Source organism: Leucopleurus acutus (assembly GCF_964270905.1).
Source record: "Leucopleurus acutus genome assembly, chromosome: 17".
NCBI classification, from domain to species: domain Eukaryota; kingdom Metazoa; phylum Chordata; class Mammalia; order Artiodactyla; family Delphinidae; genus Leucopleurus; species Leucopleurus acutus.
In genome coordinates, this window is record NC_139159.1 from 26,836,062 (window position 1) to 26,908,150 (window position 72,089).

Consider the following 72,089-nt stretch of genomic DNA (forward strand, 5'->3'; position numbering starts at 1 on the left):
TCTCTGCATCTATTGAGATGATCATATGGTTTTTCTCCTTCAGTTTGTTAATATGGTTTATCACATTGATAGATTTGCGTATATTGAAGAATCCTTGCATTCCTGGAATAAACCCCACTTGATCATGGTGTATGATCTTTTTAATGTGCTGTTGGATTCTGTTTGCTAGTATTTTGTTGAGGATTTTTGCATCTATGTTCATCAGTGATATTGGCCTGTAGTTTTCTTTCTTTGTGACATCCTTGTCTGGTTTTGGTATCAAGGTGATGGTGGCCTCGTAGAAGGAGTTTGTGAGTGTTCCTCCCTCTGCTATATTTTGGAAGAGTTTGAGAAGGATAGGTGTTAGCTCTTCTCTAAATGTTTGATAGAATTCGCCTGTGAAGCCATCTGGTCCTGGGCTTTTCTTTGTTGGAAGATTTTTAATCACAGTTTCAATTTCAGTGCTTGTGATTGGTCTGTTCATATTTTCTATTTCTTCCTGATTCAGTCTTGGCAGGTTGTGCCTCTCTAAGAATTTGTCCATTTCTTCCAGATTGTCCATTTTATTGGCATAGAGTTGCTTGTAGTAATCTCTCATGATCTCTTTTATTTCTGCAGTGTCAGTTGTTACCTCTCCTTTTTCATTTCTAATTCTATTGATTTGGGTCTTCTCCCTTTTTTTCTTGATGAGTCTGGCTAGTGGTTTATCTATTTTGTTTATCTTCTCAAAGAACCAGCTTTTAGTTTTATTGATCTTTGCTATTGTTTCCTTCATTTCTTTTTCATTTATTTCTGATCTGATTTTTATGATTTCTTTCCTTCTGCTAGCTTTGGGGTTTTTTTGTTCTTCTTTCTCTAATTGCTTGAGGTGCAAGGTTAGGTTGTTTATTCGAGATGCTTCCTGCTTCTTAAGGTGGGCTTGTATTGCTATAAACTTCCCCCTTAGAACTGCTTTTGCTGCATCCCACAGATTTTGGGTCGTTGTGTCTCCATTGTCATTTGTTTCTAGGTATTTTTTGATTTCCTCTTTGATTTCTTCAGTGATATCTTCATTATTAAGTAGTGTATTGTTTAGCCTCCATGTGTTTGTATTTTTTACAGATCTTTTCCTGTAATTGATATCTAGTCTCATGGCGTTGTGGTCAGAAAAGATACTTGATACAATTTCAATTTTCTTAAATTTACCAAGGCTTGATTTGTGACCCAAGATATGATCTATCCTGGAGAATGTTCCATGAGCACTTGAGAAAAATGTGTATTCTGTTGTTTTTGGATGGAATGTCCTATAAATATCAATTAACTCCATCTCGTTTAATGTATCATTTAAAGCTTGTGTTTCCTTATTGATTTTCATTTTGGATGATCTGTCCATGGGTGAAAGTGGGGTGTTAAAGTCCCCTACTATGAATGTGTTACTGTCGATTTCCCCTTTTATGGTTGTCAGTATTTGCCTTATGTATTGAGGTGCACCTATGTTGGGTGCATAAATATTTACAATTGTTATATCTTCCTCTTGGATTGATCCCTTGATCATTATGTAGTGTCCTTCTTTGTCTCTTCTAATAGTCTTTGTTTTAAAGTCTATTTTGTCTGATATGAGAATTGCTACTCCAGCTTTCTTTTGGTTTCCACTTGCATGAAATACCTTTTTCCATCCCCTTACTTTCAGTCTGTATGTGTCTCTAGGTCTGAAGTGGGTCTCTTGTAGACAGCAAATATATGGGTCTTGTTTTTGTATCCATTCAGCCAATCTGTGTCTTTTGGTGGGAGCATTTAGTCCATTTACATTTAAGGTAATTATCGATATGTGTGTTCCTATTCCCATTTTCTTCATTGTTTTGGGTTTGTTATTGTAGGTCCTTTCCTTCTTTTGTGTTTCTTGCCTAGAGAAGTTCCTTTAGCAGTTGTTGTAGAGCTGGTTTGGTGGTGCTGAACTCTCTCAGCTTTTGCTTGTCTGTAAAGGTTTTAATTTCTCCATCAAATCTGAAGGAGATCCTTGCTGGGTAGAGTAATCTTGGTTGCAGGTTTTTCTCCTTCAACACTTTCAATATGTCCTGCCACTCCCTTCTGGCTTGCAGAGTTTCTGCTGAGATATCAGCTGTTAACCTTATGGGGATTCCCTTGTGTGTTATTTGTTGTTTTTCCCTTGCTGCTTTTAATATTTTTTCTTTGTATTTAATTTTTGACAGTTTGATTAATATGTGTCTTGGCGTATTTCTCCTTGGATTTATCCTGTATGGGACTCTCTGTGCTTCCTGGACTTGATTAACTATTTCCTTTCCCATATTAGGGAAGTTTTCAACTATAATCTCTTCAAATATTTTCTCAGTCCCTTTCTTTTTCTCTTCTTCTTCTGGAACCCCTATAATTCGAATGTTGGTACGTTTAATGTTGTCCCAGAGGTCTCTGAGACTGTCCTCAGTTCTTTTCATTCTTTTTTCTTTATTCTGCTCTGCAGTAGTTATTTCCACTATTTTATCTTACATGTCACTTATCCGTTCTTCTGCCTCAGTTATTCTGCTATTGATCCCATCTAGAGTACTTTTAATTTCATTTATTGTGTTGTTCATCGTTGCTTGTTTCATCTTTAGTTCTTCTAGGTCCTTGTTAACTGATTCTTGCAATTTGTCCATTCTATTGTCCATTCTATCTCCAAGATTTCGGATCAACCTTACTATTATTATTCTGAATTCTTTTTCAGGTAGACTGCCTATTTCCTCTTCATTTGTTAGGTCTGGTGGGTTTTTATCTTGCTCCTTCATCTGCTGTGTGTTTTTCTGTCTTCTCATTTTGCTTATCTTACTGTGTTTGGGGTCTCCTTTTTTTTTTTTTGCAGGCTGAAGGTTCGTAGTTCCTGTTGTTTTTTGAGTCTGTCCCCAGTGGCTAAGGTTGGTTCAGTGGGTTGTGTAGGCTTCCTGGTGGAGGGTACTAGTGCCTGTGTTCTGGTGGATGAGGCTGGATCTTGTCTTTCTGGTGGGCAGGTCCACGTCTGGTGGTGTGTTTTGGGGTGTCTGTAGACTTATTATGATTTTGGGCAGCCTCTCTGCTAATGGGTGGGGTTGTGTTCCTGTCTTGCTAGTTGTTTGGCATAGGATGTCCAGCACTGTAGCTTGCTGGTCGTTGAGTGAAGCTGGGTGCTGGCGTTGAGATGGAGATCTCTCGGAGATTTTTGCTGTTTGATATTATGTGCAGCTGGGAGGCCTCTTGTGGACCAGTGTCCTGAAGTTGGCTCTCCCACCTCAGAGGCACAGCACTGAGTCCTGGCTGCAGCACCAAGAGCCTTTCATCCACAGGGCTCCTTAATTTGGGATGATTCGTTGTCTATTCAGGTATTCCACAGATGCAGGGTATATCAAGTTGATTGTGGAGCTTTAATCCGCTGCTTCTGAGGCTGCTGGAAGAGATTTCCCTTTCTCTTCTTTGTTCTCACATCTCCCAGGGGCTCAGCTTTGGATTTGGCCCCGCCTGTGCGTGTAGGTCGCCGGAGGGCGTCTGTTCTTTGCTCAGACAGGACGGGGTTAAAGGAGCTGCTGATTCGGAGGCTCTGGCTCACCCAGGCCGGGGGGTAGGGAGGGTCACGGAGTGCAGGGCGGGCCTGCAGCGGCAGAGGCCGGCGTGATGCTGCAGCCTGAGGCGCGCCGTGCGCTCTCCCGGGGGAGCCGTCCCCGGATCCCGGGACCCCGGCAGCGGCGGGCTGCACAGGCTCCCCGGAAGGGCGTGTGGCTAGTGACCTGCGCTCGCACACAGGCCTCCTGGCGGCGGCAGCAGCGGCCTTAGCGTCCCATGTCCATCTCTGGGCTCCGCACTCTTAGCCGCGGCTCGCGCCCGTCTCTGGAGCTCTCCCAAGCAGCGTTCCCAATCCCCCCTCCTCGTGCACCAGGAAACAAAGAGGGACGTAAAAGTCTCTTGCCTCTTCGGCAGGTCCAGACCCCTCCCCAGACTCTCTCCCGGCCAGCCGCGGCGCACCAACGCCCTGCAGGCTGTGTTCACGCCGCCAACCTCAGTCCTCTCCCGGCGCTCCGACAAAAGCCGGAGCCTCAGCTTCCAGTCCCGCCCGCCCCGGCGGGCGAGCAGACAAGCCTCTCGGCTGGTGAGTGCCTGTCGGCCCGATCCTCTGCGCTGGAATCTCTCCGCTTCGCCCTCCGCACCCCTGCTGCTGTGCTCTCCTCCGCGGCTCCCAAGCTCCCCCACTCCGCCTCCCGAAGTCTCCACCCGCGAAGGGGCTCCTAGTGTGTGGACACTTTTCCTCCTTCACAGCTCTCTCCCGCTGGCGCAGGACCCGTCCCCATTCTTTTGTCTCTGTTTAGTTTTTTCTTCTGCCCTAACCAGGTACGTGGGGGGTTCCTTGCCTTTTGGGAGGTCTGAGGTCTTCTGCCAGCGCTCAGTAGGTGCTCCGTAGGAGTTGTTCCACGTGTAGATCCATACAATTACTTTTTAATTTTATATTTTGTCAAATAAGTGGCTTGAATGATATTGCTATATCCAAAAAAGGAAGATCAGCCACTATGGAGAACATTATGGTTCCTTAAAAAACTAAAAATAGAGTTACCATATGATCCAGCAATCCCACTCCTGGGCATATATCTGGAGGAAACTCTAATTTGAAAAGATGCATGCATTCCAATGTTCATAACAGCACTATTTATAATAGTCAAGACATGGAAGCAACCCAAGTGTCCATTGACAGATGAATGAATAAAGATGTGGTATACATACACAATGGAATATTACTCAGCCATAAAAAAGAATGAAATAATGCCATTTGCAGCAACATAGATGGACCTAGAGTTTATCATATTAAGTGAATAAGTCAGACAGAGAAAGACAAATATCATATCATATCACTTATATGTGGAATCTAAAAAAATTATATAAATGAACTTATTTGCAAAACAGAAATAGACTCACAGACATAGAAAACATAGAAAACTTACGGTTACAAAGGGAATAGAGGGGTCAGGGAGAGTTAAATTAGGAGTTTGGGACTAACATGTGCACACTACTATATATAAAACAGATAAACAACAAAAGCCTACTGTATAGCACAGGGAACTATATTCAATATCTTGTAATAACCTATAATGGAAAAGAATCCAAAAGTAATATCTATGCATTACTGAATCACTTTGCTGTACACCTGAAACTAACACATTGAAAATTAACTATACTGCAACAAATAAATAAATAAACAAATAAATAAAAAAGGAAGGTCAAATCAATGATATCAATGTTGGTGCTGACAGCAGATATAAACCCCTATTTAATATTCAACAAATAATTGTTAAATGAAATATCTTATTCAATTTTTTTAAATGCATATTTTATTTATTTTGGGGGGTGTGCTGGGTCTTAATTGCAGCAGGACGGCTTCCTAGTTGAAGCAGGTGAACTCTTAGTTGCAGCATGCTTGTGAGATATAGCTCCCTGGAGTTGCAGCATGCATGTGGGATATAGTTCCCTGACTAGGGATTGAACCCGGTCCCCCTGCATCAGGAGCGCGGAGTCTTAACCACTGTACCACCAGGGAAGTCCCTTCACTCAATTTTAAGACTGCTTTTTGTTTCCAAGAATGAATCAGTCTATTTGATCCATTGATATTTTCATGCAAGTGAAAAGTATTTTCTAAGGTCAGCATACTATTTTATTGGGTTACGAGAAACAGAAACCAGTTTTGGTTAGCTGAGGAAACATGTATATCTCGTGTGTGTGTGTCTGTGCGTGTGTGTACCGTACACAGTGGGATGAGGAGCTATAGAATCGAGGGAATTATTGAACAATGAAGTACTGGCAAAAGCTTAGCAGCCACTCAAAAAAGTCTTTATAGGTTAGGGACCAAGAGCATTTAAATTGGGGGGAGGAGGTAATTACTAATGCGTGAAAAAGATTTCAAATGGTTACTCAGTATCTACTTGCCTATATGAGGGGATTTTTTTCCATTTCTAAAAGAAAGTTTGCTCTTTTGCCAAAGTGTTAAGATCTGCAGAGGTCAAGCTCAGTGTTAAATAGACAAAGCAAACTGGTTGTCAGAATATCAGATTCAGTTATTTTGACTTTGTCTACCAACTACAAAATTAGATCAACTATGCACAACTGCATCAGAGCTCAGCAACTGAAAATAAACTTCACTTGATTTATATATTATGAGGATATATTTAGATCTAGCTGCAGTGCTCGTTTTTATTACTAATGTGAGTTTCAACTGATCATACTATATTTTTTAATGGTAAGTGGCGATTCTATTTTGAAAATAGCATTGCTCTTCTTTTTTTATTTATAGAAATATCTTTTTATTAAGAGCATAAACATTGGAATCAGAGTGACCCAACTTCTCTTAAAGCAATGCTCCAATTAATCTCTCGTGTGTTTTCTTCTGGATTCCCCTTGCGCCTAATGTTTATTCCATCTGAAATAGGAATTGTCCTATAATCGTCTTTCACACTTTGTAGCATTTATCCTGCAGATTTGAAACTCTGGTTTCCATTGGAATTTTTATTCTATGTATCTAGTGCCATCTTGCATGCAACTTTCAGAAAGTTCACATAATTTCTTGTAGCAGACTTTCTGGATTTCTAGCATTGTTAAGTGTCTCTCTCTCTCTCTCTCCCTCTCTTTTTCTCTCTCCCTCTCTTTCTCTCTCTCTCTCTCTTTGTCTCTCTCTCTCTGTCTCTCTCTGTCTCTCTCTCTGTCTCTGTCTCTCTCTCTCTCTCTCTCTCTCTCACACACACACACACACACTTCACACTTACGTATTTCCCTCCTGAGATTTGGGCTGAAGAATAGAAAGAAGGCAGCCAAGCATATCCAAATCTACTCTGTTGTGTTATGCAATTTTCAGTATATTTGATGTCAATATAAAATTTTGAATTTTATACTTCAGGTATTTGATAGAGAAATTTTAAGTTTGGATCAGCATGCTTAGATATGTATATCACAAAGATAAATCTGACAAATTTCGAGGGTCAGTCTGAAAAGCTTCAAGACTAGAGGACGAGATATAGAAGGAAACTCTTTAAATAATTTAAGTGAGAATGATTAGGGCAAAATTAAGGTCGAGTCACTTATAAGGAAGATACCTATATAAGATATATTAAACGGTTTGAATGCACGGGATTCCTTAATTAGATGTGGGGATGAAAGGAGAGGCAGGAGTTTAAGATGCCTTCTGAGTTTCTGTTTTAGATGAGGGAGTGGTTAGAGGAGCCATTTATTAAGGCAGAGAATATAAAGAAGTGGGCCAGGTCAAAAGGAAATGTAAACTACATTTTGAATAACCAGTTTATAACTCAGAACCAGTCATTGAGATTGAGATACCTACTTAAGGATCTTTAGGATATAGGTGTTAGCTGAAGTCAGAGGAATCTGTGAAGAGGCAAGAGAGTTTAGGTGGAGTAAAAAGAGAATCAAGGACAAAATGCTGGATGAAGAGAAATAATAGTTAAATAAAGGAGAAGAGGACAGAGAACAAATCATCATAGAGGTGAAATGAGACAAAGAGAACATAAGTGAATAATGTCATGAAAAAGAAAAGACAAGAAAAAATCACCCAGGAAGTGGAGAGCTCTGTCCAATCACATAGAAAGTACAGCCAACTCAAATGAATCTTCTGGATTGGGAATCAGAAAGGTGACTTTCTGAGCAGAATATCTGAATTGCATGAAGGAGTCAGGTAGGAGAATGAGTAGGGAGGGAGCTTGCAGAGATAGGACTCAGATAATTAATGTGAAGAGTTTGAGAAATGAAACAAAGACAGAGAAGCACTGAAACTACCAAATTAGAATATACATAGTCTTATGATATCATGTATAAGAAAATATAATTATCGATAGCTATGCTGAATAAAAATAAAATAAATATCAAATAAATATAAATACAATAAACAAAAAATAAAAAGCAGAATTTCTAATGAGTATTTGTTGAAAAGAGGACTACAAATGTAAATATCAAATGTTAATAATCTTCTTACTGGTGTTTGAATTATTTCCTGTGATGGACTATTTTGGGATAATAGAAACATCTCCAGAGAAATGCCATATCCATTATTGCTAGTCATACAGAAAGAACACCACCCTGTGCTATATGACATGAGGGATTTGGGGAGAAATCTAGAACGTTTATTAAAATGAGACAAGTATACATCGACTGCTTTGTCTGTTCTTAATTTGGCCAGTGTGTATCATTTATCTATTACCATAATAATACTGCATAACAAAAATCCACAAATTTTCAATGGCATATGACAATAAAAGTTCCTTTCTGCATAGAAATCTATGGGTCAGCTGGGTGGTTCTGCTGATATGTGCCTGGCTTGGTTAATCTCAGCTCATGGGTTTTTGCTCAGGTGGTTGCTGCCTGGTTTAGAATGGTCTCAAACATGTCATTATAATCTCCTCTAAGCATTCATCATATCATTATAACAGACTAGCCTAGATATTTCCCATGGCAGTCACATGGAGGAAAGACAAAGTAAAAACATACAAGAGTTTTTTCAAATCTGTTTCAGTCAAGTTTGTGAGCTGTAATATTGACCAATGTAAGTCACATGTTCAAGCTAAGGGCCATTGTAAGAGGACACTAGCAAATGGCATGAAAACAAGGAGATGTGAAAAACTGGGCTGTTAACACAATAAATCTGTCACACCGGACCTTGCATATACCAAAATAATATAATAATACAAATAAAGTGTTCAGGAATCTTTGAAAAACACAAATGATTTAATAATTAGTTTTCAAAAACATGATCAGCAAGAAAGAAGCTATTACCAACCATCTGTACGAATGTATAAAAAAAGTGGGAGCCTAATGCATTAAAAAAATTGGTATACTTGTTTGACCCAGGTCCTATTCATATGAATACTTATTTTTATAAATAAAGCCTAATAAAATCTGTAGAAGGTACAAAGAGCTAGAAAAACCCATCTAAACATTTGTTTTAATTTTTAAAATGAAGAAAATAATACCCACAATAGTAGCTGGATTATAATTTTTGTAAAAGATCCTAAAGAACTAAAAGTTTTCCACTTTGATCCTTTCAAGACCTTACTCCCTAACTCGTTTTCCCCACCTCTCTTGTTGAACCCATGTTGACCAACCAACAGCTGGTACATCATGACCACAGTCTTACTGGCCCAAATTCTTTTCCACAACTAACACAACTCTGACCTTCACTATTGTGTCCTGTAAAATCTTTAAACTCCTCATTTCTTCAAAATACTCATCTTTCAGCTGTTCTCAAATTGGTACATTTTAATAAAGGCATGAAATAATGTCCTTGGTTGTTTTTTCTCCTTCCACATCATAAAGTGAAAGAACATGTATCTATTTTAAATAGAAGATATCATAGCATATGCATAGTTGTGCTATTGTAGAATATATATAATAGCATCGTTTTTGCATATTACATGAAAAACCATGATTTCAAATACACCAAGTAATACCAAATGAAATATACAAAGTATGACCTTATTGTATTTTAAAATTGGTTTATATGAATACTTAAATGTATCAAAGTATATATTTACACATGTATATAACTATGTAATAGACATAGATAGCTATAATGCCATATATGGAAAAAGTAACAGTAGTTGATAAAAGGCATTTTTAAATTTTTTCATTTGAGGAACTTCTAGGTTTCCTCATGCATATATAATGCTTTTACAGTTCATCAAACTTATATATATATATATATATATATATATATATGTGTGTGTGTTTATACATATATGGAGATATATATTCTAAATACATAAAATAATGTCTTAATTTGAAAAGTCTACTCATTCCAGCTTATCAGGTTTTTTGATAAGATATTGTCGTTTATGCTTACATAGATGTTTAAAACATAATTTGTAAATAAATGAATGATTGAAAGTATTAAAACTCAAACATGAAAATAAATGATTTGTTGAAATATTTTAAACACAAGCATTATAGTAACTAATTGCAAAACTTTATTTGCTTAAGCTTTAGATTCAGTAATGTCTTTTTTTTTTTTTTTTCATGATAGGGGTCAAGCTCCAAATGTCTTTTGCATGATGTTGATTCACATTTGATATTAAATATATGTGTTACCTTTAGACTTAAGCCAGAATATTAAAACAGTTTATTCCCTTATATTCAACCAGTGGACAAAATGTTTTATATTTCTCAAGAAAATCAATCTCAGCATTGGTTACAATTTTTAAAATGGGAAAAATTATGTCCAGAACTGAGTTGTGAACTGAGCCACCTAATGAGCAGTGATGCTCCAAAATTAATCAAGTTCTATATAACTTATAACAGACTGATGTATATCCAATCAGATGTAGAAAGATGTGTTAATAAAATTTTTACAACCAAGATATCAATAATTGGCAGCATCAAGGAAGGCCATGCTTCTTTAAAATTTCTAGAGCCAAAATGAATATATGCAGATAAAAGTTAAATCTTATATTTCAGACTTATGAAAATATTATATAAAACAAACAGTTAAATTAATGGTATAAAAAATTTAACTGTCTCTAAGTATACACTGCACTAATCTCACTTAGGAAATGGTATGAAGAAATAGTAATTTGAAGTGTGATAGAGGATGGAGACTTTATTCCTGGTACCAGAACAAGACTTGGAAATGCTCTGAGGGCAAGAATACCACACACAATACATTTGCCTGAGCCAGGCTCAAATCCAGCAGGGCAAGGCCCTGCAGGGTAGAGGGGGAACAAAGAATACAACCCTGATCAAGGTACTCATGATTCTAGCAATACTGCCCAATTGGATTTTCTTAACTGGATGGACATATACCATATCTGAACTGTTTAATATGGTGGTCACTAGTCACATACAACTACTGAAAGCTAGAATTCCAACTTGTATGACTGAGGAACAGATTTTTTTTAAAAAAAATCATATTATTATGTCTATTATAAACTAACATCATGAATTTTATTATTTTTCTTATTTATCTTATGTCTAAAGCTGCTTTTTTTAATACAGCACGCTTTTATTAGTTATCCACTTTATACATATTAGTGTATATATGTCAATACCAATCCCCCAATTCATCCCACACCCCCACAATTTCTTTCCTTGTTGTCCACACATTTGTTCTCTACATTTGTCTCCATTTCTGCCTTGCAAACTGGATCATTGGTACCATTTTTCTAGATTCCACATATATGCATTAATATACGACATTATCTATGTATAATATCATGTCATCTGCAAACAGTGACAGTTCTACTGCTTCTTTTCCAATTTGTATTCCTTTTATTTCTTTTTCTTCTCTGATTGCCATGGCCAGGACTTCCAAAATTATGTTGAATAATAGTGGTGAGAATGGACATCATTGTCTTGTTCCTGATCTTAGAGGAAATGCTTCAGTTTTTCACCATTGAGGATGAAGTTTACTGTGGGTTTGTCATATATGGCCTTTGTTATGTTGAGGTATGTTCCCTCTGTGCCCACTTTCTGGAGAGTTTTCATCATAAATGGGTGTTGAGTTTTGTCAAAAGCTTTTCTGCATCTATTGAGATGATCATATGGTTTTTATTATTCGGTTTCTTAATATGGTGTATCACATTGATTTGTTTTCATATATTGAATAATCCTTGCATCCCTGGGATAAATCTCACTTGATTATGGTGTGTGATCATTTTAATGTGTTGCTGGATTTTGTTTGCTAGCATTCTGTTGAGGATTTTTGCATGTATATTTATCAGTGATATTGGTCTGTAATTTTCTTTTTTTGTAGCATCTTTGTCTGGTTTTGGTATCAGGGTAATGGTGGCCTTGTAGAATGAGTTTGGGAGTGTTCTTTCATCTTCAATTTTTTGGAAGAGTGTGTGAAGGATCGGTGTTAGCTCTTCTCTAAATGTTTGATAGAAGTCACCTGTGAAGCTATCTGGACCAGGACTTTTGTTTGCTGGAAGATTTTTAATTATAGTTTCAATTTCATTACTTGTGATTGGTCTGTTCATATTTTCTATTTCTTCCTGGTTCAGTCTTGGAAGGCTACACCTTTCTAAGAATTTGTCCATTTCTTCCAGGTTGTCCATTTTTTGGCATAGAGTTGCTTGTGGTAGTCTCTTATGATGTTTTGAATTTCTGCAGTGTCTGTTGTAACTTCTCCTTTTTCATTTCTAATTTTATTGACTTGAGTCCTCTTTTTCTTGATGAGTCTGGCTAGAGGTTTATCTATTTTGTTTATCTTCTCAAAGAACCAGCTTTTAGTTTTATAGATCTTTGCTATTGTTTTCTTTGTTTTTATTGCATTTATTTCTTCTCTGATCTTTATGATTTCCTTCCTTCTAATAACTTTGTGTCTTGCTTGTTCTTCTTTCTTTAGTTCCTTTAGGTGTAAGGTTAGATTATTTATTTGAGATTTTTCTTGTTTCTTAAGGTTGGATTGTATTGCTGTAAACTTCTCTCTTTGAACTGCCTTTGCTGCATCCAATAGGTTTTGGATCATCATGTTTTCTTGTCATTTGTCTCTAGGTATATTTTTGATTTCTTCTTTGATTTCTCCAGTGACCTTTTGGTTATTTTGTAATGTATTGTTTAGCCTCTATGTGTTTGTAGTTTTTTATGTTTTTTCCCCCATAATTGTTTTTTAATCTCATAGTGTTGTGGTTGGAAATGATAGTTGATATGATTTCAATTTTCATAAATTTACCAAGGCTTGATTTGTGACCCAAGTTGTGATCTATCCTGGAGAATGTTCCATGTGCACTTGAGAAGAAAGTGTAATGTGCCGTTTTGGGGTGTAATGTCCTATAAATATCAATTAAATCTATCTGGTCTGGGCTTCCCTGGTGGTGCAGTGGTTGAGAGTCCACCTGCAGATGCAGGGGACACGGGTTCATGCCCCGGTCCGGGAAGACCCCACATGCTACGGAGCAGCTGGGCCCGTGAGCCATGGCCGCTGAACCTGTGTGTCTGGAGCCTGTGCTCTGCAATGGGAGAGGCCACAACAGTGAGAGGCCCATGTACCACAAGAAAATAAATAAATAAATAAAATAAAAATTAAAAAAAATCTATCTGGTCTATTGTGTCATTTAAAGCTTGTGTTTCCTTATTAATTTTCTGTCTGGATGATCTGTCCATTGGTGTAATTGAGGTGTTAAAGTCCCACACTATTATTGTGTTACCGTTGATTTCCTCTTTTATAGTTGTTAGCATTTGCCTTATGAACTGAGGTGCTCCTATGGTGGAACACCTCAAATATATTTATAATTGTTATATCTTCTTTCCTTGATCATTATTTAGCATTCTTCATTTTCCCTTATAACATTCTTTATTTTAAAGTCTATTTTATCTGATATGAGAATTGCTACTACAGTTTTCTTTTGATTTCCAATTGCATGGAATATCTTTTTCCATCCTTTCACTTTAGAGCCACTTCAGAGTGGGTCTCTTTAAGACAACATATATATGGGTCTTGTTTTTGTATCCATTCAGCAAGCTTGCGTCTTTTGGTTGGAACATTTAATCCATTCACCTTTAAGGTAATTATCAATATTATGTTCCTATTACCATTTTCTTAATTGTTTTAGGTTTGTTTTTGTAGGTCCTTTTCATCTCTGTGTTTCCACTTAGAGAAGTTCCTTTAGCATTTGTTGTAGAGGTGGTTTGGTGGTGCTGAATTCTCTTAGCTTTTGCTTGCCTGTAATGCTTTTGATTTCTCTGTCAGATCTGAATGTGATCTTTTCCAGGTAGAGTAATCTTGGTTGTAGGTTCTTCCCTTTCATAACTTTTAATATATTGTGCCACTCCCTTCTGGCTTGTAGAGTTTATGCTGAGAAATCAGCTGTTAACTTTATGGGAGTTCCCTTGTATATTATTTGTTGTTTTTCCCTTGTTGCTTTTAATTTTTCTTTGTCTTTAATTTTTGTCAGTTTGATTACTATGTGTCTCTGTGTGTTTCTCCTTGGGTTTATTTTGCCTGAGGCTCTCTAAACTTCCTGGAATTGGTGGCTATTTCATTTCCCATGTTAGGGAAGTTTTTGACTCTAATCTCTTCAAATTATTTCTCGGGTCCTTTTTCTCTCTCTTCTCCTTCTGTTACCCCTGTAATGTGAATGTTGGTGCATTTATTATTGTCCCAGAGGTCTCTTAGACTGTCTTCATTGCTTTTTTTCTTTTTTCTTTATTCTGTTCCACCACAGTGAATTCCACCGTTCTGTCTTCAGGTCACTTATCCATTCTTCTGTTTCAGTTATTCTGCTATTGATTCCTTCTAGTGCATTTTTCACTTCAGTTATTGTATTGATCATCTCTGTTTGTTTGTTCTTTAATTCTTCTAGGTGTTTGTTGTTTAATTCTTCTAGGTCTTTGTTAAACATTTCTTGCATCTTCTTTATCTTTGTCTCCATTTTTTTTCTGAGGTCCTGGATCATCTTCACTATCATTATTCTGAGTTCTTTTTCTGGAAGGTAGCCTATCTCCACTTCCTTTAGTTGTTTTTCTGGGGTTTTATCTTGTTCCTTCAGGTGGTACATAGTCCTCTGCCTTTTCTTTTTGCCTATCTTTGTGATTGTGGTTTTGGTTCCACAGGCTGCAGGATTGTAGTTCTTGCTTCTGCTTTCTGCCTTCTGGTGGATGAGGCTATCTAAGAGACTTGTGCAAGCTTCCTGAATGGAGTGACTGATGTTGGGGAGGAACAGAATTTTTAATTTTAAAAAATTAACTTAAATTCAACTTGTCTCATGAAAGCTTCCAGATAGGGCAGTTGTTCTGCAGCTGCACTTCAATCTAATGGGTTGGAACCCTACACTCCCAACTCCATTTATTTCTTTGACTTGGTCATAAAGTTGGTTAAAACGTAAAGAAGAATGAATTTTCTGTTATTGATTTATTGATTAGTCATGCTAGTGGTGTAAGAACCTATCAGTCACCTCTTTAAAATGCCTTGGAAGTTAGTCACTCCGATCAAAGCAAAACTGGGGAACCCAAGCAGCTAGAGAAACACTCACTCTGGCTTGGTTGGATAAAAAATACTGTCTTCTATTCACTGTCTGAATGCATTGTTGATGAAGTCTGAGAATATCTTAGATGTGTTTATGATAATGTTACTATTTGAATATTATATTTTAAACTATTCAAGTTGAAAAGATAAACTTTGCTAATAATTTACCATAAATAAGAGACTTATTACTCTTAAACAAATAAATGAGTCTTATTTACTCTTAAATTATCATTCAAGAGTGCTTAGCCTCAGTGTAATCTGGCTTCAGAGTTCTGCCCCAAGTAAGAAATGTTTATTTATCTGGTAGCACACAGAGCAGCTCTTGGCAGAAGTGATGTGCAGCCAAAAACAAAATGAACTGAGTTTATGATTGTGTTTGAATTTACAAATTAAAATGTATTTCAAGTGTTTTCCCAGAAAGCAGTGTCCATATGCTCAGTGACTTTACTGCACCTTACAAGAGAAGATGAAGAATAGGACGGTTGGCCTGGGTCATTCTCACTCACTTAATCCTTGAGCATCTTGACACTTAATGGCTGGTCTATGAGAGAAAAAATAATTAGGTCATGTAAAATACTTAGCTACTTTTTAATTTACTTTCACACATTATTTTTCTCAACATGCTATTTTACTCACTAATATCTGAAGATAGCTTCAAATAACACTGAAGTCAAACCTGTGGTCAAATTTCTTACAAATCTTTTGGGGCTTGTGTCATAAAATATGGTGTATGGATTGTATTTGTAAGTTTCCATTAAGCTGTGAAATACTTTGATTGTAAATGTATTTAGTTCTTTTGTGAACCTTCCAAATTCATTCTTTAATTTGGAAGTGAAAATAGCAGCCCCAAAGAATCATGGCTTAAAGATTAAACAGTTACTGCATGATTAATATTTTCCTTTCTTTTGCAATAATTTCCAAACTTCAGAAATGTGCATATTCTTCTGTTTCATTTCCCACCCTTCTCATTCTTTCCTGGAATTTTGTTATTATTGTTCTAAATTCAGGTTTCATTCACTATTATCATCAAATTATTTTTATATTACTCTCCAAAGGCCATCTCATGGCCAAATCTCAACAACTTTGACTTGATATCTTCAAACTTAAGAAACTACTGAAACAAATAAAATCAAGACAAATATTACAACTTAAAAAAATGAAAATGTAAAGAAAATCAAGACAAATATTATAATTTAAAAATAAATGAAAATGTAAATAAATAAAATGTATATATATATATAATGTAGAAATTAAGGAAATCAGTATGCTAATGAATTATTGTGGCCAAGCAGACTTTGTTTTTTATTCTACAAATAAAAATATTATAACCCCTTGCTATAAATAGTACTGGTCTTTCAGCTTTTGTAATAGGTTTCTGAGAATATGAAAGAAGTTTAAAAAAGTTTGTTGAGAATGCTAAATTATGCTGGTGGCCTTTTTTCCCCCTAATATTTTTAAAATTTAGTTTATTAAAAAAAAAAACAAGACAAATCTTGCTTCATCATCAATAATTCATTAATGGCTATTCAATGAACTCAATATTTTTTAAACCCCTAGATGCAAACATGATGTAAGTCAAAATCATTTTGCAGACAAATTATAAAAATCCCCATGATATAAAATAACTGTTTTGTTATAATTGATAACAGTCTTTGTAAAACACAGAGCTTTGTAAAGGTGATCCATATTCAGTTTTAAAAATACATAATACTCCATTTATACTATATTTTAAAATATGTTTCAACTGGATTAAAATTATACAAAATTATAAAGTTTATAAAGTGTTATGGTTTTTCTCTAACCTTAAATATGATTGGAAGAAAAAAATAAATAACTATATTTATAAACTACTGCTGTTAGAGATTTTGCTAAGCAAATAGGAAACAGAACAAAGGAACAGAGACAAAAAAACAATAGCAACGACATCAGAAAGAATGGAAAAAATGTCAAAAGGCAAATGCAAGATTGTGAAAAAATAATTTAAACACATTTCATATACAAGTGACAATATCCCCAGCTGGTATCTCCCCAAGATACTCCAGACTTCTACATCCAACTGTGACCCCATCTGGGATGGATGGTAGGCATCTCAAACTTATCCTGCTATTAACAAGACCTCTGATCCTTAAACCAACAATCTAATTTAAATGCAACATCTAAAACTTCAACATCTCCTTATCTGCTCTACTTTCAGAATATACCCAGAATTCAACGATTGTTTTATCCTCTACTGCCACCTCAGTTCACTATCATTTCTTTCCTGGATTACTGAAGTAGTCTCCAAAGTTATCTTCTTGGTTCTGCCTTTACCAAATCTCCTCCCTATCTGGCCAAACATCAATTTGGAAGCCAGAATGATTCTTTAAAATGAGTTAGGTCTTGTCACTCTTCAGCTCAGATCTTTCTAATGACTTCCCATTTCACTCAGAATAAAAAGTAAAATTCCTATAATGGCTCCCTGGGCCCTCAATTATTTATTAGTCTTCTACTACCATAGGCTCCCTGATCTCATTTTCTACTTTCTCACTCTTTGTCATTGGGCTCCAACCACACAGCTTTCCCAACAGTTCAACCATCAGTCAGAAATGCTCACCAAAGGGAATTTGTGCTTGTTCTTTTCTCTGGAATGTTCTTTACAAAGTACAGACATCATTCCCTAGCTTAGATCCTTGGATCTTTGCTTAGCTACATTTTCTCTAGAACATTTTTTGACTATTCCATTTAAAATAGCATTTCCAAAAATCATCCTTCACTTTGCCTCCTCCCTCCTGCTTATGTTTCACCTTCTAATATACTATATGTTGTACTAATTCATGTCTCTCATCTCTAGAATATGATTTTCCTGAAGGCAGGCATTTTTGCCTGTTTTGTTCACTGGATTCCACTGCCTAGAATAAAACCTGTCACATAGCGGACATTCAATGTATATGTATTGAATGAATGAATAAGTGAATGAATGCTTAATATTTAAAGAGGTTTTTTTATTTACTGATATAGTAGAAAAAGTTGGCAAAGGATATGAATAGGCAATTCACAAGTAAGGAAATCTAAATAGCCAATAAACACTCGAAAATATGTTCAACTCAACAGAATAAAGGTAATTGCAAAATTTTGTAAAACAAGATTTCAATTTTTCCATCAGATTGGGATATTAAAAAATTATAAAATGCAGATACTGAGGGGGTATGAATTTCTGTAACATATATGTTTTTTGGGGTTTTATTTTTAATGAGATGCTGGATATCTTCTTAATGAGATCCTGGATATCAGTTCCTTAACTGATTTCACCCCACATTGACATGGTAATTGAAAGGATTCTTGTGATCTCTGTGGCAGAAGCACAATCATTTTACTTGGACAAAGGGAAAGATCAATGGTAAAGTATTTGAGATGAGTGCTGTGAAAGATATTTTCCATTCCTTCCTCTTGGTCCATTCTCAAACTTTTCCCCATTCTTCTTTGAGCTTTTGGGGAAGTTACCTGCAGAAATTACATTAATAGGATCTCTGTCCCTTGAATTTCTTGGTTTTATTCAGCCAGTGAGGGGATTCAGCAGAAGATGAGAATGAGGAAGAAGGCTGAGGTCATAGTATGTATTTCATCAACTCCCTAATGTCAGGATCTCCACTGCCTGACTGCACCTCTCAAGGAAGTTTGCAACTCCTGTGGGGCAACCCTCTTCACACATTCTGCCTCTAGAGCCTTCTGATCTACAAGTGGTAATTCCTCAGTGTTACTAGCACTAGAGAATTGAACCATGCCTGGTGTTCTCCTTAAATCCTGTCCACTCTTTTATAACTGGTCCTTTTATTAAACTTTTCTCAAGGGAAGAGCAGGAAGATGGCGGAAGAGTAAGACGCGGAGATCACCTTCCTCCCCACAGATACACCAGAAATACATCTACACGTGGAACAACTCCTACAGAACACCTACTGAAGGCTGGCAGAAGACCTCAGACCTCCCAAAAGGCAAGAAACTCCCCACGTACCTGGATAGGGCAAAAGAAAAAAAGAATAAACAGAGACAAAAGGATAGGGACGGCACCTGCACCAGTGGGAGGGAGCTGTGAAGGAGGAAAAGTTTCCACACACTAGGAAGCCCCTTCGCGGGCGGAGACTGCGGGAGGCGGAGGTGGGAGCTTCGAAGCCACGGAGGAGTGCACAGCAACAGGGGTGCGGAGAGCAAAGCGGAGAGATTCCCTCACAGAGGATCGGTGCCGACCGGCACTCACCAGCCCGAGAGGCTTGTCTGCTCACCCGCCGGGGCGGGCGGGGCTGCGAGCTGAGGCTCTGAGCCTCGGGTTTCGGAAGGAGCGCAGGGAGAGGACTGGGGTTGGCGGCTTGAACATAGCCTGAAGGGGTTAGTGCACCACAGCTAGCCGGGAGGGAGTCCGGGGAAAAGTCTGCACCTGCCGAAGAGGCAAGTGACTTTTTCTTCCCTCTTTGTTTCCTGGTGCGTGAGGAGAGGGGTTTAAGAACGCTGCTTAAAGGAACTCCAGAGACGGGCGCGAGCCGCGGCTGAAAGCGCGGACCCCAGAGACGGGCGCGAGCCGCGGCTGAGGGCGCGGACCCCAGAGACGGGCGCGAGCCGCGGCTAAGGACGCGGACCCCAGAGACGGGCGCGAGCCGCGGCTGAGGGCGCGGACCCCAGAGGCGAGCGGGAGACGTTGGGGCTGCTGCTACCGCCACCAAGGGGCCTGTGTGCGAGCGCACGTCGCTCTCCACGCCCCTCTTCCGCGGAGCCTGTGCAGCGCGCCACTGCCGGGTTCCCGGGATCCGGGGACGACTTCCCCGGGAGAGCGCACGGCGGGCCTCGGGCTGGTGCAGGGTCACGCCGGACTTTGCCGCCGCAGGCCCGCCCCGCATTCCGTGCCCCTCCCTCCCCGCCGGCCTCAGTATGCCAGAACCCCCGAATCAGCGGCTCCTTTAACCCCGTCCTGTCTGAGCAAAAAACAGACGCCCTCCAGCGACCTACACGCAGAGGCAGGGCCAAATCCAAAGCTGAGTCCCTGTGAGCTGTGAGAAAAAAGAAGAGAAAGGGAAATCTCTCCCAGCAGCCTCAGGAACAGTGGATTAAAGCCCCACAATCAACGTGATGTACCCTGCATCTGTGGAATACATGAATAGACAGCCAATCATCCCAAATTAAGGAGGTGGACTTTGGGAGCAAGATCTATGATTTTTTTCCCTATTCCTCTTTTTGTGAATGTGTATGTGTATGCTTCTGTGTGAGATCTTGTCTGTATAGTCTTGCTTCCACCATTTGTCCTAGGGTTCTATCCGTCCATGTTTTTTTCTTAAAAGTTTTTTCTTAATAATCAATTTTAATTTTAAGAACGTTATTATACTTTACCTTCGTCCATTCTTTCTTTCTTTCTTTCTTTCTTTCTTTCTTTCTTTCTTTCTTTCTTTCTTTCTTTCTCTCTTTATTTCTTTCCTTCCTTCCTTCCCTCCTTTAGACAGCGAATCATCCCAAATTGAGGAGGTGGTCTCTGACAGCAAGATTTATGATTTTTCCCCCTTACCTCTTTTAGTGAGGGTGTATGTGTACGCTTCTGTGTAAGATTTTGTCTGTATAGCTTTGCTTCCAACATTTGTCCTAAGGTTCTATCCGTCCCTTTTTTTTTTTCCTAAATAAGAATTTTTTAATTCAATAACTTTATATACTTTATTTTATTTTTACTGTATCTTCTTTCTTTCTGTTTTTCCTTCTTTCCCTCCTTCCTTCCTTCCTCCCTCCCTCCCTCCCTCCCTCCTTTCGTTCCTTCTTGCCTTCTTTCCTTCTTTGCTTCTTTCTCTTTCTTCCTTCCTTCCTTCCTTCCCTCCTTCCTTCCCTCCTTTGCTTCTTTCTTTCCTCATACTTCTACTAATTCCCTCTACTTTTTCTCCCTTTTATTCTGAGCCGTGTGGATGAAAAGCTCTTGTTGCTCCAGCCAGGAGTCAGGGCTCTGCCTCTGATGTAGGAGAGCCAACTTCAGGACACTGGTCCACAAGAGACCTCCCAGCTCCACATAATATCAAACGGCAAAAATCTCCCAGAGACCTCCATCTTAACACCAGCACCCAGCTTCACTCAACGACCAGCAAGCCACAGTGCTGGACAACCTGTGCCAAACAACTAGCAAAACAGGAACACAACCCCACCCATTAGCAGAGAGGCTGCCTAAAATCATAATAAGGCCACAAACACCCCAAAACACACCACCAGACATGAACCTGCCCACTAGAGAGACAAGATCCAGCCTCATCCACCACAACACAGGCACTAGTCCCCTCCACCAGGAAGCCTACACAACCCACTGAACCAACCTTAGCCACTGCAGACAGACATCAAAAACAGGAGGAACTACGAACCTGCAGCCTGCAAAAAGGAGACCCCAAACACAGTAAGATAAGCAAAATGAGAAAACAGAAAAACACACAGCAGATAAAGGAGCAAGATAAAAATGCACCAGACCTAACAAATGAAGAGGAAATAGGCAGTCTACCTGAAAAAGAATTCAGAATAATGATAGTAAGGTTGATCCGAAATCTTGGAGATAGAATGGACAATAGAATGGACAAATTGCAAGAATCAGTTAACAAGGACCTAGAAGAACTAAAGATGAAACAAGCAACGTTGCACAACACAATAAATGAAATTAAAAATACTCTAGATGGGATCAATAGCAGAATAACTGAGGCAGAAGAACGGATAAGTGACATGGAAGATAAAATAGTGGAAATAACTACTGCAGAGCAAAATAAAGAAAAAAGAATGAAAAGAACTGAGGACAGTCTCAGAGACCTCTGGGACAACATTAAACGCACCAACATTCGAATTATAGGGGTTCCAGAAGAAGAAGAGAAAAAGAAAGGGACTGAGAAAATATTTGAAGAGATTATAGTTGAAAACTTCCCTAATATGGGAAAGGAAATAGTTAATCAAGTCAGGAAGCACAGAGAGTCCCATACAGGATAAATACAAGGAGAAATACGCCAAGACACATATTAATCAAACTGTCAAAAATTAAATACAAAGAAATCATATTAAAAGCAGCAAGGGAAAAACAACAAATAACACATAAGGGAATCCCCATAAGGTTAACAGCTGATCTCTCAGCAGAAACCCTACAAGCCAGAAGGGAGTGGCAGGACATACTGAAAGTGATGAAGGAAAAAAACCTGCAGCCAAGACTACTCTACCCAGCAAGGATCTCATTCAGATTTGATGGAGAAATTAAAACCTTTACAGACAAGCAAAAGCTGAGAGAGTTCAGCACCACCAAACCAGCTTTACAACAAATGCTAAAGGATCTTCTTTAGGCAAGAAACACAAGAGAAGGAAAAGACCTATAATAACAAACCCAAAACAATTTAGAAAATGGGAATAGGAACATACATATCGATAATTACCTTAAATGTAAATGGACTAAATGCTCCCACCAAAAGACACAGATTAGCTGAATGGATACAAAGACAAGACCCTTATATATGCTGTCTACAAGAGACCCACTTCAGACCTAGAGACACATACAGACTGAAAGTAAGGGGATGGAAAAAGATATTCCATGCAAATGGAAGCCAAAAGAAAGCTGGAGTAGCAATTCTCATATCAGACAAAATAGACTTTAAAATAAGGACTATTAAAAGAGACAAAGAAGGACACTACATAATGATCAAGGGATCGATCCAAGAAGAAGATATAACAATTGTAAATATTTATGCACCCAACATAGGAGCACCTCAATACATAAGGCAAATACTAACAGCCATAAAAGGGGAAATCGACAGTAACACATTCATAGTAGGGGACTTAAACACGCCACTTTCACCCATGGACAGATCATCCAAAATGAAAATAAATAAGGAAACACAAGCTTTAAATGATACATTAAACAAGATGGACTTAATTGATATTTATAGGACACTCCATCCAAAAACAACAGAATACACATTTTTCTCAAGTGCTCATGGAACATTCTCCAGGATAGATCATATCTTGGGTCACAAATCAAGCCTTGGTAAATTTAAGAAAATTGAAATTGTATCAAGTATCTTTTCTGACCACAACGCCATGAGACTAGATATCAATTACAGGAAAAGATCTGTAAAAAATACAAACATATGGAGGCTAAACAATACACTACTTAATAATGAAGTGATCACTGAAGAAATCAAAGAGGAAATCAAAAAATACCTAGAAACAAATGACAATGGAGACACAACGACCCAAAACCTGTGGGATGCAGCAAAAGCAGTTCTAAGGGGGGAGTTTATAGCAATACAAGCCCACCTTAAGAAGCAGGAAACATCTAGAATAAACAACCTAACCTTGCACCTCAAGCAATTAGAGAAAGAAGAACAAAAAAACCCCAAAGCTAGCAGAAGGAAAGAAATCATAAAAATCAGATCAGAAATAAATGAAAAAGAAATGAAGGAAACAATAGCAAAAATCAATAAAACTAAAAGCTGGTTCTTTGAGAAGATAAACAAAATAGATAAACCACTAGCCAGACTCATCAAGAAGAAAAGGGAGAAGACTCAAATCAATAGAATTAGAAATGAAAAAGGAGAGGTAACAACTGACACTGCAGAAATAAAAGAGATCATGAGAGATTACTACAAGCAACTCTATGCCAATAAAATGGAATGCCAATCTGGAAGAAATGGACAAATTCTTAGAAATGCACAACCTGCCAAGACTGAATCAGGAAGAAATAGAAAATATGAACAGACCAATCACAAGCACTGAAATTGAAACTGTGATTAAAAATCTTCCAACAAAGAAAAGCCCAGGACCAGATGGCTTCACAGGCGAATTCTATCAAACATTTAGAGAAGAGCTAACACCTATCCTTCTCAAACTCTTCCAAAATATAGCAGAGGGAGGAACACTCCCAAACTCCTTCTATGAGGCCACCATCACCTTGATACCAAAACCAGGCAAGGATGTCACAAAGAAAGAAAACTACAGACCAATATCACTGATGAATATAGATGCAAAAATCCTCAACAAAATACTAGCAAACAGAATCCAACAGCACATTAAAAGGATCATACACCATGATCAAGTGGGGTTTATTCCAGGAATGCAAGGATTCTTCAATATACGCAAATCTATCAATGTGATAAACCATATTAACAAATTGAAGGAGAAAAACCATATGATCATCTCAATAGATGCAGAGAAAGCTTTTGACAAAATTCAACACCCATTTATGATAAAAACCCTGCAGAAAGTAGGCATAGAGGGAACTTTCCTCAACATAATAAAGGCCATATACGACAAGCCCACAGCAAACATCATCCTCAATGGTGAAAAACTGAAAGCATTTCCACTAAGATCAGGAACAAGACAAGGGTGCCCACTCTCACCACTCTTATTCAACATAGTTTTGGAAGTTTTAGCCACAGCAATCAGAGACAAGAAGGAAATAAAAGGAATCCAAATCGGAAAAGAAGAAGTAAAGCTGTCACTGTTTGCAGATGACATGATCCTATACATAGAGAATCCTAAAGATGCTACCAGAAAACTACTAGAGCTAATCAATGAATTTGGTAAAGTGGCAGGATACAAAGTTAATGCACAGAAATCTCTGGCATTCCTATATACTAATGATGAAAAATCTGAAAGTGAAATCAAGAAAACACTCCCATTTACCATTGCAACAAAAAGAATAAAATATCTAGGAATAAACCTACCTAAGGAGACAAAAGACCTGTATGCAGAAAATTATAAGACACTGATGAAAGAAATTAAAGATGATACAAATAGATGGAGACATATACCATGTTCTTGGATTGGAAGAATCAACATTGTGAAAATGACTCTACTACCCAAAGCAATCTATAGATTCAATGCAATCCCTATCAAACTACCACTGGCATTTTTCACAGAACTAGAACAAAAAATTTCGCAATTTGTATGGAAACACAAAAGACCCCGAATAGCCAAAGCAATCTTGAGAACAAAAAAAGGAACTGGAGGAATCAGGCTCCCTGACTTCAGACTATACTACAAAGCTACAGTTATCAAGACGGTATGGTACTGGCACAAATACAGAAAGATAGATCAATGGAACAGGATAGAAAGCCCAGAGATAAACCCATGCACATATGGACACCTTATCTTTGATAAAGGTGGCAGGAATGTACAGTGGAGAAAGGACAGCCTCTTCAATAAGTGGTGCTGGGAAAACTGGACAGGTACATGTAAAAGTATGAGATTAGATCACTCCCTAACACCATACACAAAAATAAGCTCAAAATGGATTAAAGACCTAAATATAAGGCCAGAAACTATCAAACTCTTAGAGGAAAACATAGGCAGAACACTCTATGACATAAATCACAGCAAGATTCTTTCTGACCCACCTCCTAGAGTAATGGAAATAAATACAAAAATAAACAAATGGGACCTAATGAAACTTCAAAGCTTTTGCACAGCAAAGGAAACCATAAACAAGACCAAAAGACAACCCTCAGAATGGGAGAAAATATTTGCAAATGAAGCAACCGACAAAGGATTAATCTCCAAAATTTACAAGCAGCTCATGCAGCTCAATAACAAAAAAACAAACAACCCAATCCAAAAATGGGCAGAAGACCTAAATAGACATTTCTCCAAAGAAGATATACAGACTGCCAACAAACACATGAAAGAATGCTCAACATCATTAATCATTAGAGAAATGCAAATCAAAACTACAATGAGATATCATCTCACACCAGTCAGAATAGCCATCATCAAAAAATCTAGAAACAATAAATGCTGGAGAGGGTGTGGAGAAAAGGGAACCCTCTTGCACTGCTGGTGGGAATGTGAATTGGTTCAGCCACTATGGAGAACAGTATGGAGGTTCCCTAAAAAACTACAAATAGAACTACCATATGACCCAACAATCCCACTACTGGACATATACCCTGAGAAAACCGAAATTCAAAAAGAGTCATGTACCAAAATGTTCATTGCAGCTCTATTTACAATAGCCCGGAGATGGAAACAACCTAAGTGCCCGTCATCGGATGAATGGATAAAGAAGATGTGGCACATATATACAATGGAATATTACTCAGCCATAAAAAGAAACGAAATTGAGCTATTTGTAATGAGGTGGATAGACCTAGAGTCTGTCATACACAGTGAAGTAAATCAGAAAGAAAAAGACAAATACCGTATGCTAACACATATATATGGAATTTAAGAAAAAAAATGTCATGAAGAACCTAGGGGTAAGGCAGGAATAAAGACGCAGACCTCCTAGAGAACGGACTTGAGGTTATGGGGAGGGGGTGGGGTGAGCTGTGACGGGGCGAGAGAGAGTCATGGACATATACACACTAACAAACGTAGTAAGGTAGATAGCTAGTGGGAAGCAGCCGCATGGCACAGGGATATTGGCTCGGTGCTTTGTGACAGCCTGGAGGGGTGGGATAGGGAGGGTGGGAGAGAGGGAGACGCAAGAGGGAAGAGATATGGGAACATATGTATATGTATAACTGATTCACTTTGTTATAAAGCAGAAACTAACACACCATTGTAAAGCAATTATACCCCAATAAAGATATAAAAAAAAAAACTTTTCTCAAATTTGATGATTTTAATATGTCAATGTTTCATGCTGGAGCCTAACTGATACAAAAAGCAATCTGACTATACATCAAAACTAAAAAATATATGTAATCTATTAGTAACTTTTGAAAACCTAGCCTATTAAAACAAAAGCACCAGTACTTGCAGAATATTACAGCATTAATTATAATATCAAGATAACTGAAAATAATCAGAATGTCTCTCAATGGGGGAGCAGTTATGTAGATTATGGTTATGATCATATTGAGGTTGTTAATGCAGTTATTAAAAGAGAATTACTTCTTAGAAGTTTATCTTAATTTGGAAAGATGACCATGATATATTTTAAATAAGAAAATTATGAGCCAAAGTTATTATCACACTTTTAAAAAAGATCAATAAGCCTCATATATGTGTATGGATACGAGTCTGGGGAGATACCATGAAGCTATTAATATTAAAAAGGGTTGAGGGGAGATATTTTACATTTTTCTTTAAAACATTTTCTTTGTTTCATGATGTAAAATGAACATTACTTCTACATTTGAAATTAAAAAAAATAATTAAGAACTGGTAAGAGTAATGAACACAACTATGTTTATACAGGCTAAGAGTTTCTCCATGTCCTAACTCAGACTTTATTTTCCAGCTTTTTTTAACTTTCCTGTAATGTCTACAGAGAAATCAGAAATCTCCTTTACTGAGGTAATAGCCCTCAGAAGAAGGAAGAGGGCTGAGTGAGGACCTTTCCATTTTATTCTCTCCTGCTCTTTCTTATGATCTGACTCATGTCAACTAAGACCACCAAATTCCCTCTACCTTTTACATGACAGCCGTAAGGAAATATCAGATATTTTTCTTTTGCTTTAACAGCCCTTATAACCATATAGTATGTTGAAAAGGTAATTGAGAAATATTTATTTAATTTTTAATTTATTGTAGAAATGCTAATGTTTGTGTAGAGTCAGGAACTTATGGGTTCAAATCAACCTCACCACTATCACTTAATAGCTCTAAACTGGGAAGTTGTTCTTATCTAAAGAGTGAAGGTGATAATAATTTCTTCCCTCCCAGATGTTTTAAAATAATACATAAAATATTTGGCATATTATAGATCCTCAACCAAATAGTAGTTCCATTTCCTTAGCAACCTTTTTATAATCTACTTAATATTGATTATTTAATTTTCAGTTCAGAGTTAATCAGTCATAACTGAGTTAACCCAAAGAGGAAGTTGATACTGTGGTTTTGAATTAGGATATATAATAAATTCTGTTCAAATTCTGTATCAGAATCTTTGTCAAAGCTATTTTAAAATATTGTTTTTTCTCAATGATACTTCCATCCTTTGCTTTTGTAATCCAACCTCTTTTCCAGGCACAAAGTCCAGGAACCCAATCACTTAGCATACAAATTAATTTCTACACTTTTCCTGGTATTTAGGGTTTTTTTTAAAATTTTCCTTTCATACTGTTCAAGATAACATGATTATATATTGCTAAATGTTCTAATAAGAGATAAGAAAATGACCTCAGAAGCATGCGTGCATATAATACAAAGAATGCTAGCATCTTCCCTAACACATGTTTCTTAGGGGACAAAGGGCTGCTAACACCAGGCTATGTATCACATGTTACAATTTCAGTGTTTGATTGTTTTCCCAAGCTGGTCTTGGAACTTGTCTTTTCCAGTGAGTACCTGAACTGAGAAAAGGGTGTAGGTTGTCTAAACTTATACACAACAACTTTATACAAGAACTCCCATTTGGAGGCAAGATCAAGAAGGCAGAGTAGGAAGACCCTGAGTTCACCTCCTCTCATGAACACAACAAAATTACAAAGACATATAGAACAACTTTCTATGAGAAAGACCTGAAGACTAGCAGAACAGCTCTTCTACAGTCAAGTATATAAAGAAAAAAAAAACACATCAAATCAAGCTGGAGGAGAAAAAAGTGATCTAGTCAGGACACGTGCCCTTGGTGGGAAAGCCACAAGTGGGAGGGGATATCACAAACTTAGAGGTCCTACCTAATGAACAAGGGTTTTGAACCCCATATTGGGTACCCAAGACAAGGGTACTGGCACCAGGAAGATGAACCCCCTTAACTGGCTTTGAAACAAGCAGGTTTATGACTAGAAGAGCCAGAGGGCTGTAGGAAAAAAGAAAAAAAATACTAGGCTGCTCTTAAAGGACATTCACACAAACATACTCACTCCACATCTTAGCACAGAGGCAGCAGATTTAAAAGCACCTGGTATTCTAGCTGGCCTTCCAGATGGTCCCAGCACAGCCCCCCAGCCCACAGCCTGTTCTGGCTCCAAACCTCCCACAAAGCAGCAGCCCTAAAAAAGAACTCAGGAGAAGTCTTGTCATGCACTAGTCTCCAGCTCTAGCCCCTCTGGCTCCAGCTCACCCCCACCAAGGCGGTTGCTTCCAACATTCCCCAGGAGAAACGCTGGTGTGCACTGGGCTCCAGCTCCAGCCCCCTAACCCCACCAAGGAGACAGCTTCCAATACACCAGGGAGAAGCCACACCCCATGCTCACTTCAGGTCCAGCCCTCTGTCAAACCATCAGGCACACAGTCTCTGTAAGGATGCTCCCACACAAGGACACACCTCCAATACCCAAATAGATAACTGTTTCACCTAATACATAGAGAGACATGGAAAGCCAAACAAATTGAGGAGAAGACTGTGTACCCAAACAAGAGAACAAGATAACCCTCACCAAAAAAACCCTAATGAAACAGAGTTAAGTAATTTACTTGATAAAGAGTTCAAAGCAACAGTCATAAAAATACTCCTTGACCTCAGCAGAATAGAGAAACACAGTGAGAACTTAACAAAGAATTAGAAAAAGAAAAACAAAAAAAAAGAACCAATCAGAGCTGAAGGATACAATAACTGAAATTAAAAATACATTAGAAGAAATCAACAACAGATTAGATGATAAAGAAGAACACATAAATGACCAAGAAAACAGAATAGTGGAAATCATTCAATCAGAACAGACAAAAAAAAAAAAAGAATCTAAAAAATTAAAATATTTTAAGGGACCCCAGAGACAACATTAAGTATACTAACATTCACATTATAGGTGTCCCAGGAAGAGAAGAGAGAGAGAAAAAGGCAGAAAACTTATCTGCTGAAATAATGGCTGAAAGTTTCCCTAACCTGGGAAAGAAAACAAATATCCAGGTCAGGTCCAGAAAATACAGAGTCCCAAACAACATGAACCCAAAGAGACTCACAGTAAGACATATCATAATTAAAATGGCAAATGTTAAATATAAAGAAGAAAAAACAAAGAGTTACATACAAGGAAACTCCCATAAGGCTATAAGCTGATTTTTTTCAACAGAAGTTTTGAAGGCCAGAAATGCATGTCATGATATACTCACAGTGCTGAAAGGAAGAAAAAACCTACACCCAAGGATACTCTACACAGCAAGGATATCATTCAGAATTGAAAGAGAGATAAAGAGTTTCCCAGACAAGCAAAAACTAAGAGTCTGTCACCACTAAATTGGGCTTAAAAGAAATATTGAAGGGTCTTCTTTAAGTGAAAAAGAAAGGCCATAACAAGAAATAAGGAAATATATGAAGGAAAAAAATCTCACTGGTAAAGGCAATTATATACTAAAGGCAGTGGATCAACAACTTAAAAAGTCAGTATGAAGATTAAAAGACAAAAGTCTAAAGAAATCAATGATAACTACAATAAGTAGTTAAGGGATATACAAAAAGATGTTAAATATGAAGTCAAGAACATAGAACCTGGGGAAGGGGTAAAATGTAAAGCTTTGAACTTAAACAACTATCAGTTTAAAGCAAAGATATATATATAGCCACAGATGAAAAACATACAATAGATACATACACACACACACACACACACACACACACACACACACACACACACAAAGCAACAAAGAGAAAGGAACCCAAACATAACAGTAAAGAAAATTATCAAAGCACATGAAAAGAAACTAAAAGAAGAAGAAAAGGACTACCAAAACAACCAAAAAACAAGTAACAGAATGTCAATACGTACATACCTATCAATAATCACATAAAATATAAAAGGACTAAATGCTCCAATCAAACGATGACTGAATGGATAAAAAGCAACACCCATCCATGTGCTACCTACAAGAGACTCACTCCAAAAGCTAAAAACACATACAGACTGCAAGTGAAGGGAAGGAAAAAGACATCTCATGCAAAGAGAAATGAAAAGAAAGTTAGAGTAGCAAAATAGATTTTAAAACAAAGACTGTAACAAGAGACAAAGAAAGACAGTACATAAAGATAAAAGAGTCAATCCAAGAAGATAATATAACATCTGTAAACATATAGGCACCTAACATAAGAGCACCCAAATTTATAAAGATAATATTAGTAGACATAAAGGGATAAATTGACATTTATAAAATAATGGAAGTGGACTTTAATACCCCATTAACATCAGCAGATAAATCATCCAGAGAGAAAATCAATACAGAAACATTGGCATTAAATGACATATTAAGCCTGATGAACTTAATAATATCTACAAAACATTCCATCCAAAAACAGCAGAGTACACATTATTTCCAAGTGCACATGGAACATTCTCCAGGACAGTATTTGCTGGGTCACAAAATAAATCTCAATGAATTTAAGATTAAATCATAACAATCATCTTTTCCAATCACAACAGTATAAAACTAGAAATTAGTTACAGGAAAAAAAACTGGAAAAAACACTTATATGGAGACTAAGTAACATTTTACTAAAGAAACCAATGGGTCAATGAAGAAATTGAAGAGGAAATTTTTAAAATACCCCGAGACAAATGAAAATAGAAACACAACTTTTGAAAATCTATGAGACCTAGCAAAAGCCGTTCTAAGAAGGAAGTTTATAGCAAGACAGGCCTACATCAAGAAACCAGAAAAATCTCAAGTAAACAACCTAACTTTGCACCTAAAGGAATTAGGAAAAGCCCAAAGTTAGTAGAAGGAAGAAAATAGTAAAGATCAGAGAAGAAATAAGTGAAATAGAGAACCAAAAAAAATTAGAAAAAATAATTGAAATTAAGACCTGTTTTTTTGGAAAGATAAACAAATTGATAAACATTTAGCCAGACTCATCAAGAAAAAAGGAGAGGGCCCAAATAAATAAAATTAGAAATGAAAGAGAAGCTACAAACAACACCACCAAAATACAAACAATCATAAGAGAATACTACCAACAACTATATATCAATAAATCAGACAACCTAGAAGAAATGGATAAATTCCTAGAAGCATACAACCTTCTAAGTATGAATCAGGAAGAAACAGAAAATCTGAACACACCAATGACTAGTAATGAAATTGAATCAGTAATCAAAAAAACCCCAAAAAACAAAAGTCCAGGGCCAGACAGATTCACAGGGGAATTCTACCAAACATTTAAAGAGGAGTTAGTACACACCTTTCTCAAACTATTACAAAAAATTGAAGTGGGGGGAGAACTTCCAAAATCATTCTATAAAGCCAGCATTACCCTGATACCAAAACTAGACAAAGACTTTTAAGAAGAAAGTAAATTATAAGGAATATCCCAGATGAATATAGGTGCAAAAGTCCTCAACAAAATATTACCAAACTGAATTCAGCAATACCTTAAGAGGATCATACATCATGATCAAGTGGGATTTATTCCAGGGATGTAAGGATGAATATCCTTGCAGGGTTCAATATCCACAAATCAATTAATGTGATACACCATATTAACAAAACAAAGGATAAAAATCACATGACAATCTCAATAGATGCAGAAAAAGCTTTTGACAAAATTCAACATCCATTCAAGATAAAAATTCTCAAGTCAGTTGGAATATGAAGAACATACCTCAACATAATAAAGTCCATTTATGACAAACAAAGCTAACATTATAATCACTGGTGAAAAGCTGAAAACTTTTCCTCTAAGATCAGGAATAAGACAAGGACACCCACTCTCACAACTTTTATTCAACATAATATTGGAATGGCAGAAGTAAAACTGTCATTATTCTCAGATGACATGATACTCTATGTAGAAAACCCTAAAGACTCCACCAAAAATCTATTCTTAGAAATGATAAATAAATTCAATAAAGTTGCAGGATATAAAATCAATGTACAGAAATCTGCTGCATTTCTATACATTAATAATAAACTACCAGAAAAGAAATCAAGAAAACAATCCCATTCATCATCACATCAAAAATAATAAATATGTAGAAATAAACTTAACCATGAAGGTGAAAGAGCTGTACTCTGAAAAATATAAGACAGTGATGAAAGAAATTGAAGACACCAGATATAATTGGAAAGATATTTCATCTTCATGGATTGGAAGAATTAATATCATTAAAATGTCCATACTCCCAAAGCAATCTAAAGACTCAATGCAACCCCTATGAACTAGGACCACAATGGCATTTTTCACAGAACTAGGACAAATAATCCTAAACTCGGAATGGAACCAGAAAAGACCCCAAATAGCCATACAATCTTGCTAAAGAAAAAACCTAGAGATTCCTGGCTTCAAACAATACTACAAACCTATAGTAATCAAAACAGTATGGTACTGACACAAAAACTATATATATATATATATATCTCAATAGAACAGAAGAGAGAGCCCAGAAATGAACCCACACTTATATGGGCATTTAATCTATGACAAAGGAGGCAAGAATATACAATAAGAAAAAGACAGTCCTTTCAATAAATTGTGTTGGGAAAACTGGACAGGTACCCGCAAAAGAATAAAACTGGACTACTTTTTCACACCCCATACAAAATAAACTCAAAATAGATGAAAGGCTTAAATGTGAGACCTGAAACCATAAAACTCCTAGAAAATAAGCAATAACCTCTTTGACATCAGTCTTAAAAGTATATTTTTGGATCTGTCTTCTCAGGTAAGGGCAACAAAAGCAAAAATATAAATGGGACCACATCAAACTAAAAACCTTTTTCACAGCAAAGAAAAACATCAACAAAACAAAAGCCTACCTAACAAATGGGAGAAGATATTTGCAAACGATATGTCCAATAAGGGGTTAATATCCGAAATACATAAAGAACTCATACAACTTAATATCAAAACAACAACAACAACAGACAATCGATTAAAAAATTGCTAGAAGACCCGAATAGGCATTTTTCCAAAGATGTACAGATGACTAACACGCACTTGAAAATATGCTCAATGTCATTAATCACCAGAGAAATACAAATCAAAACCACAATGAGACATCCCTTCACACCTGTCAGAATGGCTATCATCAAAAAGACAACAAATAACAAGTATTTGCAAGGATGTGGAGAAAAGGGAAACTCTTGCACTGTTGGTGGGAATGTAAATTGATATAGCCACTATGGAAAACAGTGTGAAATTTCCTCAAAAATTTATAAATGGAACTACCATACAACCCAGAAATTAGACACCTGGATACTTATCTAAAGAAAATGAAAATGCTAATTCTAAAAGATATATGCACCCCAATGTTCATAGCAGCATTATTTGCAGTAGCCAAGATATGCAACCAACCTAAGTGTCCATCAACAGATAAATGGATTAAGAAGATGTGGTATATATTTATACAATGAAATACTACTCAACCATGAAAAAGAATGAAATCTTGCCATTTGCAACAATATGGATGGAACTTGAGGGTGTTATGCTTAATGAAATAAGTCAGATAGAAAAAGACAAATACTGGATGTTTCCGCCTATATGTGGAATCTTAAACACAAAACAAACAGAAACAGACTCACAGACACAGAAAACAAACTAGTGGTTGACAGGGGTGGGAGGGTATGGTTGAATTAGGTAAAGGGGATTAAGAGGTACAGACTACCAGTTATAAAATAAATAAGTCACAGTGATGTGATGCACTGCATAAGGAATATAGTCCATAATGTTATAGTAAGTTTGTATGGTACATAATATTTAAAAATACTGAACACTATGTTGTACACCTGAAAATAATATAATTATATAAGTCACCTATACTTCAATTAAAAAAAGAAACCAATGAGGTAATGTACAATGAGAAACCTAAATAGAAGGAAACCTGGGTAATTTTATTAAAAGACCTAACTTCTGAGAAAATGAATGAAGAGAAAACATTTTCCTGAGAAATATGAGATCAGAATATGAAGTTGATTTGTCTTCTGTGATATATTCAACAATCAAAGGCTATCCAGGCAGGCATCTCTCATGTTGTCTAAAAGGATAGTTACTTTAGTAAGTTAAGAAAGATAGTGTGGTGGTGTCGTGTGGTGGTGTCTTGATCAAAAGACTTTAACTCTTGTTTTTCTAGATGCTACAAGACCACTAAAATTCTGTGTATGTTTTTATTACCACTTTAGTTGTCTTCATTTCTGTGACAGCCTACACCATCCATGGTGTTTAAAATTCCATTAGCTTTCTTCCCTATCCATGGTGTTTCCCTCTCTGTGACACTCTATTGTTCTAGATCCTTTACATAATCTGGGAGTCTATCTCACTTGATTGGCATTTACCTTTGTGCACTGATTTAAAGACAGCATAAAGGTAAGAATTTTGTTGTTTAAAATTGTCTTCCTTGCATCTAGCATAGTGCTATGAAAGTAAATTTTATATTAAAACAAGAAAAGTTCAGAGTGTTGGAGTAGAAACTCACTATAACTTAGATGTTTTGGGGAAAAAAATTAAGCCAGGTAAACTTTGTCCTGTTCATGGTTTTTATTTCAGAGGACAAACATGACCCATAGTATATCCAGGCCTACATTAAAAATGGGCTTCAAAGGGGGTTCTTTGTGCATGGAGTCTAAATTAGAATTGCAAAACTACCCTTTGAAATATGTATGCCACCTAAGCTGCCTCAGGCTCATTTCAAACACTTCATTCAACATTCCAAAGGTATCTAAATAAAACATTAAAAACTGTTTAGAGTATGACCTAGGTAGAAGATAAGTCTCAGTTATCTATGAAATTTACACATTAATAATAAAGTTTGTAGGCCATTTTATTAAATACATTAAAATTTGCATCAGCAAAATGTATTAAATGTGTTTATAAATCAGATAAAAGGCTAAGCCCTTGAATACAGTTATATGATAAACACGTTATTAATAGGAAATGGAGGACTTCTTCTGGTGGGGCCAAGGTGCCGCTACGTAAATTGAAGGACACCGGAGGCGGAGTCTGTGCGTTTTGGAAGGTTGAAATCATGGCGGGGTGCAGAAACAGATGCCCAGTTCAAATTCACTGGCATCAAAAAATATTTCAACTCTTACACTCTTACGGGGAGAATGAATTGTGCACTGGCCACATATGGAGGTATTGCTTTGATAGTCTTATACTTTATGTTAAGGTCTAAAAAACCTTCAGCTGTGAAAGCAACATAAACGGATTCTAAGCTGTACCTCATCTGTTAAGTTCCCATGCCTGAAGAAGCTAATATCAACTCATCATGTGATACTCAATTTGTACAATAAATTATGAACCTGGAAAAAAAATAGTAAATAGAGCTGAGTAGCTACATAAATTAATCACAGATTGCAGAGTGCAGGGGCTGAGGCTTACATCTAGACTAATAAGAATTGTCAAAATATTACTTTGATTAGATTGCTAAAGTAGATAATGACAAAATGGATTTCATGATCTCACCACTGATCAGTGTTTTCATGTTATCCTCACCCCCATGCAATAAATAGTCCCTGTTTGGATGACAAGTTTAAATGAATGTGAGGACCAAAAACTGTGTGGTTCCAGAATGCCATTTTAATATTGTCAAATGGCTTAGAGAGATTTATATAAGGTTGACTTCAAATATCTTATTTTTGGAATGCTATGGATATAATGTAGAGACCAAACCTGAACATTTCCACCTTGCATAGTAATTTAGACCAGAACTCCCACCCTCTTCATAATTCAATAAAGAGTACAGGGGGGTTAAATTAGAAAGCCTGCTATGCTGTTCTTCAATATTTAATTTTGGCTATTTCTATTGTAAACATGTCTACATAGGCCAACAGAAGGTAATATTGGATAAAATATTTTCTGTCAAAACAATGAAAAACAAACAAATATCCTAAATAGTTCTAGACATGGGCACTATCCATAAATTTTAAAATATAGCTTAATCTGAAAAAAGGACCTTCGAAAGTTCTGAATATAGAATTTGTTTGCTCAACTATGAGACAGGTTCCCTTATATTTAGAATAACATTTGTATTCCCTTTGCTACACGGGGAGTTATCTCTAGCAATTAGCCAGTCATTAAAGCGCTCAGAGCATTTATCTATTAATCAGCAATCTTGCAACTTTCTAATCTCACAGCCCCCTCCTTGTACAAGTCTGGGTAATAAGTAAATGCCATAATTCTGTGTCCCCTTTTATAAACTGCAGATAGCCCAACCATTTTCCTATCGCCTTCATCAAAAGCACATTTGTGTAAAAAATCTCATAGTACCCTGTATTTGCACAGCTACTGAGTTTTTCAACCCTCTGTTACACATTATTATATTTGCTTGTTAGGAGGGGTAACCATCCATCTTAGTTTGTCCAGAACAGACTTAATTATACCTACTAACTTGTTATAATTATTAATAGTGTCCCATTTCATTTTTTAAAGTATCTTGATTTGGAAGATAAACTGTATAGTCACCCTAGTGTAAAATGGAGAATATAGAGATTATCCTCTCATTTTACAGTGATGAAATATAAGACTCAAAATTGTTAATTATCTTTAGCAATACTTTGACCTAGTTAATACTCTTTCTGCCATAACTTTCTGCACATGGTTGCATAAATCTTTTATTTGGGGATATTAGGGTACAATAATATATCCAGTATTGAGTGTAAAGAAATAAAAAGCTCTCTAGCTCCATTCCAGATTCAGTCATGTCAATATGGGCTATTAAAGACTCTGTATGACATTCTTGACAGCAGCATAGGCTTAATCAGCATCCAGTATTGTGGAGCAAAATCTTGGTGAAAGGTACATTTTGGCAGAAAGGAAAGTTGTGCTTGTCTTTCAGGATAGTCAAACTTTTATGTTTTACTTGAATTAAAATTTGCAACCTACATAATTTTTCTTGTAAAATGGAGTTTACCAATGAAAAATCAACTATTCATCCTTAACATTAAAGTATAAATTTATTATGGTGGTTGTAATATAAAATTATATAATAAAAAAAAAATCTGTGACACAAGGGGCATAGAAGTCTTAGAATTCATCTCCTCAAGCCTCTAATTTTATAAATGAGGATATTATGTCACTAAACTCATATTAATATCTATTAGCAGAGCAGTGCTATGACACTGCATACTTTAAAATATATCAACAAGAAATAAGTTTCCACATCTGACAACCATTTTCTTCCAAAACCTGTCCTATGAAAGGCTTTGTGTGGAAAGATCCTTTGACCAAAGGATACAGGTTTGTAGGATATTTCATACACATAGCACATAACTAGACCAAGAGCTCAGTAAAGTTTTGCATTTAAGAATCCACTTTTTCTTCATGTCACTGAGCATTTCCAGGAATTATTTGTCTATGTATTCTTATTTTGTTCTATACATTTATTAATATCTATTAGGAAATGCTGACCTACAGAAATAGCTATCAATCTTTCAAATATAAAGACATTCCCTCTACTCAGTAATCTCATAATTTTAGTGTATGTTGATCAAGAAATAGAGAATGACTAAAAGTTATTAAGAATTTGGTAATAGTAGTATTTTGTTTATGTTAAAAGAGTTATTAATATTTACATAAAGTTTTATTTGAATTACAAACATTACTTGAGATGATGGATGTGATGGATGGATGGATGGATTGATAGATGGATAGATACACAGATAGGTAGACAGACATTCTCATTCCCTAACTGACTTGTACAAGGGAACAAATACAGAACAATTATCAAACGAAACATACACATACAGGGCACTAGATGAAATAGAATAGATGAATGGGGAATGAAACATCTAACCCTAAAGAGAGAAGGGCAATCAAATATGAACTATGCTTTTTGTTTAATTTAGCTTGGCTCACAGGGGTATTGAAGGAGAAATGAAGATTAAATATTCTTTATGAGTCTTCCTGAATACTTTTCCAGAAAAAATCCAAAATTTTGCATGCCTCACTTGTACAATTTTATTTTTCAATGCTGATTCACTCCAATGCTGATTCTAGAAAAATCCAGAATTGCTTTAGTGCATGTTGCCCAGCTCTATTTCTTCCAAATGCTTCTGTACTTTAAAGGTTTATGCTTTCCTGCTTTTGCATTGAAAGAAGGGTGCATTTCATTTGGAGACATTTTCTTTTGTGGAAAATTCAAGAAATAGCTTCTTCAAATTTTCAGAAAATAAAAATGCTAGTGCTTTGTTTATCAAGAATTTAAGTGAGGGCTTCCCTGGTGGTGCAGTGGTTGAGAGTCCGCCTGCTGATGCAGGGGACTTGGGTTTGTGCCCCGGTCAGGGAAGATCCCACATGCTGCGGAGCGGCTGGGCCTGTGAGCCATGGCCGCTGGGCCTGAGCGTCTGGAGCCTGTGCTCCGCAATGGGAGAGGCCACAACAGTGAGAGGCCTGCATACCACACACAAAAAAAAATGTATTTCCCTTTTTTCTAAATGACATCTTTTTTTTCCTACAGTTCCTCTCAAGGACTGTGTACAAGCACTGCTTTTTATTCCAAATAAACATGCACTTCCTAAATGTCACAGTGTTTCTAAGCCTTCTTAAAACAAATCCAATAACCAAGCATGACTTTTATTTCTAAGAGTTCCCAAACATGCTTAAAAATATTTATCTTCATCAATAATAATCAAGTTTTTCCCAAGATAAAGGGAAATGGTATTAAATTATTCAACGTCTTCTTATAAAATGTAAATAATAAAAAGATTAAGGCATTTAAAAACTAAATTGTCTTTTTCTTTTTGATATTCTTTGTTTTTTGTGGGTGTTCATTCATCAGCAAAGGAGAAGGGAGTCTTCACTCCACTTTCACCTCAGTTTAAGGATTTTCAAGTTTACCCCTTGAGCTATAGGCTCCTTAATCTGGTATAGCAGTTTGGATTGGGGATATTAACAACATGCTGTGTTTCTACACTGAAACCTTTGCTTGAAAAGCTTAGTTTCAGTAAAAGTGAACTGAAGTTTTTAAAGGAAAAAGAATAAAAAGTAATGCCATTAGGAAGTAGTCAAGACTTCAGAATACCAAAGAAATGACTAGTTAATATTTAATGAGCACTTACCGTGTGCAGAGACTACTCTATAGGATTTCAGCATATTGATATTACCTCATTTAAACATCAAAGTAATCCTGTGCTATTATATTCAGCCTACAAATGGAGAAACTGAAATGTGAATAGATAGTTTAGGGCACAACCCCAAGGGCATATAGTTAGTACTTGTTGAAGCTGCAATCTGATGCAGGCAGTGTGATTCTAAAACCCAACTAAATTACTGTAATTAGGGCAAGAATTATTCAAGTGTGGTGAGTTCTATGAATGGTAGATGCTATATAATATGTGTGGCTGCTTGAGTTCTGAACACTAAATATTATGGTCTTGGAAGCCAGAACAAAGGGCCTGCTGGGTGAGCTCTGCATTGAGAGAACACTAACATTGAGAAACAGAGCTAAATCCATCACTTTTCAATGGATCTATCATTGCTTGCTTGGTCATTCATTGTCAGAGAGAGGGATTCACAGAACTGGCCATCTTATAGAACCCAGGTTACCAGAATAAGTACCTAAGATAACTGTTGCCAAAACTATAGCTCCTTTTTTGGCAAAATGACAAAGAAATCTGGTTCAAAAAAATAGAGAAAATTCCTGGGCTATAGGAAAATTCTGTGATTGGCCTACTTTTTGCATGACTGCATTAACATTGTCTAAAAAACTGCCCAGACCCATCCCAAAACGTCCACGTACTCTGCTGCTGATGTGGACACAAGTCTGTTAGTACCAGGCCAACTGCCCTTATGCCCTGACCCCTTTTTCATCTCTGGCTTGCAACAGACAAGAGCCACAAGAACTGGCTGTGTCAAAGTGCCTTAAAATATCACTGTAGCACTCAAACTCCTGCTTCTCAAAAAATGAGGCTAAATCTTTCCTGGATGCCCTAGGTCTTTATACTTGATGAAGTCAATCCCTGTGCTGGACCAAAGAGGCAGATAGAGTTAGCTCACAGAAGCTTCTCACCCTCATTGAACTTCATGGGTTTTTCATTCATGGTCAAAAAACTTCTCTTGACAAGTTAAAACACTTGGCAAGGCACAGTTTGCTTATGCCTTGCTGCATCCTCTTTTAATCTCTCTTTCCCATCAATCTCCAAAATGACTGCTTCTTACTGGGAAATCTTCCAGCCTTCACAAAATCCATCTTTTACACACTTTACCAAAGTTCTAAAAGCCAATTTGAAAATGTACTAAATTTTCTGTGGCAGATTTTGCTATATAAAAATAGGAATACATAATTTTTTATTAATGATATAATTAAATCTGAGGATGTAATTTCCCTACTTTGTCAAAAAATCTTTTACTGTTCTCTTTCCCATACAAGTAAATTCCAAACTCCTGGATGTGACACCTAAAAACTTTCTAAATCTGATCTCAGCCAAGTTGAAGACATGAAATTTTCATATGGTGAAGTGGCATGAGGGTTATTTGATGATTTAAAGGTGTAAAAGAGGAGGGCTAGAAGGAGACATTGTCATTAGAAGGGTAGACTAACAGAAGCAATGTCTAGCAAAAGCAGATTATGGTAAAGTGAAGATTCCTATAAATGAGGTGGAGTAAGACCTATCCCAATGTTCCCAAAGAATTAGGTCCTGCCTTCTTAGATGACAACTGTTCTCCTCTTTGCAGATAAAAAATTGCAATTTATCAACTCTTTTATCATGATTTATATTGTGCTTTAATTGTTAAATAGTATAATACTAATATTAAGAAAAGTTGCTCTCTGCCACAACAGAAACCCAGCATAAGTAAACTTGAGTTCTCTTATATACCATGTGAGAAACAGTATTAGGCAGTACGGCAGTGCAGCTAAGTTTTCCAGAGAAGCTGACCAAATGTCCAAGAGAAGCAAACATGTACTCCTGGGATGTCTTAGAGACATAGTCCCAGAAGTGTAAAATGTATTACCTTTGGCTTAAAAAGCAAGGCATTTAACTCTATGATGCATCCATATAAACATTTGTAAATGGTTATTTCTGCAAAATCATTGACACTCAAGTCATTTTACCCTGTAGCTTCTTTCCTCCCTAGCACAATGTAAAAGCATTTATAAAAAAGCCTTTTTTTTTCCTTCTCCTTGGTGGAATCTTGCTTATATCACAATTTTAAAAGTTTAACATCTAATTCAGCTCTCTTTTCTCTTGATGGGCAGGTCAATTCAGGGGTTTGTGATTGCCTGAGGCAAATGGACAGGAAATACAAGTCACTGCTTTCTTCTAATTAAAGATACATTTGTGAGACAAAATACAAAATAAATAATTTTATGTTTCTGAGCTGATTCTCTTGCTGAATAATTGGAAGCAATTCTCAATGATATTTGAACATCTCTTTAATCTTCACAAATAAATCAAACTACTGTCATATCTCAAATCTTTTCTTCTGTTTATAGAAAATGAAGAGCTTAGCAATCATCCAGAGAAAAGAAAACGTAGACAGCTAATGTAGATAATGTGGGTGTTTCTGTACATTGCCAAAATTAACTGAGTTTCATGCTCAACCTGCATTTCATTTTGACTGCGTAGGTCAGACTCTTGGCTCAATTATCAGAGTCCAGTATATAACAGGTACTTCGTTCTGGTTAAATGACTACACTTATAGCAGGCCCCAGTGCACAGTTCACACTCACCTTTACTAAAGCAAAATATTTCACTATCACTGTTAACAGTGTCATTCAGTATATCTTATCTATCAAGTACACTCCAATATGTCCTGGCAGCAATTCATACCATTTGATTTGCAAAGATATGATGGCCCACTTGAGGCTCACCAAATCACTCTTTACTATAATAATCACATTTAGCTTTGGCACTCAGTCCCTGATTATTCTCCCCAAATGAACAAATAAAACGATTGGGGGTAAGATGCTTCTTGGAAACAGCTTGAACTTGAATGGTGACAACAGCTGGCTCAGCAGATGTTCTTCATATGATGTAATACCAGAGGTTTTTAAGATAGGATTTTTGCTAAAATCATACCTCTAGATGTCCTAAAAACTATGTTAATAAAATTTTGCAAGCCAAAATAGGTAATATTGAGTGAAACCAAGAGCATTGATGGCATTAAAAAGATAATATTCATTTCTACACTTTTAGTAGCCATGTATTTCCAAATTTTACCACCTTTTTGTATAATAACCGAGCAATCACATCCAGAAGGACAATATGTTCTATCCTACAGTCTTGCTAATACAGAAATGGTTTATATAAAATGAGTCTTATGCAACTAAATGAACACATAATTTTAAAACATGATAATTTTAATATTTGCATCTTCTTCAATTAAGTTTTTAAATTGCAATACCTTTCTTTTCTGAAAGTAATTTTTACCCTAGAAGATCAAATTACTCACCAAGTACCGACTAAGCCTCAGAGTTGCTTATATAAATGTGTAAACATATTGGTAATATGTATGATGTTAATATAGAAATTGAGGTTATATTCAGAGAAATTTAAATTCTAGATTAAAGTGTTTGAAAAATTCTGGGACCAATGATTGTGGTAAATTTGACAATCTTGGCTGATGGCATAATCAGCTATATCTCTGAATACAGTTATTGTTTTAATGTCTCATCATAGTAACCATATGTAAGAAAGGCATGGAGATCTTATGTGAACCTTCTACAGTGTATATTGCATATATATATGGGTCAGTATATATTGGTCTAAACCTGGTAACGTAAAAATATTTAGCAATGCAATCTGTCTAAGGAATAGAATGTTTGTATGAATCTAGTTACTTACATTTAAAAAAAATTTGGGGCACATCTAGGTCTCTTAATATGTTTCATTTTAGACCATATGACCAGAATATGGTAACACACACACAAAACACATTTATTGTATTTTCTATAATAAAACTTCATTAAATTTTATATAATTTCTTAATAGTGTCAAATTTGAAAGTAACAATTCCTAGATGATAGAATGTTTATTTTTTAAACAAAATTGATGGATAAGTAACAATCCTCAACCAAGAAATTCTAAGCTAAAAGGTTTTCAGCAAACCTCAACAACAACAACAAAAAGATAGTTTGAAATGTAACCATGGGAATTGAGAGGCCTCTGTCTAGGAGTAATTTAAAGCTGTATATGTCAGATTCAATATTCAAATAGACAAATTAATGTGCTTAATTTATCTATAGCACAAAGAAAGGGCAAATAGCTACTATTAGTAATATATTCTTTTTCCCAAAAACTTGAATTGTCATACATATGGGATTAATCTCCCTCACTCCAATCTCAATCTCCAAAAGACCTAAAATAATCAACACTGATTATTTTAGTTACTGAACTCCTTCTATGTGCCTGAAGTGGTAGTATGCATTTAGCATTCATTATCTCATTTAATTTTCATCCTCCTATAAGACAGCGTTTATCATTATTCTACATTAGTTAGGATACTTCAAGTTATACAACTCAACTCCAACTGGATTAACTGACTTTTAAAAATAGTAAATCACATTTGAAGAGTGCAGAAAAAGGACAGGCTTCAAAGCTGTTTGATTCAATACTTCATCAGTATATTCAATGATCCATGTTTTTCTACTTTTATTCATAGTATAGATTTTATCTTAAGTCTGGTTCCCCTGGTAGCTGCAGAATGGTTGAAAAAGGGAGCAGCTGGGTTCACAAGTTCCTTGACCTCATCCTGCCAGAAAAAGACTGGGTTTCTTTCTCAGAAGCCTTGAACAAAATGATTTGAGGAGAGTCTCATGCTTTATTGGACTAAATTAGATTAAACCTTCTCTAAAACAAGGGGCATGTAACTATTCTGACTGGCTGAGAAATAGCATGAGATGAAAAAAATGTTGAGGAATACAAAATAATATCATATCCATTTTCTTTTTGGAAATAAAGAAATTGGGAATGAAAAGCCAAATAATTTTCCTAAAGTCCTGCAGTAGCTGAATGATGGCTTCTGAATTGGAAACCTTATCTATGCTACAGTATTTATTTTACTTAATTCTGTTTTTTTTTTTTTTTTGAATAGCTTATACCAGCGGAAAAAGGTGGGGAAAAACAGGCATAAGAACAGAGATAGAAAAATACTAACAATTTATCTCGTTCCTACATAAATAATTATTATTTCACAAAATGGCTTCCACAGGTAGGCAATTCCATAGCATATTAGTAAGTATACTCGAGTTTTAAGAAGATGTATTTTAGTGATAGGATAGTATAAACTTCTTTCTCCCTGATCTCCCTCACTAAGTGATGTCCTACTATTACAGATAATAGTGAGATGATATGAAATGTGAAGAGAGAAAGCTGGACTGACTAGGAGCTTCAGGACTTCAGGAACAAATCTCAGGGCTTTTGTGTTTTTGTTTTTTAATCTCCCATATCTAATGGGTTGGCTGGTAGAGAAGCCTTCAACTCTGAACCATCAACAGGTACAAACAGAAAAGAGCTCCAAGGAAAACCCACTCTATCTAGACAAAAGACTGGGAAAGGGTCAGCCTAGCAGGACTAAAAGATTTTTGATAGTACATGTCCTTCCCAGCCAAATACCATACATAAACATCCTCCCACCCCTCCACAGTGGGAACGAAGAGAAGTGGTATCAGGTGGCCCAGCCAGCATTCTTCTTCCCCTGTGGTGTGGTGTCAGCAGAGGAAGTGTGTGGTGTAGGGAGCTGAAATTTTCAATTACAGCCCATTGTTGGCAAGTTACAACCACCCTCACCCCAAAGAGACATTGGACGTAGGATATCAGAAAGGAGGAAATTAAAGAAAGTGATGCTGGAACTACCACATGACCCAGTTAGTCCACTTCTGAGTATTTATCTGAAGGACACAAAACACTAATTTAAAAAGATATATGTACCCTTGTGTTCACTGAATTGTACAATAGCCAAGATATGGAAACAAACTAAGTGTCCATGGATGAATGAATGCATAAAGAAGATTACTACTTTACTAGTACTCAGCCATACAAAAGAATGAAATCCAGTCATCTGTGACAACATGGATGGACCTTGAGGGTATTATGCTAGGTGAAATAAGAAAGACAAACACCATATGATTTCATTCATATGAGGAATATTTTTAAAAAAGGAAAAAAATGAACAAACAAAATAAAACAAACTCATTAGATACCAGATTAATGGTTACCAGAGGGGAAGGGGAGGTTAAGGGGTGGGCAAAATGTGTAAAGGGGGTCAACTATATAGTGATCTGTGGTTACTAGACTTATGGTGGTGATCACACTGTAGTGTATACAGATGTTGAACTACAATGCTGTACACCTGAAACTTACATAACTTTAAAAAAGAAAGTGATTCTTTATCTTTTGATTGGGTTGTTTGTTTTTTTGATATTGAGCTCCATGAGCTGTTTGTATATTTTTGAGATTAATCCATTGTCTGCTGCTTCGTTTGCAAATATTTTTTCTCATTCTGAGGATTGTCTTTTCGTCATGTTTATGGTTCCCTTTGCTGTGCAAAAGCTTTTAAGTTGAATTAGGTCCCATTTATTTATTTTTGCTTTTATTTTCATTACTCTAGGAAGTGGATCAAAAAAGATCTTGCTGTGGTTTATGTCAAAGAGTGGTTTTCCTATGTTTTCCTCTAAGTGTTTTATAGTGTTCAGTCTTACATTTAGGTCTTTAATCCATTTGGAGTTTATTTTTGTGTACAGTGTTAGACAGTGTTCTAATTTCATTCTTTTACATGTAGCTGTCCAGTTTTCCCGGCACCAGTTATTGAAGGGACTGTCTTTTCCCCATTGTATATTCTTGCCTCCTTTGTCATAAATTAGATGACCATACATATGTGAGTTTATCTCTGGGCTTTCTATCCTGTACCATTGATCTATATTTCTATTTTTGTGCCAGTACCATACTGTCTTGATTAATGTAGCTTTGTATAATTTGAAACCAGGGAGACTGATTCCTCCAGCTCCATTTTTCTTCCATAAGTTTGCTCTGGCTATTCAGGGTCTTTTGTGTTTCCATACAAATTGTAAATTTTTTTGTTGTAATTCTGTGAAAAATGCCGTTGATAATTTGATAGGTATTGCATTGAATCTGTAGATTGCTTTGGGTAATATAGTCATTTTCACAATATTGATTCTTCTAATCCAAGAACATTGTATATTTCTCCATCTGTTTATGTCATCTTTAATTTCTTCATCAGTGTTTTATAGTTTTCTGAGTACAGGTCTTTTGCTTCCTTAAGTTGGTTTATTCCTAGGTATTTATTCTTTTTGTTGTGATGGTAAATGGGATTGTTTCTTTAATTTCTCTTTCTGATCTTTTGTTGTTAGTGTATATGAATGCAAGAGATTTCTGTGCATTTATTTTGTATCCTGCAACCTTACCAAATTCATTGATTGGTTCTAGTAGTTTTCTGGTGGCATCTTTAGGATTTTTTATGTGTAGTATCATGTGGTGGAAGACCTAAATAGACATCTCTCCAAGGAGCATATACAGATGGCTAAGGTGTACATGAAAGCATGATCAACATCACAAATTATTAGAGAAAGGCAAATCAAAACTACAATGAGGTAACACCTCATGCCAGTCAGAATGGCTATCATCAAAAAAGGAGAGGGTGTGGAGAAAAGGGAACCCTCTTGCACTGTTGGTGGGAATGTAAACTGATATAGTCACTGTGGAGAACAGTACAGATGTTCCTTAAAAAACTAAAACTAAATCTAACATATGACCCAGCAATCCCACTTCTGGGCATATACCTTGAGAAAACCATAATCCAATAGGACATATGTATCCCAATATTCATTGCAGCACTATTTACAATAGCCAGGACATGGAAACAATCTAAATGTCTGAGAGATGAATGGATATAGAAGATGTGGTACATATTACAATGGAATATTACTCAACCATTAAAATGAATGAAATTGGGTCATTTGTAGAGATGTGGGTGGACCTAGAGTCTGTCATACAGAGTGAAGTAAGCCAGAAAGAGAAAAACAGATATTGTATATTAATGCATTATGTGGAATCTAGAAAAATTGTACAGATGAATGTATTTTCACAGCAGGAATAGAGACATAGAGAATGGACATGGTGGAGTGCATAGAGGGTGAGACAAAGTGGGAGATTAGGATTGACATATATACACTACCATGTGTAAAATAAATAACTAGTGGGAACATGCTATAAAGCACAGGAAGCTCAGCTTGGTGCTCTGTGACGATCAAGATGGGTTGGATGGGGGGGTGGGAGAGAGGTCCAAGAGGGAGGGGATATATGTATACATGTAGCTGATTCACTTCATCGTACAGCAGAATCTAACACAACATTGTAAAGCAAATATACTCCAATATTTTTTTTTAAAGAAAGTGATTCTTTAAACCTGCAAAGAAAGTCCTAGGCAGATCCCTGACTAATCTGACACTGACCAGAATCAACAGCACCCAGATTATCAGAGTAGCCTCCCATTACCACACAAATATGAGACAGATCAGAATAGCACTTTGCAAGGGCTCTGAAAAGTAAGTTGTCATTAGAACCACAACTCATAAAAGCAGGCCAGGACTTGTGCATTAAACTTAAATAAGATGACTGCTTGTTAAAATAGAATATTTAAATAAAATGTAGACTCTCATACAACTGAAATCACTCATCACATACACACACACACACAAAACAGTAAAATCACAATTTATAAAAGGGAAGATAATTAACAGGTTCCAACACTGAGATGATTCAGTTGATAAAATTATCTGACAAAGATTTTAAAACAGCCATCACAAAAGTACCTCAGTGAAACAGATGGAACAGGCAGGAACAAATAATAAAATGGTGAAATAATCCCCAATATATCAATAATTAGTTTAAATGAAAATGATCTAGACATACCAATAAAAAATATTTAGAGTCGATTTTTCTAAATGATCAAATTATGCACTCTCTTTAAGAAACTCATGCCAAATATAAAGATACAACATAAGTAGGTTAAAAGTACAAAAATAGGAAAAGACATACCATGCAACAAACATTATTTGTTTTTATAAAAGCAGAAGTAGTAATATTAATAGCAGATAAATGTGACTTCAATGCAAATTAAGTGATCAAGAACAAAGAGGGAAATTACATGATAAAATTTCAGCTCTCCAAGAACATCTAGTGATTCTAAATACTTATAAAATCAAAATAATAATAAATAATAAGAAGTGAAAATTGATAGAACTACAAGGAGAAATAGAGAAATCCAAAATTATAGTTGGTATCTTCAATAACCTTCTATCTTCAGCTGTTATAACTACTTGACAGGAAATCTGCAAAGATAAAGAGGAACTCGACAACACCATCAACCAACATGATCTAATAGACATTTACAGAACATTACACCTCAAAACAGCATGATAAACATTCATCTCAAGATCATAAAGAATATTCACAAAGATAGATGACATCCTGAGCCACAAAACACACCTTAACAAATTTAAAAAAAATGAAATAATACAAAAAATATTCTCAAAAAGTGGAGAACATCAGATTAGATTAAAAGTTAAAACATGAGCAACTGAATGATGTCTAAGATTGATAATCACTAGTCAGACTAATTAAGCCAAAAAAAATACCTATATAACGAATGGAAGAAATAATATGATCACAGATTGCACATATTAAAATGTTAATAAAGTAAATATGAAGAATTTTAGGGAGTGATGAAATGTTGAAATGAATACAGTCTTGAAAGACACAGATTTCCAAAATAATATTTCTATATCTCTCAACTGAATTGTTTGTATTTTAAAATATTTCCACAAAGAAAATTCCAGAACAAAATGTCTTCACTGTGAAATTCTATCAAACATTTCCAGAAAATTGATGAGGCTACAATACTACCCAACTCATTTTATGGGACCAGCATTACTCTAATACCCAAACCATATAAAGACATTACAAGGAAAGAAAACTACACCTTGATATACTTCTGCACATAGATGCAAAAATTCTTATCAAAACTTTACCAATCCAAATTCAACTATATATATATATATATATATAAAGTGCATTGTGACAAATTGGAGTTTACTTCAGGATATCAAGTTTTATTTAACATTAAAAGATCAACAAAATTAATTGCCATGTAAACAGACCAAACAACAACAACATATGGTCACCTCAACAAGTATAAAAAATACTGACAAAATTATACATCCCTTCCCTATAAAAAGCACTGAGATATGAGAAAAGAAAGGAATTTTCTCCACCTAAAGAAGGGTATCAATAAAAGATCTTACAGTTATGATCATGCCTAACTGTGAAAGACTGAATGATTTACTCTTAAAATCAGGAAAATATCTAGTGTGTGTATTTTTAGCATTTCTATTCAACATTGTACTGGTCATTCTAAACAATCAACTGGACAAGAAATTAAAAGAAAGAGGTAAACTGTTCTTATTGGTAGAATGCATGATCATTTATAAAGAATATCCAACAAAATCTTCAAAAAAGTTCCTAGGACTACTTTAGCAAAAAAGCAAAAAATTTCCTAGGACTGCTTTAGCAGAAATTTAAATAAAGAAAATAATGTAATTTAAAATGGCATTATAAACATGAAATTCTTGGTGATAAATTTAACAAAATTGCACAAGACTTACTCTGAAAACTACAAAGTATTGCTGAGAAAATTAAAAAATCCAAGTAAATGGACATGTATGATGTATTCATTGGTCAGAATATTAAGATGTTAATTCTCCCCAAATTTATCTGCAGATCTACCAATTCAGAGCAATCCCAAACAAATTTCAAACCGGCATTTTGGTAGTACTTTACAAACTGATTCAAAAATTCATATGGAGATAAAATAGAACTAGGACTAGATAACACAGCTTTGAAAAAGATCAACATTGGAGGATACACCTACTTGACTTCAGGATCTATTGTAAAACTACAGTAATCAGGACACTGTGGAACTGGCATAAAGGAAAGAAAAATCAGTGGGACAGAACAGACCCACACCAACTTGAACAAATGATTAACCAAAGTACAAGGCATTTTCTGGGATAAGAGACCATTTTTTTTTTTTACAAATGGTGCTAGAACAGTTAAATATCCACATGCAAAAAAAAAAAAAAAGAGAAGTGTTGATATATACTTCACATAATATGCCAAAATTAAATAGCAATTGACCTTAGACCCAAATATAAAGACAAAAACTATAAAACTTCTGGAAGGAAAAAGATTAGAAAATCTTTTCTGACCAAATATTTTTCAGAGACAACACCAAATGCACAATCCAAAAGAGAATAAATTGAAAAACTGGACTTTAACAAAATTAAGAACTTCTGCTTTTTGAAAACTGTTATCAAGAGAATGAAAAAAACTAGCTACAAATTGAATGAAGATATTTGCAAATTACAAATTTGATAAATATGTCATATCCTGAATATGTAAAGAATTCTTAAAACTCAATATTAGAAAATAAACAACACAAATTTAAAGGTTAGTAGTATTTGAACAAATACTTCATTGATAATGATATATGGATGGCAAATGATCACAGGAGAAACTTATTCAACATTGTTAGTCATTAGGAAAATATAAATTAAAACGATAAGATACTACTACACACTATTTGAATGTCTAAGATAAAAAAAAATGGAACATACCAACTCTTGGTAAAACTACAGAGCAAATTGTATGAAACTCTCATAGAACACTAGTGGGAATGTAAAATGGTGCAACCACTTTGGAAAATTGCCTGAGTTTTTCAGTTTCATAAAATGTTAAACATATACCAACCATATAATCTTGGTATTCCACTCCTAGATATTTACCTAAGAGAAATGGAAGTATATGTCCTTACAGTGACTAGAATATAAATGTTCATAGCAGGTGTATATGTAATAACAAAAAACCTGGAAGCAGTTCAAATGTCCATCAACAGCTTAATGGATAAACAAAATGTGATAAATTCATATGAAGTAATACTACTCAGCAGTATAAAGGAATGTATTATCGTTATACTTATCAACACAAACAAATCTCAAAAAAAACCTCTGAGTGAAATAACCTAGACAAGAAAGAGTAAATATTTTACGATTATGATTCTGTAAAATTCTAAACAGGCAAACAATTGTATAGTGACAGAAAGCAGATTAGTGGTTGCTAAGGGATGTGACAGAAAGGGAAAGGGAGGGAGGATTTCAAAAGAGCATAAGGAATTTGGGAAGGTGATAGATCCATCCATTATCTTGATTGTGGTGTTGGTTTCATAGGTCTACCTATGTGAAAACATCAAATTTTACACTTTAAGTATGTGAAGTATATTATATGTCAATTATATACCAATAGAATGATAAGAAAAAATAATTTGTGAAATTTCAAGTATGTACAGATCAAATTAAGGCAGGTCAATTTGACATGTAACAGATGGTGCAAGTCTTTCAACACAGAGCTAAAAGTTACTGTCAATGGATCAACATTACTATATTAAAATAGAAGTGTCGTGGAATGTCAGGGAGATTCAGGTATGGGAGATAACTATAGTAAGTCTCAGCAAGAACAACTGAGGCCCTGAGGCTGTCAATGTCAGGGTGTCAAGCTCTGGTGTAAAGCTTGAGTTAGTTTCACAGCAGTGTTGTCATTATCCAGCATGAAAGAGCCCAAACTCAATTCCCACCAATCCATTTCTCTCTCCTATACAGTTATTAAATCTCTTATAGGAAGAGTTTATTTTTGTTACTACTGAGTTTAAAGATATTTTTAATGTATGCTCTTTAATTAATGGGCTTACTATTTTTGAAAACTAATATTTAATTGATAATTATTAATTCCAAATTGAACAAAATTTGAAATTTTATATAATAAACTTCTTTTAAAGGAAAAATTAGTTTTGTTTTGCTTTTTACAGATGTTACTCTAGGCACTTATGCTGAGAAAAAACTTCACAAATGAGAAATGAAATAAGAGTATTTGGAAATGTTATAGACCAGCCAAACACTTTTAAAGTGATAAGGCCTTAACCCCATTAAAAATTGATTCTTATAAAGACAGCTCCTTTGAGAATAAGCACCTTATATAAGCACCTTTGGATGATAGAACTGCTGTCTTAAACAGTTCCCTTCCATCTGTGTATAATAGATATGTATTGATTGCTCCTTGCCATCTATATTTTTGATGACCTCTTTGCAACCAACAGTGTCACTTTCAACATTGTTCCTACCAGAATCATTAAATCAGCTTGCAAAATGGGCTTGGCTCCTGGGAGAGAGGATAACTTCATTGGAAAAGACAAGGGCAGCTCGGAGGTATGACTTCAATATGCTGACATGTCTGTTATAAAGACAGAGCAACAAATATTCTAAAGAAATATACTCTTTTATATCATATATAATATCACCAACATGCTTGGAAATCATAATTACATATTTCAGTTTCTCTTGATCTTCCTGGATTCTGAAAAGTTTCCCTCAAAATTGAAATGCAAACTAGGTCATAGGTATGATGGAGAAAATAAATGTAAGAAAAATCAAAACAAAAAGGAAAAATAATAAGAACCAACCTAAGTGGAAGAAAGTGGGATGGTCAAATTAGAGAACAGACTGAGGCTTAGGAGTTCAGTATGGTCATAGAACCCTCCACTTGGAGTTCTAAGACTCCAAATTTAACCACTATCTAACTGTGTTCCTTAACCCATAAGCATCTCATCCATGAAATGGAAAATGTGTGTATATAATGCATTATGATTTTATGCAGTCCAAAATAAGATAAATGTGAAGTATAAGTACTGTTGAGTTTTATAAATAAGGTATTGTTGTTTGATAAATTTCGAGAATGTATAATCTCACATGTAAACAATCTTGATATAGTACAACGCAACTGTCTCTATAAACCTTTAGTTATTAGTAGTGAAAAGTTCAATTGTTATCTTCCTACTCAAAGGATATTATATGACAAACTCCTCTTTTCCTGAAAATAAGTGAAAAGAAACAGTAACTATAGAATTTCTATATAGGAGACCCTTGTTAGAGGGAACTTGGTGAGAATACAGTTGGAAGGCATGGGCTAGATGGTTTGTCTTGATCCCAAATCTTCATTGCATGTACATGAATCCTAATTAAACCGTATGTTTATTTTGAGTAGATATGGTTATCCAAAGGTAGTTTTAGATGGTTGGGGAAGGATATACTGATGGAGACTGTGATCATATGTCAGTTGAACTCTCCAAATTCCCCTGTATCCTACCCCCAACCCTTCCACCTACACACACACCAAATACTCTGGTGAGACCACTGGTCAAGAGCCCAGTCAACACATGGGACATAGATACTAACACCACAATGTTCAAGACTTCAGGATATTATATTTTGTTTTTAATGGTAGTATGCCTTTCAAAAAGCCACACTTTTTTCCCTCTAATCTCCATTCTTCAACAATGTGAATTTATTTTGACTTTAGCAAAGATGGGAAAATCAAATTAACAATAAGGGTTGCTTTAGATCCTGCACCAATTCATCATGAGGTGTTCCTTCTGTCAGTCAAATACAATTAGAAATATTACTCACAGTCAGTTTTTCTAAAGACTTCAATTATTCCATAGATTATCCCCTAAAAAATGCTTATCATTTTACTGGCAGAGTCCTTTAAGTGATTCAATCAATGATACAAATCATTAATGGTGATTATGATAACCCACAATTTAGAACACAAAGTTGAAGAACAATTTTCTAAAAGTTCTCAGAAAATAGAATGTGATACAACTGTAAGACATTTAAATATGTCATTTTGTCAGCTAACTATACAAAGTGTGTGTGTGTGAGGGTAGAATATGGTACACACCATTCACAATAACAGTTTAGTTATTCCTGGCTTTAATTTGAAGTAAATTATGTAACCTTTGATGGTGGCAAGTATATCTTTATATTTAGGTTTTGAAATGATAATGATAAGTATGTTTTTATTCCATGAGTCTATGATAATCAATTCTTGGAAACAATCATGCAAATTACACTTCTATTGGGACCAGAAAAGTCTCTTTCAGCCTCTCTGCCCAGGAGAAGGATTTGAACATTGTTCTCTGAAAGGCACCAAGTATGGCAGAATAACTCAATCATTGATATGCCTTCCAGGTCTGGGCATGGGTCCAGGGAGTGGTGACCTCTGGGGACTACTGAGATTTGAGAATGTATGACATATTAATTGTTCCCTCAGTGATTCAACCCAGCACTTAAAACCAACATTTTCTTTAGCTAACACCTAACTTCAACTTTGGAAAACCCAGAATCTTAATTTACTAAATGACTGACTAGATACAGCTATGAGCAGACATGCTATAATTGGTCAACTTTGACTTCCATTCTTTTCTTATTCTAGGTTTAAGTCAGAGGTGAGATTCCTGTGAGGGCAACAAAGCTTAAAATTCAGTACCTTCACTTGCATGAGCCTTTTCCCAGGTTGGGAGTTGTCCTAGAAGAAGCTGAGGATGACACAGCTGCTGTCCCAGCCTGTGGCTTAGCCAGCCCTGGTGGTGGTTTCCAGGTTGCAGGTCAGTGTCACCTACTGTCAGTGACAACCTGCCCCTTACGGAACTCATCAAGCATCAAGATGCTTGAATCCCAGGAGAAGATGGCTGAAGACCTCACTCTGGTCCCTGCTTTTGATAGAGAATGGGGTCCGATCCTGGCTTCACAACCATCCCACCTTGCATGCAATCTCCCTCTAAAGCATAAGAACTGAACAGCACAGTAGATCTGACAGAGATGGAGCTGCTGAAACACCAAGTGTCAGGAGAACCTAAGGCCTGGAATTCTCTGAAGTTTCTCCCTGGCAAAAGACTCACCTTCCCCGGGCAAAGAACTGTGAAAGAATGTACAAATGCAGCATCACTGGTAAGGAGCTGTGAAGCTGGAAGAAAAGTTTCAAAACCATCAACAGTAATAATAATAATAGCAATGATAATAATTCAATAAATGATGGTAGAAGAAAGAACATACTATCTTTCCATTCCTTTAATTAACAATAGCAATCGAATTGTCATTCAACATGGAGACCAAAGATCCAAAACAAATTACGAAGACCATTATCAACATGGGCCAGAGAGATGCTGTAGTTATTATTATATACTATTGTTCTAAATGTTGCTCTTCTCAGCTTTCTGAAATTTGTTTCGTGATTTTTTTCTCATTCTAAGTATATATTCATTTGCATATTTCATTTTTATTCATGTTTTGCTTTTTTTTTTTTATGTTCATTACTGAATGCATTCCAGGCCCAAAAAACCTGGGTCAACTTCAGTGTTAGTGCATATTCTCTAGACACGAATGGCTGATGCAGTGTCTTTTCATGTGTATAAATCACAGTTTATAGATTTCTTTTACATTTTTCAAGTGCCATTTGTTACAATACTAGAGCTTTACCCCCACAAGTCTCCTGAATGTTTTCTTTCCTAAACTTCTTTGATTCTATTCTTCTGAAGCATCTTCCTGTCTCGTGTGATTCTCACAGGGCATTTTGCTGCTGTTCTGGGCTTCTGCACGTTTTTGCCTAAGCTCTTCTTTCCTGGTTCATCTGAACACCCTTTCCCTTCTTTTCCCTCCTAAGCTCTACAGTGCTTTCATTTTTGTCCACTGCCCCCCTCCAACTTTTAGCCTAAGTTGCATATTTTTTGTTCTTTTTTCCCTAAAATGAGAATCAGGATATTGAGTTCCTGAAATAACTTTATCAAAATCACTTAGTTCCCTTCAGAGAAATCATAAACTAGAGTCTCTGAAGGTATGGGGCCCAGAACCTACATTTTAACAAGCTGCCCCAATGATTCCTATGCATATTTCATTTCTAGCCCCATAGTTCAAGCTGTGGTTTTCAGCCACAGGAGAACTTGTAGAATAAGGTTCTCCTGTGTGGCCACAGGAGAACTTGTAGAATAAGGTTTCCTTCTTTCTCTTCTCCTTCACTCCTGGGTCTTCAAAGAGAAGAAAGCAGTCCCACTTATGTAAATTATATTACCCTTCAAATTCTAAACTCCAGAGGCTGAAGAAACTACATCAGTTCTGGTTTCAAATTCCTAAAAATGTTTACCACACCCAAATTCCTAAAAAGTGATCTCAATCACTGTCAAAAATGTATGTAAGAGTAATGCATGTTCCTTTTTTAAAAAATTCAGGCCATGCTGAATATTGAAAAGAGATTGACTCTATATGTTCCTAAGCTATATTTTAATCTATTTACTCATAAATAATCTCTCTGCCGAGTACCTAGCACTGTAACTGCAACCTCATCTACATATAGTTCTTGCCGTTTCCTGAATACACCCTGTACCTGCCAGTTTTGCCCAAAGCTATTTCTCACATTTTTCTTGTATTACTACTTCTGCTGCTGCTGACATCTTATATTTGTATAGCACTTAAAGTTTACTAATTCTTCCACATCTTATTTAATCCTTACAACAATGCCGTTAAGATAGGAGGAAATCAGGGATCAGAGACATTAAATAAATTTCTCAGAATTCCAGTGTTGGCAGGAGAGAGGGTCACATACCATAAATTCATTGTTTTGTTTTTTTTAAATTCCAATCCAGTGAATTGGAAGTAAGTAAATCAATTTTCCAAGAAATATTCCCATAGCCTTCCATGGGAATGAATTTCCTTTGACTTTATCAATGCATAAGGGTTTTAAAGAAAATTAACTTTGTTTACATGTAAGGGCTATTGAGAGAATTAAAATACATAATGTAAAAACAGAAAATACTAATTTACGGTGCTAGAAATCAAGATAATGGGTACCCTTGTGAAATGTAAGTATGTTAGTGATAGGGTGACAGGAAGGTGTCACATAAGAGCTTCTGGATCTTTGGTAATATTCAGTTTCTTGATCTGGGTACATATTACAGTGATGTTTTCGATTTGTAAAATTTCCTAGAGTTGAACAATTAGAATTTTCACTTTTCCATATGTATATTATACATAATTTTTTAAAAGACAGTGCATATTCACAAGATTGTTGTATTTTTTAGATTCCACGTGTAAGTGATATCATACAGAATTCGTCTTTCTCTGTCTGACTTATTTTACTTAGCATAATGCCCTCCAAGTCTATCCATGTTGCTGCAAATGGCAAAATTTCATTCTATTTATGGCTGAATAGTATTCCATTATGTGTGTGTGTGTGTGTGTGTGTGTGTGTGTGTGTGTAAAATCTTCTTTATCCATTCAATTGTTGATGGACACTTCGGTTGCTTCCATACATTGACAATTGTAAATAATGCTGCTATGAACATGGGGTGCACATAACTTTTCAAATTAGTGTCTTTTTTTTTTCAGATTTATATGCAGGAGTAGAATTGCTGGGTCATATAGTAGTTCTATTTTAGTTTTTTGAGAAACCTCTTTAATGTTTTCCACAGTGGCTGCACCAGTTTACATTCCCACCAACAGTGTATGAGCGTTCGCTTTTCTCCACATCCTGGTCAACATTTGTTATTTGTGTTCTTTTTGATGATAGCCATTCTGATGGGTGTGAGGTGATATCTCATTGTGGTTTTAATTTGCATTTCCCTGATGGTTAGCAATGTTTCTTATGCCTGTTGGCTTTCTGCATTTCCTCTTTGGAAAAATGTCTATTCAGCTCTTCTGTCTATTTTTTAATCATTTCTTTTGTTTTCTTGATGTTGGGTTGTGTAAGTTTTTTATATATATTGGATATTGATCCCTTATTGGTCATATCATTTACAAATACTTTCTCCCATTCAGTAGGTTGTCTTTTTGCTTTGTCAACGGTTTCCTTTGCTATGCAAAAGCTTTAAGTCTAATTAGGTCTCATTTGTTTATTTTTGAGTTTATTTCCTTTGTTTTAGAAGACAGATCCAAAAAATATTGCTGCAATTTATGCCAAAGAGTGTTCTGCCTAAGTTTTCCTGTAAGAGTTTTATAGTATCTGGTCTTACCTTTAGGTCTTTAATCCATTTTGAGTTTATTTTTGTATATGGTATTAGAAGATGTCCGAATCTTATTATTTTACATGTAGCTGTCCAGTTTTCCAATCACCATTTATTGCAGAGGCTGTCTTTTATCCACTGTATATTCTTAATCTACTTCATAGATTAAGTGAGTATAAGTACATAGATTTATTTCTCTCTATTCTGTTCCATTGATCTATGTTTTTGTTTTTGTACCAGTATCACACTGTTTTGATTACTATAACTTTGTAGTAGTCTGAAGTCAGGGAGCATGATTCCTCCAACTCTGTTTTTCTTTCTCAAGATTGTTTTGGCTATTTGGGGTCTTTTGTGTTTCCATACATATTTAAGCAGACTCATAGAGAACAAACTAGTGGTTACCAGTGGGGTGTGAGAGGGTCAAGATAGGGATGAAAAAGTGAGAGGTACAAACTATTGGGTGTAAGATAGGCTACAAGGATATATTGTACAACAGGAGGAATATAGCCAATATTTTGTAAAAACTGTAAATGGAGTGTAACCTTAAAAATTGTGTAGAAAATAAAAAAATAAAAGTAAACTAAAAAAAGTAATAATATTGATCTTTATTATAAAAGAAATTAAAATCAAATATAAATTACTTTGTGAATTCAGATAACTTAAAAGCTAAAATCTATCCTCAAAAAATAAAGAAATAACAATAAAAAGACATAGTGCTTGAAAAACTCTCAACAGAGAGCTTGACAATAAAAACCATTCTATTCATATGTTAACAATAATATGAATGTTATCATTATTATTGTTAAAATCCTCATTGTATAGGAATGGATATTTTATTTTTACAGGTAAGGAAACTAATACTTTAAGAGATTAAGTAAATCTCATCCAGCTAGCGACTAATAGAGCTGATATTCTATCCGAGTAGTATCCTTCACCACTTCTATCCTGCTATAAAATAAACTTTCAGTGTAAGTGAGCATTGCCCATGGACTGCCCCAGGTGAGTGTTCTCTAGATGTATATTTAGTTCCTTCATTAACTTTTAAGCCCCTGAAGTAGAATGTTTTAGTCATTTTTCTACCCTCCACCATGAGCTTACATGAGCTTTGTATATTGTACCGTTTTCAGAAAAACACGTGAGCCTGTGGATGCTTGCCCACACACACACATGCACACTTTTACAATATAGCTATCTAAAGTGAGACAATATAGATGTCTTGTATTGGTAGCATGCATGTTATCACAATATCAATGCATTTTTGTATTATCAAGCAAATAGTTACTTTCCTCAATTAAATTCAATTTGAAAATAAACTCCTTAGCAGTTGACTGAAAATCCCTATAAAATATCAATATATAACTCAATAATCCATATTGCTGAATTCAAATGTCTGTCCATGTGATATTTTAATAAAATGCCCTTTCAATATGCAGTTGAAAAGAAGTACAACATTATTCCCTGAACTTCTAGCTTTTTTTTCTTTTAATTGAGGTATAGTTGTTTTATGATATTGTGTTAGTTTCTACTGTACAGCGAAGTGAACTGGAGTTCCCTGTGCTAAACAGCAGGTTCTCATTAGTTATCTATTTTATACATATTAGTGTATATATGTCAATCCCTATCTCCCAATGCATCCCACCCCACTCTTCCCCCCTTGATGTCCATATGTTTGTTGTCTATATCTGTGCCTCTATTGCTGCCTTGCAAGCCAGTTCATCTGTACCATTTTTCTAGATTCTACATATATGCATTAATATATGATATTTGTTTTTCTCTTTCTGACTTACTTCACTCTGTATGACAGTCTCTAGGTCCATCCACATCTCTACAAATGACCCAATTTTTTCCCTTCTTATGGCTGAGTAATATTCCATTGTATATATGTATCACATCTTCTTTGTCCATTCATCTGTCGATGGATGTTTAGGTTGCTTCCATGACCTGGTTATCATAAATAGTGCTGCGATCAACATTGGGGTACATGTCTTTTTGAATTACGGTTTTCTCTGGGTATCTGCCCAGTAGTGGGATTGCTGGGTCATATGGTAATTCTATTTTTAGTTTTTTAAGGAACCTCCATACTTGAACTTCCAGCTTTTGAAAGCAGGTGAGACAAAAAACATGAATAAATCATTTTCCTATGTATTGGATTTCTTTAAGAAACAGAGAAGTTTACAAGACTTTGGAAATCTTTGCAAAAAGCTGTGCTTTATTATTTCATAAAATAAATAGGTTAAAAATATTTTTCTGTTCTTGCTTAGAACAATACAAGATTCATATGAGTTCATTTCTATTTTTTTTCCAGTTAGTGGTTTAATTAAGTTTAGTTGTTGAGAAATGTTCTTCTTTTTAAATTTGAAATATCTTATTCTAGAGGTATAAAAGGATAGAGAAATAAGAAGATTTCCCCTTCTCATTTATTACTGCAAGCACAGTGAAACCATATCATTTAGTCTAACTGAAGACACTAAGCAGATTTACAAAGAATTTGTCATCGAGGGCTGTGAAGTCTAATATTATTGTCTTAATATTCAGAATGCTTAATATCTTCAGGGAAGCCTAGGTGTTTCTATGTAGCAAACTGGAAAATTGTGTAGCTGTCACAAGACATAAGCTACTTGTTCTCCAAATCTTTATATTTGTCAGCCATAGGAAGTAAGATTTAGGATGATTACACACACATACTCACACACTAAAACTAATCCAGTGTGCTCCTAGATTGTATTTCTGACTTCATATAAAATATCTTTTTTTAAAAAAAGGTATTATGAGTTTCTTCAGAATGCTTTTGTGTGACTACTAGGAAAAAGTGTGATAGACTATGTTATAGAAAACATATGAAAGATAAGAGAGGAGTTTAGGGGGAGTAGACAATTTTTTTAACGGCAGTTCCTATTACACTGATTCACAAAAATTGTTCAAGAAACCTAGACAATAATTATGCCTACTATTTATTTTTAAGTCATTTCCTATTTTTTTCTTGGGATGTTAATCCAACATCCCAAGTCCAACCTTTATCTTTTTTAAGAAACTTAGAAAATTTTGTTTCAAAAGGGAATAAGAAGTGAGAATAACAAAAAGGTTAAAGAGTACCAATAGACTGTGAAATGATGAGTGGAAATTAAAAGTGAAAAAAATAAATAAATTTCAGTAAGAATTTAGAGTGGCCAAAGGAACATAAGACTCCCCACCTCTTCCTCGGTACTCACATGTTTTAGGAACCCTTCTGAATTTCCCAAAGACCTAGAATGAAGTTTGAGTATTTCCATTTAAACAGAAAAATAGTGACCCTGAGAGGGAGCAAACTCGGGAACATTTGATATAATGGGAATGGAGCTTGGGATTTGAAAGGTGACAGATCAGCATTTTGTTCCCAGCTCTGACAGTTACTGGCTGTGAGATTTGTGACAAGGCACTTGAACCTGACTTAAAGTGATCTCAGAGCAATAATTATTCCCACCATTTAAGATTCAGGATTACTATTCCTACCATTCAGTAAAACTAATAATATTCAGAATATATTAAATACTTAAAATGTCCCAGATACTCTTAAATCTTGTGCATGCATTAGCTCATTTAATATTCTCAAGAATCTGAGGGCGCAGGTGGTATTTTTTTCTCCATTATGTAGTTGAGAAAAGTAATTTACTGAGAGGCTAGAAACAAGATTACATAGCTAGCAAGGGGAAAACCTGCATTAAAACTCATTAGTCTTGTTTAAGAACTCATGTGCTTAAGTCCTTTGCTCTACTGTCACTAATGTATTAACAATAGATTAATAATTTAAAAATAGTAGATCTTAAATAAATGATGGCTAGTTTTACTATATGCCAGACACTACCTTAATTTTTATCACTTATAAAAGTGACTGGCACCTAATAAGCCACCCTCATATTTAATGTACAGATGAATTAATGAGTTACAAATTACTGCATTTCAGTTAAACATCAAACTAACTAATAATTTAATTTTAATAAAGTCCCTTGAAAGAATTTTTATTGAAAAGTATTAGTAGCTTATAATTAAAATATGGTCTGTATAATAAAGGAAACAATTTATAACATTTTAGGGATTTGGAATATTTGATATCTTAAAGTAAATTTGAATGTTTTTGTTGCAATATCATTAGAAACTTTAATGCACTTGAGCAAAATCTATCTTCGTACATTGTGCAAAGGTCAATATCAGCAACTTCCATGCAAATAATAATAAATTTGCCCTTAGTAACTCAAAATGAAAGAATTTCACTTATATGTGCAAACTGTTATTTTATGATATATATGCACAAAGTGTATGCATACATACATCATATATACACAAAAATGACCTTGTTCTCTATAGCAAAACATTCGTTGTTTGTATAAATTGTACTTTCTCTAGTATCCCAAGGGATTGCTTGGTTGAAAGAGCAGTTAATTTGAAGAAAATATTTAGCTTTCTTAGTTTCCTTTTGCTATTGGAAATAGCAGTGTTAGTTTGGAATTAGAGGTAAACACTACCTTTATCATATACAAACCACAACAAAAAAATAGAAGGAATGTTATTTCTTTTGTCTTCCATTATCTGAGGTATTACTTGCTTGTTATGCTCTTTTAATTAACTAAAAATTAATGGTCTTTTAAATAAGTAAAGCTAAAAACTTTGATTTTTTAAAAGAAGTTTTGTTTTTAAAATATTTGTATATATCCAATTTTACTGAATTGTTACAAAAATATAAATATTCACATATATGTTTACTTAATCTTTCTTCTTATTTTTATTTTAATTGTGTGTTTTTATAAGTGGCCTCACTAGTAAAAGCTAAATACACAAATTCATCAATTATCATTTTTTTTGTAAAAATATAGAAAACGTTAGTTTTATTATTCTTCCCCTTAATTTTCAAAGAAAATTGGAGTAAATTTTAAAAACTCCACAGTGACAGTAGTGAATAGATATTCCTTTATGTTTAGAAATTCTAGACAGATATGTTTTATCATATGTGAGGGTGATACATATTTCTGAAACATGCTAGTCTGAACCACTCCAGTGTATTTTATTAGCCTCTAAGGGAGGCTCCCACAGCTTCCTTTGAAGACTGTTAGCCTCTGCTGACTGATGCATCGTAATCAAATGCCCATCTGTGGGCACCAACCAAAATGAAGTCCAGTTCCACAGATTTATCTTTATCTCATGAAAATCACTGGGAGTGTTTATGAACAACAATTTATTACCTTCCTTGGGGCCCATATAATTAAAATTGTCTGTCTCACTGATTTGCTGTTGAATGAGATTTAAAAGAAGAGTGATATTGCTATAAAATGACACAGTCACAGATCTCATTACTGCCCTCACAGGGAACCATTTATCTTTTTACAGTGTCCTCTTATGGTCTCTCATCTGTAGCTGATCTGACGTTGAGCTCCAGAAAGTAGGCCTAATCCCTATGGATCCTAATCACACTAATCATAATTATCACCACTTCTTGCATTCTTTTTATGTGTCAGCCAGTGTTATAAAAGAATTACAATGATTGTTTACAGTGCTTTCTACAAAGCTACCTGCAGAAATGTGGATTTTACAGTGGAAGGAACTGATTTTAAGACATTTTTAAAAGTTGCTCATGATCAAATAAGTAATAAGTGACTCTGCAGAGATTTAAACTCAAGATGATCTATGGAACCATATGCTCTGACTTTTTCTTCTGCTTACTGTGCCAGGCCTAAGGGTCCTAGATGTTCCTGGAGATAATTAAGTGGATAGCTACCCTTTCCAAATTCCAAAGCTATCAATATACTCTAACTAAATGAGATGGTCATTTAATAAAATACATCAGAAGTAACATTAGCTAAAACAATAATACTGGATGAACATATATTTATAACTCTTGACAAGTTGATCAAAGAATGATTAGAGATCTTTATTCTCTGTGCAGCTGACGTTCATTCTCAGAAACATGGCCAGAGTTAGATTATGTAATTAAAGACTGCACAGATAAGATCAAGGGCATATGTATAACCTACTTTTGGCCAACTGTTACAAACACACACACACATACACACACACACATGCACACACAAATACAGCATACGACGTCATCTTTGAATCCAAAGGCTAAGAACAAATTTTGCATAATATTATGTGGCCATAATATGCAATGGCCACATTAGATAGATGCACCTAGAATGGTAGATGCATGGCATAACTACAAAATGGAATATTATGCAGTCATTTAAAATATACTTTAGAAAAAGTCTTAATGATTTGAAAAAGACTTAAGGTATATAATCCTAAATTGAAAACTTCAGGATATAAAACTAAATATAACACGTTTACACTTACATAAAATGCATACACTCGCATACACATTTCCTAAAAAACTACTCAAAGAAAACAGGGTAATGCATTCAATTACTCATAGGTTTGAAAAAATTACAGATTTTTTTTAATGCTATTCTCTATTTTTTCAAGTTTTACATATTGACTAATATAAATTTCATTATAAACAAAAGAAATACCACATAACATTTGAAGATCCTAAAATTCATCTAGTATATTATCTATTTTAGCTACAACTAAGTTTGTTCCTTACATCTGTAATCCTTTTCCTCAAATCATCAGAATCTAATAACATCATACTTACTTTGTCTTGTCATGAGTGTTTCAAACACAGATATAAGTTGATTTTACCTTCTACTTTACGAATATGGCAATGGTTTGCCTAAGCAGTATTGTGATTTATTGTATCTTGGTTTTGGTTAGAATTTCCACAATGGTAAGGAATTAAATGAACAGCTTGTTCCAAGGCAAAATGCTGTTCTTTTTTTTTTTTTTTTTTTTTTTTTTTTTTTTGCGTTAAGCGGGCCTGTCACTGCTGTGGCCTCTCCCACTGCGGAGCACAGGCTCCGGACACGCAGGCTCAGCGGCCAGGGCTCACGGGCCCAGCCGCTCCGCAGCATGTGGGATCCTCCCCGACCGGGGCACGAATCCGTGTCCCCTGCATCGGCAGGCGGACTCCCAACCCCTGCGCCACCAGGGAAGCCCCAAAAATGCTGTTCTTTAAATGAAAATATGATCACATTTTAGCCATTATCAGACAATGAAATTTGATGCAAATTTTATTGTAATCAAAAATCAAGGTAAAATAAGACAAAATAAAATATATAGAAACTGGGTCTCCAAATCAGCCCGAACAATATATATTTTAGCTTCATATGTAAGATTCAAGAGGACAGAAGATGCCTCTATCTTTCCATCTAGTCCCACTGCCTAACACAGATGTTCAATAAATATGTCTTTAATGAACGAACAACTGAATGAATGAGCAGCAAAATTGCTGGCAAATACATTCAGATATATTAAATTTAAGGAGCTCTAAAATAATTAGGACACACTCCAATTTGATTGGTAAATAAGGTACTCATACCTAATGATTTAAGATAAGAATAAGTCCAAAATAATTATTAAATAAACATACTACTGTTCTCTACTTTTTCAATAAAATTTAAGATTTTTCAAATAAAAATTTGCACTTATTGAATAACAGGTTAATATTTTAGAATATTTCATTTAGCATTCTTTTGATAATCAAAATTCAAGTTCTCACTCCAAACAGGTCTTCTCCTTTCTCTGATCTCATCCCCATTATTGGCTTCATCCCCTAAAATGATAAAAATATGATCATTATTGCACGGAGTCATATTTGATTAGTTACTTTGATTAGTTACTTTGATTAGTTTTATATATATATATATATATATATATATATATATATATATATGTCTCCTCATTTGTTTTACTTTATCTGGCATATGCTTCTTCCAGGTCATTATTTCCACTTTGCCAATCAAATAATTAGATGTTCTTTAGAGTTATGGGAGCCCTTATTTGAAAATTCAGAAGAGAAAACACCACAAAATCCTAATTCTGTAATTCCATATAAAATTTTGAAATCTTGCCAAATACTATCTCTATGCATGCCATTTCTTCAAAAGCAATGTTTTGAATTCTTATCACTGGCATGGTATTATACTGAGGTCTTTGGAATACAGGAAGAAAATAGACAGCTGGAATTAATATTCCCATTACAGACAATGTCCCTAAGGGAGGAAACAGAGGTGATAGTTGAGAAGAAAGTGACAAAAGGCAGAATTATTAGACTTGTGCTTCCTTAAATATGGTCAATATTACACAGAGTCTTAGGGCATAGCTGGCCCATTAGTGCCGCAGAATCATGCAAACATTTCTGTGATTAGGTACCCTATAAAAAACTCAATGAAACATTCCATATCACCACAATAACTGTTTGCTCACCCTTCTCTAAGAAACTATCAAAATTATAGCTCAGAGTTTCATTTACCAAAATCACTGCTAGAAGCTCTAGGTTCTCCAAATCATCCACTACTATTTCAAAATATATTTCAGTGATGTTTAGCGTATATCCTAATCTCACCCAGTCCTCCACTTCCTTTCCTTCTACTCAAGTCTTTCCAAGGTGCCCCCAAGAGTTCCCTTCACCACCTTGTCTTAAATAAAAATTTGGCTGTCTCTTTATGATAATGCCTCCCCTGCAATTTTCTCAAATGAAGGCTCCCTTTTTGTTTTGTTTTGCTTTTCATTGTTTTCCCAAATTTCCTCTTATCTCAAGGACAGGTGTTCAGCTCCATCAAGACAAATTGATCTTATTTTGATTGCTTCTTCAGAGCTGTCGACCCTACCACCCCGCACCCTACCCTCGCTTTCCCATCATCCAACACAAACTCGTGGCATTCTCTCTCATGCACTGAATCCACTGCCCATGGTTATCGCTTGCCTGAAATATGAACTTTGAGCATTGATCTTCCTAAAACTAACTCATTTTTCATCTTTTTTACTTAAGTAACGCCATGTATACAAGCATTTATCCTCACTGCCCTTGAGGTCTTGAATACTTTCTTCAATTATTTCAGTGATGATTTTCTCTGCTTCTTTGATTCAGATATGAAACCTCTTGATGGATTCTCCAAGTATCTTAAATTTTATATATTATCTGAGTATTTTTTTCTTTTAATTTCTGGAAGAGTTATGGAAGAGTTCCTCTACTTTTTGTTCACTACTATTCATGAATTTTTCATTTCATTTCATGTTTTTAATTTCCAAAAACTATTTTCAATTGAATTCCTGTATGAATTTAATGAACACAACATATTTTCTTATTTCTCCAAAGATATCAGTGATAGTAATTTTTGTTGGTTTGTTTTAACCCTTGCATTAACTATTTCTTGTTTAGCTTGCTTTTTATTCCTGTGCTTTTTTAAGGCTTTTTTTCAGCTTTTTGGGGCACATAGTTGTCTACTCATATTTATGAGTGTGTTAACTGAAAGCCAGTGAGAAGTTTTCAATGGGATGAATGGAGCTTGTTCACTTTAGTCTCCATTGTAAGGTGATCAGGTTGATCAGCGTTTGGGAAATCCCTGATGTTCCTACCTGTAGGTATTTCCTTTGGGGCTGATCAGATTCCTGAGAGACAACCTTGGGAAACCACACAGCTGGATGCCAATGTTTTTGGAACTAAGTGACTGAAAAGGGCTGGAGATTACTGGACTTCAGTATACAAATATTCAGCTAATCTTTATTTTCAACAAGGTTTCTTACTCTCAACTGTATCTTATTTTTCTTAGTTCAGAGACCCTTTGCTTTACCTTGTCCACAGAATACATGTTCATGTTTTTTGTTTTGTTTTGTTAATAACAGTCTTAGTGAGGTATAGTTTAAATACTTTTATATTCACCCACCTACAAATTACAATTCAATGTTTTTATCATGTTCACAGAATTGTGCATCCATCATCACAATCTAAATTTAGAACATATTTGTCTCCCTCAAAAGAAAACCTATACTCTTTAGCAATTAATTCCCATTGCCCCCACTACCCACCCTTACTCCATGGAAAATACTAATCCACTTTCTATCTCTATAGATTTGCCTATTCAGCACATTCCATATCAATGGAATCATACGATATGTGGTCTTTTGTGACTGGTTTCTTTGACTTAACATAATGCTTTCAAGTTTCATCCATGCTGTAGCATGTAACAGTACTTCATTCTACTTCATTGTCAAGTAATATTCTAGCATCTGGATATACCAAACTCTGTTTATTTGTTCATGTAGAATAGATAAAAGGCAGTTCCCTGGCACTGAGAAGTTAAAGAGGCTGTTTTGATATCTAGCTGTTTCGTATTCAGACTGTCAGAAAATAATACCGATGCCAAAAATAAATAGTGCTACCAGTTCCTGAACCTTCTAAAGATTCTTTGGAATGAAATATGTCACTTTTCAGCTTTCAACTTGCCACCTTAAGATACTGCTTTCTTACTTCTTGTAATTCAAGGATCACTTTTTTAGCTACAGTTTATCTTCCATAGTTTTACTGTTGCTTTCTTATACCTCTCACATTTTGACCTTATTGATTTTTCTCTTAAAAATCTCTTTACCACCCTTTTAGTTGTTTTTGGGGAAAGCAATATGAATGCACTTTTTCTACATACAGTATTTACTCAGAAATCTAGCTCAGGTACATTTTACTATACATTGTTCTAATCTATATATGTAGACACCATACAAAATGGATGTGCACATATGCCTACAAAATAGTATTATATAACAAATTCTTTTTAAGTATCTCCACAAGTATTGTTTGTATCTCTCTGATATCATCAAATAACTTTCTCAGTGCAAAAATAAAGTTATTCTATGCTACAAAACTGGTTTTATCATTCATAAAGAAATTAAAATGACCTTCAATCAAAGTGGCTGGCTGTTCACCTGCCATCAACTTGAAACTGTGTACTCTTCAAAATATTGTATATTTTATTAATTGTCAAATGTATATTTTGTCATTAAGTTGAAAAAAGTGAACAGAAGAATCACAATTCTCAATATCTCTAATCTGGTTACTAACTGCATGACATTAGTATGAGAAAAAAGATATAGTATATTTCTTTAACAAGATGCCTAGAGATCATGACTCCATAAATCCATTTTACTCATAGTAATATCCTTTTGTAAATACATCACTTAACCTCTAAGTTTCAATTTCATCCTCCATAGAATTTGTATTGATTTACAAATAAACTCATTGCATAGCTTCCAAAAGAGGAAAACGATACTGACTTCTACTATGCTTATGAAGGAAGGATAATCATTAGGCAAACATTACTTAGCATAGTCCTAGACACATAGCAGTAAGCATATACACTAAAATAACTCTTCAGTTATATACAACTGTGGATATGAGCTCTAACAATGGAACTGGTTTGTGCCAGGACTTTGCTCACAATTGATTTTTGTCAGTGTTCTGTTCCTCTCTGCCTTCATTTCTAGTCTCTAAAATGGAAGTGATAATATTATTTACTCCATAACATTTTTCAGAGGTTTAACTAAATATATTCACGTACAGTTCTCACAACATGTCCAGCTCAATAAATAGTCAATATTAATATTAGGAATAATTGAACATATCATAATTATCATGTTCCTTAAGGAAATCTTAACATAAAACACATTCATTTTTAAAAACCATGGAAGTGTTATGGGCCTTAAGAATAGCCCTAGGTTAAACCATCCAATTATATCACTTACTAGTTATATGACTAGGACCAAGTTTCTTAACCTCTCTGAACCAAAATATTCCATTAGATCATTAACTTATTCATTCAGCAATCATTTATTTGATAACTATGATGTTTGAGGATAGATGCACCAGATGAACTAGAAAAGTAGTGGCAAACAAGTAAACTATTACTTGGTTCATGCATTGTTCAGAAAATTAAGAAGGTTCAGAAAATTAAATAGGTTAATTTATGAAAAAGCAAGTTTAAGTATCATTTCCCATTTCCCTTTTTTCCACATTTTTATTACAACAGAGCCTCATAGCTTATACCTGCTCATATTATTATAAAATAATATCAGCTCAAAAAGATATAAAACAAGTTGTCTAGTTAATCTCCCTGTTTTTAAAAGCTAATATAAATAATTAGAAATAATTTAGGTAGTAGGATTTTTAAAAATCAGCAGTTAGATCATAATACTGACAGCAAAAGCAATAAAGGCTCAGGATATGACTTGCCAAACATTTTCAAAAGCACATAAATATTATCATTTTTCTAGGGAACATTTACAAAGATGACATATTACCTGTCTCTTTAGAATAGGGTTTGGTAAACTATTTCTGTAAAGGGCCAGATAGTAAATGCAAATAGTAAATATTTTTGGATTTTTGGACCACATAAAGTCTCACTGTATATTTTTTTTCAAATCTTTAAACATGTAAAATCCATTCTGAGCTCACAGGCCACATAAGAGTCAGCCATATACCAGATTTGGCCTAAGACTGTTGACTGCTGTTATAAAATTTTTGAACCCTGTTCAATTTATAGTTAAAACCACTTATAAGAAGCTCTCCAAATAGCCAAGCCAAATCTCACCTTTCACCAAGGATAGCTATTCAGCCAATCATCCATTTAACAGATAGGTATTCAGTACCTACTAAATTACAGGTTTTCTTTGTAGATACCATAAATATAATGCAGTAGGTACAGTCAAAAGTACATAGAATTTTTGTTGTTGTTGTTGTTGTTGTGCTTTAGTAGAGGGTTCAAATATGAATATAAGTATTTGTCATTCAGGGTGGAAGTGCTAAGGTATGAATAAAAAACAAGATGTTACAAGGAGAGAAGCTGAAAATTCAGTTTTAGTGTTGACAGAGAAGGAAAGTTTCTGGAGGAAGTGATGTCTAAATGAAGATGGGACTTATCCTACAGTAGTAAAGGACTGTAGGATTCAGGGAGAAAGAATAAAAATCAAGTGCAACATTTGACAGATGAGGGAGAACTTGGCATGACTGCTAAAAGAAAAAAGAAATCCCTTCCACCTAAAGCATTCATAGTAAAAAAAGATGCATCGTGGAGTAATAGATGAGGCCAGAGAGTTAAGCAAGAAACAGATCAGGGGTCTCATATGTCATATTAGGGAGTATAGACTTCACCCTGCAGTCAGTGCAGGAAACATTAAAGGATGCTAAGCACGTGAAAACTATTAGCAGATACTCTCTTTGGAAAAGCACTTCAGAAGAAAGTGTGGACAAGAGAACTATTCAGGAAGCAGAACAGATAGGCTTTTGTGATTATGTGAGTAAAAGCACTCACATAATGAGGTAACAAGACCTACAACCAGTTATATAACTTTGACTTCACTCATGTCAACTTAATGTCACACACAAACTATGTTCCTATCCACTCTTCTTCATTTTCCCAGAGTGTTCTACCCACGGAGAATGCCTCCACCACCAGCATTAACCTCTTTAAATCCTATTTGTCCTTTCCATGCCCTGTTCAGTCCCTTACTTCTTAAACTTGCAACAATTTTAGTCCAAAATTGATTAGATTTTTATTTTTCTCAACATTTACATTATAGAAATCATCAAAATAGAGCAAGGACTTTATTTTCTGCATTTTGTTTATTTTCCTACCAACTCAAACA

General features: G+C 35.3%; 1 protein-coding gene across 1 annotated transcript; it reads left to right on the forward strand.

The window, feature by feature from the left end:
• Positions 1-16,488: 16,488 nt before the first annotated feature.
• On the forward strand, positions 16,489-35,896 carry LOC309973967 (ATP synthase membrane subunit K, mitochondrial-like; the record flags this gene model as incomplete). The annotated part of the gene is made up of 2 exons (XM_082858434.1): positions 16,489-16,493; positions 35,677-35,896. 2 exons carry the CDS (start codon positions 16,489-16,491, stop codon positions 35,894-35,896), a joined length of 225 nt encoding a protein of 74 aa, XP_082714560.1.
• Positions 35,897-72,089: the final 36,193 nt, after the last annotated feature.